This window comes from Athene noctua, chromosome 27, assembly GCF_965140245.1.
Source record: "Athene noctua chromosome 27, bAthNoc1.hap1.1, whole genome shotgun sequence".
NCBI lineage: Eukaryota > Metazoa > Chordata > Aves > Strigiformes > Strigidae > Athene > Athene noctua.
In genome coordinates this window covers 2,361,211-2,422,241 of record NC_134063.1, presented here as the reverse complement: position 1 = coordinate 2,422,241, position 61,031 = coordinate 2,361,211, and the positions used below count along the sequence as shown (strand labels likewise).

Here is a 61,031-nt window from a genome sequence, read left to right as displayed (position 1 = left end):
GCAGCCAGGGCTGTGGGCAGAGGTCAGCTGGCACCAGCCTGTCCCAGACCATCCTCAGCTCGAGCTGCTGAGCCAAGACACGCGGCTGTTGCTCACGCAGAGCCCCCTGCTCTGTGCGATGGGGCTGGTGGATAAACTCAGCCAGTCGCAGCCTCTTCCCGCTGCAAGATCATGCAGGTTTTGCTTACTGATCCCTGAGCTGAGTGTTTCAGGGCTGAGAGAAACACATTTTTATGGGTCTTGGGCCAAACCTTGGGACTGTGTTTGTGACAGCAATTTCCCTTCCCCTGTCTGGTGCCAGAAGCATTTTTGTTGTCCTAATCCCTGGGGTCAGAGCCTTCCATTGTAGTGAAGCCTGAGCTGCTTTTCAGTCTAGGAGCAGCTTTGTGCTCCAGGTCTCTGTAGTTAATTAAATCAGTTAATGGAAGTTAATGTGATGTTTTACACGCTGAGGTAGGGTTGTGTTCCAGGGTAAGACATCAAAGATTGGCCTGTTTAATTTTGGTTCCCCTTTTACTTGCAAATCTAAAGGATTATTTCCTCCTCTTCAGTTCCTATAGTTCAGGGGTATTTTTACTGCATACCTGCATTTCCAGTGTCCTGTTCCATGCTCCTGCCCCTGGTTGCGGGAGGAAGGGGGCTGAGGGCCGGTGTGATGAGCAGGAGGCCCAGGACAGCGGTGCAGGAGCGACCTGTCACGGTGGGGATCTGCTCAGGCACTGCGTGGAGGGTGAGATGGTTCCTTCGCCTCTTCCCCTGTGAATCTGCGCTGCGGGGCTTTGAGGGATGAGCTGGGAGGTAACAACCCCTTCCCCCCTCTGGGCTGTGGCAGCTGATGGGAGCAGGGGCAGCTGCATTAGCGCTCCTGTGCTTGACGAATGGCTGGTGCCAAGAGCAGCATCTGTTGTGGGGGTACAAAGCTGACGCAAATCCTGCATGTCTGCACCTTTCCATGCCTGGCAAGGGAGGTTGTTCAGGGTTAAATCCAGGCGGGTTCATGCTCTCTTTTCAACTTGTGGTCGTGGATGCCCTCCTTGGAAACCGGGTAGTGTGTGACAAACACTAATAGCTAATAAGAACAGAATAAGGAAAAAGAAATGCAGAGCTGGAAATAGTTGCTTACATAAAGGGCTAGAGCTTCAATCTCTTTATCGTCTTAAGGAGCGGACACTTAGCTGCCTTCGACTCCTGCAGCACAAACCACAATCTGATAAGCAATCGGCTTTAGGAACCTGGCAAGTGCCACATGGCACCGTGACACGAGCAGTGCCCCTCGGCAGGGGCTCCCCACGCTCCTCAGCCCACAGCACTCATCCCTGCCAGCGTACGCCTGGCGGGAGCTTCCCATGAAGCCAGAGCTGCTGTTCCCCAGCCCGTCCTGGGAATCACTGCTTGGGGGGGTCAGGCACGATGAGGCAGCTGGGGATGAGACGCGCGAGTGTCTCTGCCAGCCTGAGGACAGGGGATCGCTGGGGGTGCTGCCAGGCACGGGGGGAAGGGGACGTCCACATCCCCTTTGCACAGGACAGCCTGGTGAAGCAGTGGAGCTCCATGCAGAATGTGATAGACAGAAGCCAGGAGAAAAGTAAGACTCCCATCCAAAGGAACAAGTACTTGCTCAACATTAATGTGGGTGGCAAATTGTTCCAGATAGCCTACAAGGTAGCGGCCCGCTATCCCATCACCAGGCTTGGGAAGCTGGCCCTTTATACAGACCCGATGAAGAAGCTGCAGCTCTGTGATGACTACTCAGTGCAGAAGAACGAATACTTCTTTGACAGAGATCCTTCAATTTTCCACTATATCTTCCACTTCTACCGCAGTGGAGTCCTGTGGATAATGGATGAGATGTGCCCCAGTAACTTTGTGGAGGAAATCGAGTACTGGGGAATCCATCTGAAATACTCCCAACACTGCTGCCGGATCCTGTTTGAGGAAAAGCAAGATGAAGTCAGTGAGTACCTGAAAATACAGAAGGAGCTGGAGGCAGAACTGGAGCCCCTGAACTCAGTGGAGCAGTTTGAGGGCAAATTTCTGGGATGGTTTCGGAAGATGATCTGGAACCTCATCGAGAACCCGTACTCTTCTGTGGCAGCCAAGATCATTGCTGTTATGTCGAGCTTCTTTGTGCTTATCTCCATCGTGGGCATGACACTGAGCACAGTGGAGGAGATGAAACACAAGACAGGGAAGATGTGGATGGAGCAGCTGGAGATGGTCTGTGCCATCTTCTTCACCTCTGAATACCTCATGCGACTCATATCCTCCTCCAGCTTCAAGAACTTTTTGCGGGCAGCGTTTAATGCTGTAGACCTGGTGGCCATCCTGCCCTTCTACATCCAGATCCTCTTTGAAAATCTGGACGATGGAGACACACTTTACCACGAGGAACTGCACAAGGTGGAGAATGTGAGCAAGCTGGGTAAAGTCCTCAAGCTCATCAAGCTCATGAGGATTTTTCGCATCCTCAAGCTGGCACGCCACTCCACCGGCCTCCGGGCCTTCGGCTTCACCATGCGCCAGTGCTACCAGCAGGTTTGCTGCCTCTTCCTCTTCATCGCCATGGGGGTCTTCACCTTCTCTGCTCTCATGCACTCGGTGGAACATGATGTCCCAGGCACCAACTTCACCAGTATCCCCTACACATGGTGGTGGGCAGCGGTAAGATGTGAGCACCTTCTTCCGGAGAGGGGTGCGGTGGGGCTCTGTGGGGAGGGGCTGCCCTGGTGCTTGAGGGATTCACCACTGCTGCTGACCAGGAGGAAAAAAAGGGCCCAGTCTTCCCACCAGCTCAGTAATGGTGGGAAACCCAGAGCCCTGCATGCTCTGAGAAAAGAAATCAGAGATTTGAACTAAGCTCAGAGGCTCAAAAGCTGGTGCTGGGGTGGGATGGTGGGGCCAAGGTGGTGGCCTGGGAACCTCCAGGCCTGGGTTAGTGACAAGGGGGATGTAACTCAGCTCGGGTTTTATCTGTCATGGGCCCCAAGTGCTGGGTGGATGTGGCTCAGACCCCGTGAGCATGGGGACAGCCGCCCAGGACAGCCTGAGGCTTGTGCATCATTGCAGCCTGGCTGGGCTCGGGGGACGTGAAGGGGTCAGAGCTTGTGGGGCTGAGCGGGGGGACCCAGGGCTGCCTGCAGGAACCAAGGATACGTGGTCACACTTTGCCTCAGCCCATGTCCTGAGAGAGGACACGGACTGGGCTGTGCTGCAGCCAGGGACAGGAGCCCTTGTTGCTGCCCTACTCGTGCTGGGAGCCGGCTGCTCTGCTGAGCTGAGCGCTGTAATAAACCTGGGATTACCTCTGAGATGAGGCGCAGCTAAAGCACTTGAGAGCCAGGGGTTAGGAGGGCATTTCGATTTGCAGATGAAATGATCCCACAGATCACTTCTGCTTTTATAATCCTCCTTGGCCACCACAGGCTGCCTGCTTCAAATTCATCCCTCCTCGAGGGGGAGTGCAAAAACACCAGATTTGAGTATTTAAAGGTCACAGGCTGATCGTGTCCCTGGTCAGCATGACTCCATGCAAAGCGCAGACCTCCCTGCCCACAGCGCTGCTCCCCTGTCATGCAGATGTGGTTCTGCCAGGTGCATTCCTGGGCAGTGCCTCTGTTTCCCTTGCAGGGAGGGTCTGGGAAGCCTCATTCCTGTGGGACTGAACAGTTTACAGCCAGGAAGCACCGGAGCCGCTGCTCCGTGGGGGCAGGAAGCTCCAGCAGACAGTCCGGCTGCTGCTGGGGCGAGTTCAGCTCGGTGACGTCCGGCTGCTTTAGAAGAGACACTTGTGAAGGGGAGGAGGGAGCAGGGAGGCTTGCCTCTGGCCTCTGCTCTCAGGGTCTCGCCCAGCCCTTTCCTTGTGGTCTCCAAGCCTGCTGGGTGCAGGCCGGGGAGCTGAGCCCTGGCCACGCAGGCTGCAGCCGCAGTGCAGGGCTGTTCCCTTCCCGTGCAGGGGCAGAGGGAGCTTGGTCCCAGCACTGGCAGGAGGGGTCTGCTGGGCTTGTCCATGTAGGATTTTATCCTTTCCCTTCCTCGCCCAGGTCAGCCTCTCCACTGTGGGCTACGGAGACACGGTGCCCAACACGGTGCTTGGCAGGATGGTGGCATTTGCCTGCATCTCCTTCGGCATCATCCTCAACGGCATGCCCATCTCCGTCCTCTATAACAAGTTTTCTGACTACTATGCCAAGCTGAAGGCCCACGAAAATGAGATCAGCCGCTCGCTCAAGCTGTCCAGGAGGATCTGCCTGAAAAAGCGAGTCCTGCAGAAGCTGTCGGAGTGCTGTGGGGCCAACCCCCGCTGTCACCACTGACCCTTCACCCCTCGGACACCCCTTCCACTGTGATGCATCCTGGCTGTCCCTGGGGCAGGTCCTGTCCCCCAGGGAGGCTCCACGATTCAGGCACCGAGCAGCAAGTCACAGCAGCATCAGGGGGGTCTGTACAGGTGCCACTGCCAGCTCAGGCTGTTTGGAGGGATGAAACGTGCCCGTGACTGTGTTGTGACCTTCCTCAATATTGCGTGCTGGGCCCCGTTGTCCCACAGGGCCGTCAGTAAAGTACCAGCTAAAGAGCATGTTGTATGACCAAGGCAGGACATCTGGCTGTGGTGGTCTGGGGCATGGGGCACCCCGAGGGCACAGGGGTGCGCAGGGGGGTGCTGGGTTTATGTGTTTTGGGAGGGGGGGAGGAGGCATCTTCAGTGGTGGCCCCTGCAAGAAGCTTCTTGAGCTCCCCTGGCTCCAAGTTGGCCAAGGCTGAGCCAGGGGCTGCACCTCTGTGATAACGTCTTTACAAAGAGGAACCTGGGAGGAGGAGTGGGAGTTGCGAGGAGGAGCTGCGAGGGAGACACCTCTGCAGACCCCGAGGTCGGTGGAAGGAAGGAGGAGGCGGCGGGGGGGGGGTGGGCTGGAGCAGAGACCCCCCTCGGCCCGTGGGGAGAGGACAGGCTGTCCCTGCGCCCATGGAGGGCACCGGGGGAGCAGATGCCGACCTGCAGCCCGGGGAGGGCCCCACGCCGGAGCAGGGGCTGTGCCTGGAGGAGGCCGGGACGCTGAGGGCAGCCCCTGCTGTGGTAGTTCAGCGCTGGGAGGGCTGTGACACACGGGAGGGACCCACGCTGGAGCAGTTCAGGAAGAATGTGTCCTGTGGGAAAAGTTTGTGAAGGACTGTCTGCTGTGAGAGGGACCTGTGCTGGAGCAGAGGAAGAATGTGAGGAGTCCTGCCCCTGAGGAAAAATGAGCAGCAGAAACAAGGGGAGATGAACTGACCACAGCCCCCATTCCCTGTCCCCCAACCCACACTGCTGCAGGGGAGGAGGGAGAGAAATCAGGATTGAAGCTGAGCCCGAGATGAAGGGAGGGGTCAGGGGAAGATGTTTTTAAGATGTGGTTGTATTTATCACTGTCCTGTTCTGCTTCATAGGTAAATTAAGTGGTGGTGGCGGCTTACAACCACCTCTCCTCCCATCGGTGGGAGGACAGGGCTCTCGTGGGATGCAGCGGAGCCTGTCTGCATGTTGGTTTTGGGATGAGATGCCTGGCCCTGGGTACACTGGGAGAGCAGCTCGGCCATCTGCATGTGCTCCAGACCCACGGGTTGGCCCTGCCCGGTGTTCACATCCCAGCGGGAGGCAGTGGGGGGGCACTTCTGTGGGGCACAGGGGAAGGATTTGCCCTCCGCTGTGGGACCTAGTCAGTGGGCTCCTGGGCGGGGATCCACCCTCCCTCTGGGTGGAATGGGGAGAAGGACCCCAGGGTGTGGGGCAGGCAGGCCAGGGAAGGGCCAGCAGCCCCTAGTCCTGCTTTCCGGTGAGGGGGAAGGAAAGTGATGCCCACCAGGCCAGGGTGGGCTTTGGTCACCTGCAAGCTGGGCTTGGAGATGAAGAGCTGCTGGGGGGTCCTGGTGTCAGCCTGGGACCACAGTTAAGCCGCTGCTGTTGGAAAGAGGCCTGGCGGGTGCTGAGCCCTCTGGCAGGGACAGCCACCCCCGCCGAGTCCTGGGCTGTGGGGGGACAAGGGGGACTGTGCCAGTGGGTGTGAGATGGGGAGCCCTGCCCTGGCCCCCAGCACCTACACCCGCCCCCCGGTACCCACATTGATACCCGCCCTCTCTACACCCCCGAGCACTGACCCACCCCCACACCGTTTTCCACCCCATTTCTCTTCATGAGGAACCCCGCCAACGGCTCTGCCTCTTCCAGGCAGCTTCACCCAGAGCTGTCCTTCCCCCCACCCCCCTGCTCCAGCAGCATCACCCCTGGGCACCCCTCCATCCCCCCCCCAACCCCAGACCCCGTCACTGCATCCCCCCATGTGCCCCCCTCCCCTGTTTGGGGATTCCTCCCACCCCGTTGCAGCCTGGCTGATGGATCCTGACATGATTCAGCTTCCAAGGAACGGGGCTCAGCAACCAAACCCCCCACCCTGGAGACTGCACTGAGGCTGAGTCTTCACCCCTCTGCTCTCACCCCCTCTCTCTCTCCCGCAGGGTGTCTGCTCGCCTGCGGCTGGTGGTCCCACAGGCAGCCTGTCGGAGAATGGCACTTTTAATAGTTCCTCTGAATTCATTTTACAAGTCACAGCAATGCAGAAATGTACAGACATTTACAGGGCACTGTACAGGCAGTTTCTGTCATATATTAGTGCTCTTGCTATATACATATAGTACAGCCTGCGGGAAGCCTCTGCACGGGCAACAAAACCTGCACACCCCCGCCCCGTGCAGGGCACCTGAAATGGAGCTTTTGCCCCGGGGCTGCCGAGTGACACGGGCTCACTCAGGTCGATTTAATCAGACCGAGGCCCTGAGTCTTCCAGGGCACCACCGGGGGGTGATGCCACCCAGGACAGAGCTGGGCACCTCCTTCCTTTGCTTGACCCGCTCTCTTTTAGAGGGTTTTGTGGGACAGAGACCCCCGCAGAGATGCTCTGGAGGGAGTGGGAGCAGCCAGTTCCACCTTCCTGCTCCTCCTGCCTCAGTGGCAGCCACAGCTCCCGGCCACCATGTCATCGTACTGCTTGAGGACCACGTTCTCGTCATCGTCGAAGTAGAGGAGGTTGATGGAGTAGAGCTTGTCGGGCACGCAGCAGGGGCTGCTGACGCCCTCGCTCAGCTTGAGGGCATTGATGATGGACTGCACGGTGGCGTGGTTCGTCGGCCGCATGTTCTCGCCCAGCGGGAAGGGGCAGGAGCCCTTGCAGTGGTAGGCGTTGTACCCCCGTGGTGAGATGATCCAGCCCGACCAGCCAATCTCCTCAAAGTCCACAGACAGGGGATGCCTCTGGCAGGGCTGGAGCCGGTCCAGTGAGCGCGCGTTGCGTGGCCCAGTCAGCTTGGGCACTGACAGCTTGGCGGGGAGGATGGGAGCCTGAGGCTGTAAATCTGCCAGAAAGAAGCACCGTTAGCCATGGCACAAGCCTGGGAGGAAGGAGACCGTGGTGCAGGCTCCCCCCCCAGTCACCCCTCCCCACAGCTGCAATGAGCCTGTTGCTCACAGCCTGTCACCAACCCAGGCAGAGCCACCGGGAGGTGACAACCTCACAGTCTGCACTCATCAGGGCAGCAAAATCCAGATTTACATCTGCAAGCCTGCACCCCTGCACCGTGAGAGATGGCCTCTCCCTCTGGCTGGAGACGAGCTTTGGCTTTGTAGGAGCCCACGTGCAGGGAGCACCCCAGTGCCCTACGGGCGAGGGGCCGGCAGCACCGAGGGAGCTGTGCCAGGGTCTGTGGGACCCACCTGGGAAGCCGGCCACGGGCTGGGAAGCTCCCCGGCGCCCGTCGTCCGTGAACAGCACCAACATGGGCTTCTTGCTCTCATGGTGGTCCCTGCCAGATGCGAACTGCAGCGGTGGGGGGTCAAGAGGGCTCCCACCCAGGCCCTGGACCGTCACCAGCAAACCCTGGTTGCTGCTTTCTTCTTCGGTCCAGTCACGAACCTGGGGAACCAAACTGTTGTCACCACAGCGCCGCAGGCCAGGACAGGCACTGCCCTGGTGTCTCCCCGCAGACCCAGCGCCCTGTCATAAGCAGGGTGGCAGGAACCAGCACCCGCCATGGCCACGCTCCATCTCCCAGCCACGGGAAGGGGCTGTGCTGCACCAGGGCTGCGGCACAGGGGACGTTGTGGCAGGAGCCAACACTGGCGTTACCGGTGGGGCGGTGGGTCCAGTCTGGGGCAGGATGGAGCAGGCCCCCGGGACTCCTGGGAGGGCTCTTACCCCCACTCCCAGAGGCTGTATCCCCCCCACATCTCTGCAGAGACTACAGATAGGAAATTGCACTGGAGCCCAAGAGGCTGCTGGGGGCGAAATGGGTTAAAAAAAGCTCCTGCGTGCAAACCCCCAGGGTATCCTCTGTGCCACCCAAAGGAGGGGAAAAGCAACTCACAGCCTGTGTGATGGCAAAGACCTCCCAGCCTGAGCCCTGCAGTGAGACCAGCCTGGCCGCCAGCAGCTTCTTCCCTCCGGGGGTGTCCAGCTCACTCTTGTCCAGCACTTGGTAGACGCTGACCTGGGGAAGGCAGCAAAGGGCTGTTACCACCAGCGTGTCCTGCCCCGGGGGAGAGACCCCAGACAGAGGAAAAAAAGGTGGAAGATGGGGGGATTTGTTAGCTTGGGTTTGTCACAACTCTCAGGTGCCTTGGCTGGTGTGTGCACAAACCAGTATGATATTTATGAACTCGCTATGGTTAAATTATTGTGATTCTCCGTGCCACGTGATGACATTTGGTTGTATGAATTTCACAGAGCCAGGTCACGCTCCCACTGCAGGCGAGTGACCCCAGCGTGCCAGTAACATCCCTGCTCCCATCCCCAGCCTGTCCCCACCCCCATGCCCAGCCCCGGCCCATCTCCATCCCGTCCCCCTCCTCACCTGGCAGAAGTGGTGCCTTTTGGGCCCATCAGTGACCCTCGGCCAGAGGCGGAAGAGATGCAGCTCTGCCGTCAAGATCTTCTCATTCTTGGCCACGCTGGAGAGGATGAAGAGGAACCGCATCTTCTCGCCGTGAGCTGGAGGGAAGGACAGGTTGAGAAGTGGAGCCAAACTGGGGCAGCACCTTCACCAGCCACGTTTAGCCCCTTCCCGCAGCCCCATCCCCATCCCTGCGGGGACACAGACACACACACCCCCCCCCCCCCCCCCTTACTTTTATCCAAGAAGCTGCGGACTGTGTTGCCCTCCAGGATGTCGGGGTTCTTGGTGACACCGTCTGCGTTGGCGACAGTGTTGAATAGATCCACCATGTACTGGGGCGGCTGCTTGAAGTGAGCCGGGGGGGGCGGAGGGTCTTCCATGCCAAAGACTTCCAGGAGCCTCTTCAGCGCCTCGGCCCGCCGGCTCGCCGCACCGGCCGGGCTCGGGCACGCCGGCTTGGCCAGAGGCAGCAGCAGCAGCAGGACGGTCCCCAGCATGGCTCTGCCGTCCCTGCCCCAGCTCCACTCCCCCCTGCCTCCCCGGTGCCGCATTTATAACGGGCTGGAAAGATGGATTGGAGTCAAATATGCACAAGAGCAATCAGGAGGGTAAAGAGAGCTAATTGCCATGCTAACAAGGTGCGAAGCTGGGGCCCTGCACCAATTAGCCCCAGTACACAAGCGGGAGGGGACAAGGCTCACCCCAGCCCTCCCCAGGGCTGGTGGGGGACACTGGGGTCTGGGGCTGCAGCAGCCCCTCGGCCAGGCCCTGCCTGGGCTGCATTTGCTCTCTGTAGGAGACTAACTGGTTTTCAGTGATGGCGCTAAGGGGACAAACAGGAGGACCTGTGTGTGGAGGAATGCAGCCCCCCCAGAGGCTGATGAGCATCCCCTTCCCATCCCTGTCCTGCTGCAGCACCTTGTGCTGCCGGGACCGAGGGGCATTGGGGGGGGGCAATCGGTGTCACACGAGTGTCCCCATCCCGAGTCCCTGTCAAGCAGTGCCCGTAGACCCTTCACACAGCAGGGCCAGCCCAGGCTGTGCGTCCCCCGACCCTCCCCGCTGCGATGGGGAGCAACCGCTCCATTTCAGGAGCCCGGCGAGCCAACACCACAGGGCAAAGTGGGTTTTCAGGAGAGACCCAGCAGCCTGGGGGATGCAGCTGCCATCCACAGCACGGCCAGGCCCTGGGCTGTGGCAGGAACTCAGCAGCAGGAGGAACCAAACTGAATAGGAGTGTTTGTTGGGGTTTTTTTAAATAGCCATTTGGCTTCCTGGAGATTAAAAGGTGTTTGCTGTTAATTCCTGAATGCTTGTTATTAATAAAATATGGACTCTGGATGACGGGATAAAAGCCAATTCTTTTGCTATTATTCCCCAATCACAGAGAAACTGGGTTGGTGAAGGTGGATGTGTTGACACAGTACACTTGGACTCTACATTGCCGTTTGTTTTAATGCCACATGACTGAACAAAAAAAATTACATGATACCCTCTGGTGCATCAGATAAAAAGAGCAGGATTAGAAAAGCCTGTTAGATTTTATAGAGAATAAGGAGAGCCCCTGTGAATGAGGACCACAGGGACGGGCTGTGTGAGAGGTTTGGCACAAAGAGGGGAAGGTGCAAGGCCAGAGCCAGCACTGTCCTTCTGTCTGTCTGCCAGCAGGCCCGGGCAGCCCTCCCTGGCCCCACCGGCACCCAGCCAACGCGGTAGGAGACAAGCCAAAGGCTACTTGCCCAGTTGGTGTCTATAATTTATTCTAATCCAAGGTTTGGCAGGTGAAAGGGCTGTTAATTATCCAGAATAGGCAGGGAGGCTCTGACAGGCTTGAGTTAACTGATAGAGGAAACTATTTGTATCCTCTGGATTTTCTCCTTTTCCCAGCTCACCAGTGGCTGCGGCATGTCCTCCAGGATAACCGTGATTGCCTGTAGAGGGGAAATCTCTGCCCCAACAGCCCTACTACCTACCTTTTTCCCTCTCCAACTCCTGCTCCACGTTTTGTAAATGGGATATAGCTGGGCTGGTGCAATCCCCAGCCCCTGGCTGCATCCCCCTGGGATGCCTGGGCACAGATGGAGGGGCCATGGGGCTGCACAGCAGAGCCCCGAGGAGCTGCGAATTGCCCGTGATGTTTATTTTACAAGTTGCAAAACATTTTGGAGAGGGTTCATTTATACAAGCATAGCTTTTATTCAAAAAAAATAGCCTTCTCTCATTTACATATACTACAGACAGTCTGGTGGGGGCCTTGCAGGACACCCCAACCCCCCCGCTACCCCCTGCACTTGCACTCCCGGATGGCCACGACGGTGCGAACGCGGTCCCGGCGGCTCCTGACCGTGTGTACATCGTACCGGTGAGGGGCACAGCGGCTGGAGGCAGCTTCTGCCCAAACCAGACATTTCTCTTCGCCGTGTGAGTCCCTGCAGTTAGAGACAAACCCAGTACATCCCCCGGCCCCCCGCGTTTCATCCCCTGGGAAAAGGGCAGATTTCCCGGAGCAGGGGAGGGGAGGAGGGAGGCAGTTTGCTTCTGCCTGCACCTATTCCTCACTCCTGGTGTAACTCGCTGAACTGTCTCCTCCCTCTCGGCCTGGGCTATTTCTTTCTGTTTTGATTTGCTTCCCTTTGCATTTGCCACATCTTCGTGTCTGCAAGCAACACAAAGAGCTGCCCCCCATCCCCTGGCCTGAAACAACTGTCTGGACCCCCCCTGACCCAGAGCATCCTCATCCTCCTCCTGCCCCACAGCATTGCGGGCGGCAGGAACGGCACATCCCAGCCGCTGTCAGGACCCATCTGTGTCTGCCATCACGGGGGGGGCACAAGCTCCATAACCAGCTGCCCAGTGGGCCAAATCCGGCACCAGCAGCAGGAGGTTACCCTTCATCCCTGGAAGCACGGAGCAGTGTGCTGCTGCGGCACCACTGCAACCACTGCCCTGCCCCAGCTTTGTCCCTGCGTGGGGAGTGAGCTGTGGGTGCTCCTGTGTTACCCCGGGAGCAGCAGATTGCTTGAGAGGGTTGGGAACAGCTCAAACCTGCCTCTGGATGTGCGGATGTGCCCGGGAAAGAGAACGGCCGGATCCTGGCAGCTGTGCTTACCTAAGCAAGCAGGGATCCCCCGAGGAGCAGCTGCCCAAGCACCTTCCCACATCAATTTCCTGCAAAGATTTGCAAAACAAAGGCATGAAAATCCCCTACAACACCTCGCTGGGGACTCCCCAGGGGACCCAGTCACTTCACCCTCCACCCTCCCTCCATCCTCAGGCTGAACATACACCCCTGAGAAACCACAGCAGCGAGACAAAGCTTGTAAGAAGTATTTTGGGTCACACCAGTGTCTATTGAGTCAGAAGTCCCTGTGCACAAAGGTATGTTGAAGTAGAGTCTCTGTTGAACTGAGCTTAAGACATACTCGATTAAATATTTTTTAAAAATAAAGCTCTCGCTGCTCTCTTAATTATTTTTTGAAGAAATCCTCACCCAAAGGCCATTTGTTACTTTATGGTACTGATGTACACACAAATTAGCGGCAGTAAAATACATTTTATAACGTAAGATAATATAAAAGTGAGATTTTAACCACTATAGTTTGTTGCCAGGGTGTGCATAGCTCCACCAGGGTGAAGCTGCCCATGTCAGAGCATCCACCTGGCTGTTCAAACCCCACGTGTGGGCCCAGAAGCACAGCTGAGCCCACCAGAGAAGAGGCCAAGCTGTGGGGAACCAACCTTGAGCCGTTCCTCCCTGTGTCCTGCAGAACTGAGCACAATTTCATAATAATATTCCACCTGGGAAACACGATAGCATTTTTCCTTCATTTCGCAGTTCTCCAGTGTCTGAACCACCTCCCCACCTTGTGGGTTTTTGACTAGAGCAGTGCTGAACTTTGTGGGCATGCAGAAAAGTCCATCTGCAAGGAAACAAGAAGGAAATTTAATCTGGGGCTGCATCTGAGGCTACTATGGCTGCAGCATCTTCACCGGGGTTCTCCCAAGCTCCACAGATGCAGCGTCAGGCTCCGGTGTCCAGCGCCTGGCGTGGAAAGTGATGTTGTCTGTGTGAGGGCCCGCAGCTGAGAGTTTGGGGCTCAGTCCTTCACCAGCTCAGGGCCTCAGCAACAGGTTTTGTTCCTCCATCTCAGTTTCAGACCACAGGGTAAAGAGGTTATTCTGGGTGCAAACTGTGAAAACCTGACCCTGTGAAAGCCCCATCTCTGGGGAGACAGCCTGAGCTATTACACATTATCTTTGAGAAAAAGTGTCTTTGAACATAAAATATTCATGGCAATGCTTTTTCCAGACATGCTCTCACACCAGGGAGCTGGGGAACATTATCTAACATTGACTCATTCAGCATTTCTCTCTGGATCTGCCAGGGGCTGTGCCCTGCATGGGCTTCTTGGATGCTGGAGCCAGTGTCACCAGCTCTCCTGGAGACATATTCCCCGGGGCACCTCCAGAGGATTTCCTCTCAGCTTTCCATGCAAGCAGACGAGCTGGCTGGGGCTGGGGTGATGGAGGCAGCATCTCCCCACATCAGCCCGAGTTTCTACATCTGTCCTACCCACATTGTAGGGTGGAGGAAGGAGGGTACAAAGTGGGAGGAAAGGGAAGGCAGGCGACTGCCCTGGTTCTGGGGGCACAGGGCCAAGTCTTGTTTTGCCTTTTCTTTCCCTCTTCAAGCTTTAAGTCAGTGAAGAATTCCCAGGGAAAAAAAAAGCGATGTTCAGATTTGACATACCCAGTCTGATTGTTAAGGAAGCCATGCAGAGAGCAGGGTGAAGGGGGCTTTGGGTGGACATGCTGACAGCCCACACCTTCGCTGCCATGTCACCTCCAAGCCAGGACACGCAGCCTCTGTGGCAGGGCCCGGCTGGCCCAGGCAGGGGCTCAGCAGCTGGAGAGGAGAGACAGAGGCTCCTCCAGCAATAACTCGTGTCCAGCTGGAAGGAAACAGGCACAGATTGTCCTGCCTGGCTCAGCCTGAACCTATGTTATCACAGAATCAACCAGGTTGGAAAGGACCTTGAAGATCATCTAGTGTCCAACTGTTAACCTAACACTGACCGTTCCCAACTACACCAGATCCTAACTAAGGGTATGAGTCAACGCAATTCTTAAACCCCTCCAGGGATAGGGACTCCATCACCTCCCTGGGCAGCCCATTCCAACACCCAACAACCCCTTCTGCAAAGAAACACTTCCTAATATCCAGTCCAAACCTTCCCTGGTGCAATTTGAGGCCATTCCCTGTTCTGCATAGAAGCAGTTATTTTGCTAAATCTCCCAGTTTTTCTCTCCCTCACCAAGTAAATTAGGATTAAAACCTCCGTTGCATGAGCTGGAGGAGGGGAAGAAGGATGGGTAAATCAGTCTTAAGTTTTGGCTCTAAATAGGACCTTGTCTTGCCCTGTCCCAACCCTTGGCTGCAGGTCCTTCAGGGACTGGCTTTAAAATGGTTGTGAGAGTTTCCTGCCCCTTCCCAGCTGCTTCATCAGCTGCTGGAGGAGATTTCTTTGTTCCAAGATGGGGCTGTGTTTTCAAGGGAGGAAAAAGCATTTTCTAAAAGCAAATCTCTTTGGGCTGCCTTAAGAGAGGAACACAAAATGACAACTGATTTCTGGAAGCCAGTATTTCTGCGCGAGATTTTAACATCCTCCTCCAGGCCTACTGCTCCTCTGACGTTTCCAGTCTTTAACATGACACTGAAAGTGTCAGCCTGATTTTACAGGGGAAAATCCAGAAGGAAAGTGCAGAGACCAGCCCTAGGGCAGAGGCAAATCTGGGGGTGAGTCCACATTTCCCAGCCCTGGGCCATTATCACTGAATGAGCCACTGTCCATTAGCCACCCTGGGGACAACAGCATCCTCCAGCACCTTCCAGTCACAAGTCTGGGAGGTAAATGCTGATTCTCCCACCTCTGGAAAAAAGCACTTCACACTGCCTAATTTTCTTTTCCACTTGCTGTGTCCTGCAGCTGGATTTTCACAAGCTGCAGGGCTGTCTGTGTGCAGACCCTCCTCTAGCTCTTGGAGGATGGGACACACGTCAGCAAGCAGAGCCCTACGGGGTTTTGTTTTCTTGGCCACACATCTGGCTTCCCCAGCCCCTCTAGCTCAGGCTCTTCGCTGCTTTTCAAGCTCACATTAGGGCTCGCACTGGTCTCTGTCCCTCTCTAGTGGCTGTTGTACAGTCGTGTCACAGGAGCTGCCGGGAAGTTTTTAACAGGATGGTTTTAGATGCAGAAATGCCAATAAAATGTCATCAACAAATTCAAGGAGAACTGATTTTATCAAATAGTTGTGGAAATTCCGTTCTGATAAAACCAGATCAGTTCATCTTCACTTACATGAGTCTTGGGTTTTTTTATGTGTGAACTCACAATACATCACACCAGTTCAGGATGAATCCATTCCACTTTATCCCAGTGGAAGATTCTGATCTGTCTGGAACAATTTAGTTTGGAGTTTCCATTTCCAGTGATTTCTGAAACATCAGTGTAGTTCACTGGTGTTGAGATGGAAGGGCATTTCAGGCCATCAGAAAGGGAACTCCATTTTTCACTCTCTGCTAAGTGGTCTGGTTTTGGTAGAGCTTTTATCACCAGGGTGGTTTTCTTGCTTTGAGTGGGTGGGTTGGAGCAGAGACCCCAAGGTCCCTCCCAAGACTGTGTTACTCTGATTCTATGATCTCTGGTTAGAAGACACTTGCCCATAACATGAGATGGTTCTATATCCATCCTCACACCATGCACAGGGGCAGAGAATTAGCATTTCACCTGCAGACCTGTGCTGTCAGCACCCAGGGACAGAAGGGAAAAGAAAACTCAAATGCTGAAAGTATAAAACACAATCCCTTTTCCACCTAAGGCAAAGAGGGTTTGTGTGGCAGAGCAGAGCATTGTTAGATCACAGAATCATTCAGGTTGGAAAAGCCCCTCGGGATCATCGAGTCCAACCCTCAGCCCGACTCTACAAAGTTCTCCCCTACCCCACATCCCTCCACAGCTCATCCCAACGGCCCTTAAACCCCCCCAGGGATGGGGACTCCCCCCTCCCTGGGCAGCCTGTTCCACTCTCTGACCACTCTTGCTGGGAAACATTTTCTCCTCCTGCCCAGCCTGACCCTCCCCTGTGGCAGTTTCCAGCCGTTCCCTCTTGTCCTGTCCCTGATCCCCTGGGAGCAGAGCCCAGCCCCAGCCTCTCTGCAATGTCCTGTCAGGAGCTGCAGAGAGGGATGAGGGCTCCCCTCAGCCTCCTCCTCCTCACACTGAACACTCTCAGCTCCTTCCCTGGCTCCTCACAGGATTGATTCTCCAGCCCTTCCCCAGCCTCGTTGCCCTCCTCTGCACTCGCTCCAGCCCCTCGAGATCTCTCTCGTATTGAGGAGCCCAAACCTGGACACAACGCTCCAGGTGTGGCCTCCCCAGTGCAGAGCACAGGGGGACTGTCACCTCCCTGCTGGCACTGGTCACACAGAAGGGCTCGTCCCCGATTCCTGGGGGGCGCAGAGCCCTCCATCGTTCCCTTACCTGCAGTGTAGGTTGGGTCAGAGCATTTCCCCACGTCGACTGTGACCTCCCAGGGAGAGTCTGGAAAGAAGGTTTTCAGAGCTGGGAGACGGAGACATTCCTCGGGGCAGGTGCTGCAGTGGCAGCCGTCGACCACCTCCACGTGCCGCACGCCCCCCAGGAGCAGGAGCCGCTCCACGTGCAGGCGGGCAGGTTCGCAGCAGGAGCCCGCAGGGCAGGAGCGTGGCGCTCCCGGCCGCAGCGCCGAGTCGGGGCCCCTCACCTGCAGCTGCACGGAACACGGCATATACACCACTAAAAACATGTCATGGAAAACAACCTCCGGCATCAGTTCCCCCATAAAAACCTCTTCTACCTAGAACTGATTCCGCTTTCACTCCTTTCTCCCCGCACAGCAGCACGGTGTAGCTGTGGTGCTGCCCCTCCCAGTGACACATCGATTTCAAAACTCTTTCCCCAAACCCTGCTACAATCAGCTGAACTCTACTGGCTACAGCAGCCCTTGTTTCACCCCAGACTCCTGATCTGGAGGGTCAGCGTGATGACAGCTCTGTGGGACGAGTGTGGACCCACCCGCCTGGAAGATGTTGCACCAGCAGTGCCACAGTTGGTGACAACAGTGGGACAAGCGGCAACAAGATTTTCCACAGTTACAGACCCCCAGCTGAAGACTCACAGGACACACATGTACAGCACCCTGCAGAGCTTGTTTCCGTTCCCTCTCCAGTGTCAGTTATCCTGGTGGAGATGGGACTTCAGGCTACATCAGCTCTCCTGGGATAAGGGCAGCCTGTGCATAGCTGTGTCCCCAAATGCGCAGGCTCCTTCTAGCCCCTCCTCGGAGTGACACACAGAGTGTGATAAGGGAATGACACAAGCACCTCAAAGGCCAGGTATTTATTCATGAAATCACAGGTCCTGTCAGTTTTGCTCAACCAGGCAGAAAAAGGCCTCGTACATATAGGACACCAGCTCTCACGTACAGCAGATGTGGCTGAAAGAGCTGGTCTTGCTGCTGGGCTGGGGGAGGACAGAAATGCGCACGGATGCTGCCTGGAGCAGCTGGGCAGGTGCTGTGATAGCCCTCCAGATGAACTCTGGCCCTTCCTCTGCCACCAGCTATCCAGCAATGCTGGAGAGTTTCCATTTGTTTGCATAATCCACTGTTGCCTGGCTAAGGGAGGACAAGAGGCTCAGGGATGGGTTTTTTGCAATGCAGAAGCCAAAAATGGGTATTTTAAAACATGCATAAAGTCCCAGCCCCAGTCACCCATGTATGACCTTCACCCAGACCCAACCGCTCCTGCCATGGAGATGACACAAACACACTTTTCTCACCTTCTTGCTTCTAAGGAAATCAAGCATGGAGGAGTGTCTGGAGAGCCCCAGGAAGCCGGGATGGGGGGAGCTGATCCCCTGGGACAGGCAGCTGGACCCGCACTTCCCAACATCCACGCTGACAGGACTGCCAGAGACATCTGTGATACACAACATTGACAAAAGCATTACTCCTCACTATTTATGTGATGCTGGGGAGGCCCAAGCTCAAACCAGGGTTGCCTATGACACAAACACTGAACAAAAAGACATGGTCCACCCTGGGGAAGTCTGCCTGGGGGAGAGATTCCTTCAGCCTGAGCACCCACAGAAATCCCAGAGAAAGCCCTTCACTAGTGCTGCAGGTGTGTGTAAATGTAAAACATTTCATAATAGACTGGAAAGAACAGCACAGAATAAGAAGAATGCCATTAAAAATTCACTAGGAAACAGTAGGTTTTCTTTAGTGAACTCATGAAGGATGGGGTGAGAATAGATGAATACATTGAGCAGCAAAAGGAAAATGTGAACGCTCAGCTGTCGCTGAGCTGCAGACCTCGAACATACTGAACAAGCCTGAGCACCCAGGGGGTTCGGGGCAGAGAGAGACACCCAGCCCTGCTCGCCTAGAGCCCGACGAACTGTCCATGAGCTGTTTGAGCTGAAGACAAACCGGCCACCTCCCTCCCACCGGCACACGGGGAGGTGGGAGCAGCTGTGGGAACAGCGGAGACACAGAACCAGGCATGCAGGTTTAGATCTGTTTGCTGTAAAATATCAACAGTTACAGGCTAATGGCTGTTTCTTCTGGAAATCCTCAAATGAGCTATTTTTCCCCAACAGTGCTGCCCACACTCAAAGAGTTGATTGATGTAAATCCTCATTTCATCATATAACAGGGAAGGAAACTGGCTTTAAATGTGCCCACTAAGCTGTTCAACACCACTGTAATTCATCTGCTTTAACCTGCTGGAGTTGCAGGCCCAGCGTGCGCTGCCAAACTTTAATTTTGCATTGATTTAAAAACTGATCTTCAGTGTCAGTGTGAGAGACATCCCTCATCCCCACGCTGCACGACTCCAGGAAATACGTAGAGACATTTTAAACTCACATTTGGGTTATAGCTGCTGCTAGCTGCCTGGGGATTCCTTTGCCCAGGAGCCAGGTAGCAGTTTGTAGTGTATTAGCCACTCCCTGGTGCTGATCCCTGTGGATGCTCCTCACCCGCAGCAAGAGGCAGGCAGCTGGTCACTTGGCAAAGGACACTTTGCCAGCTGAAGACACTGTTAACCCCTGCTCTCCCATCCCTGCAGCAATACAGGCCGTGTTTATTATTTTTATCACTTTATCTATTACTATTTTTACTATTTTCATCATTATTTACTCTTCTGAAGTTGTTTCCTTTGTAGATGACAAACTGTCACTGCTTGTGACAGCTCTTAAATTGGATATGATAATTTTATAATTCCTACTGTTCCCATAAGAACCTGATATTTTGCGAACACTGAAGACTAAATTTGTACAAGTACTGTTCTCATGCACTGAAAAAAACCTAAGAAACCTCAGACTTCGGCTATAGTTTAAAGCCATTTTCACGTACCTGCGCTAAAATCAGCTGCAGCTCATTCTGTGTAGCCTTATGGCCAGTGCAAGGGGAACTGAAACCAAAGGCTACTCCTCAAGTCCACAGACTTTTTTTCTGGTGAACAAATGGAGCTATTTCCTACTTTCTCTGCACAGTAAAGTCAGGACACCCTGTTGTCTTGCTGACAGCCGTTCCAATGTTAAACCTGGGAAGTAAAAGTCTGTGGTAGTCCTGAACTCATGCAGTACCAGAGGCAAACACAGAATTCAGACACAGAATTCAACCACATTGCAGCACACCAGTACAGAAAATGAAGACTCCTTCGTGCAGATGAACAGACCTAGGGGCCAGGCTACTCATCATTTCCTCTTCTACAAAACATACTTTAAGTGCTGGATTTTCTGGGCAAGTCCCCAGTGTATTTCTGTCCTTAGAAGTCACTACAATAATTTTGATATAAAGAAACATCTGAGGGATGATGGGCAGGACATGAGTGGGGAAGCTTAGAGGATCCAGGTTTCCTGCAGGCATAGGGGGAACTCACCATGCCCGACGTGGAGGAAATGGCTCTGCCTCCTGCAGCAGCCCCTCTCTGCAAACAGGTTCCCTTGCTCGTCCTCTCTGCCAGCGGCTCCAGCACCTGCAGTCACAAACCATCAAGCCCAGCATCACCCCAGTTATAATTCACCACCTTTCCTGCTTGAGATGGGAGGAGGCACTGAGCGCCAGGCACGAGGCTGCAGCCACCTGCAGTCCTGAACCAAATTGCTTCAGTTTAAGGAAGAGATTTAGAGTAGTTATGAATGGATGTGACCTGTTTGACCTCTCAGACCTAGCTAGCTGGACTGTTTGATTAGTCCAAGAAAATGCTGTGTTTAGCCATTTTTTATCTTAGGACATCAATCCCCTGCTTTCTTCTACTTCCACGTTACTGCAATGTGAGCTCGGGTAAGAGGAGTGATCTCACACAGCACAAAGCAGCTCCAAGGCACTAAACTCCCCAAAGATTTCTGCACAGCAGCCTCCTCCGAGACAAACCCTGAATTATTTGCTGAGTGCAGACAATCCTCCAAGCTGCTCACAGTGAAGCACCATAGAAAACATGCACCGTGCCCATACAGAAACACCAGATATGAATGAAGCCCACATGCAGCCTCATACCACGCACCCGCACGAGCCCTTTTCTCTCCTGTGCAAGAGGCCAAAGCAGCAAGAAGGAAAAATGAACTTACTGGCAAAGATGGGAGCATGCAACAGCCCTGTGAAGAAGACTACAGCTAGTGGGTCCTGCATACTGCGCCCTGGGAAACACAAAAAGGCCTCCAGGATCTCTGATATTTATACCAGGCCCTCCCTCAGCAGGCGAGAAGGTGAACATCTCGGAGACAAATGGGTTCGCATACCACCAGCAAATGTCTCCAGATTGTGATCTGAACAAACACCTAAGCAGCCTGGGCTGTGATGGAATCTCTCCCACACTCCACTGGGATCAGGCTTTGAGCAAACTTCAAAGCGTTTCTTCAGAGCAATTGGTTTTGGTCCCAGCCTGGGGAAGCTCTCTTGGGGGTCTTTGTTCTTCCCACTGCTTTCAAACTAATTAAGTTTGTGGTGACACGGAGTCACTTTCAAGTCCCCTCATTTGAAAGGAACATGCATCCTTCATCCCCACTCATCACATTCAGTGGCCTTTTTATCTAGAGACAATTCTCTTTTGTTCCTCCACACCACCAAAACTAAGCCAAAGCTGGCTCTTTGATAAGATGGAGCAGGCAGGACTCAGCCATGTCAGCAGCGAGTCTGCTCCCCGTGACCGCAGGGTGAGGCCTTGCAGCTCTGCTTTTCACTCTTTTCAGTGTGACTCAGCCCTGGATCCAAAAGGAGGCACCCTTCTTTCTAGCTTAAATACATGCAGGGAAGTGTTAAGTCTCCCAAGTCCTGGAAAGAGGTGAGGCACAGATGGTGCTTGTGTGATGGAAGGGACTCTCAGGGACACGCTAGTCGAGGGCAGCCTATGTCCTGAACACTTAATGCATGTGGTTCTTAATTACAGAAGTTAGGATCTCTGCACCGACTGCGCCAAGCACACATGGCAGGGGACAGATCCAGTTTCAAGGGAAATTTGTTAATTTGTTTTGCCAGATGCAAGAATGAGAGTGCACAGAAATAACAGTGGCAGAGTAATGCATCTGACAGCACTGTGGCATTGAAAAAAAGGGGTTGTGGGTGGGTTTTTTTGCTTACAATTTGGTTACAAGAGGTGCAGAGATCACAGAAATTTGTTGTAGCTGCACACCCATCCAGCCAAAGCTCCCTGGAGCTCCTACATAGTTCCTGGAGGACAGCTGGGCTTCACTGGGATCTCAGAATCATCGAGGTTGGAAAAGCCCTTGAAGCTCCTCCAGTCCAACCATGACCCTCACCCTGACCCTTCCCAACTCCCCCAGATCCCTCAGCGCTGGCTCAGCCCGACTCTTCAACCCCCCCAGGGATCCCGGGGACTCCCCCCCTGCCCTGGGCAGCCCATTCCAACGCCCAACAGCCCCTTCTGCACAGAAATCCTTCCTCAGAGCCAGCCTGACCCTGCCCTGGGCAGCTTGAGGCCATTCCCTCGGGGCCTGGCGCTGGGGCCTTGGCTCCAGAGACTCATCCCCAGCTAGAGGCCTCGAGGACACAATTAGGAAAAGTAAAATGCCATCAGAGGCATCCCTCCTGAACAGGGCCATTTACCACAGTGCTACAGCACAGAGAAGACATCAGGACAGGTGCTCAACAAAAAAAAAAAAAAAAATTTAATTGTGTTTGGCCAAGAAACAAACATATACAAAGAAAACTACATTTCCATAAAAAAAATTCACCATGCCCAGGCAGCTGAGCTGAGCCACTCTCCAGTCACAGCTCTGAGGTGCTGCTGAGCACCTGGAGAGGCAGGAACCACTGCTCCGAGCAACTGCTGTCAGTGTGCCAAAGCTGGAGAGCAGCTTGCAGAGAGGCAGCAGGGCACAGTTAAGTAACATACAAAATATTTATGAAAAAATATGCATTTTTAAATAAAGAACTTACAACAACTTAAACTTTATACAAAATATTATGGTTGCCATTTCAGTGTCTCAGTTCTAGGAATTATTTTCAAACTCTCAACGTCCCGTTTTCCATCCCATGTCCATCTCTGCAGTCTCTTTCTCCAGAGAGCTCCACCTCTGTCCAGCTCAGTCCAAAGTACCTAAAAATGAAAAAAACAACCCCAAAACTGTAGTGTCAGGAATGAGAAATGCAGTTATGTGAACAAATAGACTTATTTACAAGCTGCCAAAGGAACAGGCAGTAACTTTTTAAAGTTTAAGCAAAGCACACACAAGTAAAACGAAATCTAGCTAAAAAGTACTGTAACTTGTCTCAGGGTGCACTTAATTTGTGTTTCCCTTCTCAGAGACAGGCATAACAAGTTACACTATTAATTATTAAAGATGAGGAAACAGAGGACTCTGCAAATGATTAAATTCTTTCTCTCTCAAGAAGGAGATTACACAAAATACTGAAACCAAGTGAAATCAAGTAGAAACTCACCTTCCAAAAAAGCAAATTCATCAATAGCTTCAATGGCATTATCTGCAAAGCAAATTGAAAGCAATTAACATAGATAAACCAACTCCGTATTTGCATCTGCTTCAAACAGCAGCATCTGAGATTACATCACAGTACAGTGACCAATTTCAAGGAGGTTTGCTTTTTTTGGAGCTGGTGTGTGAAATTATTACTGTAATATTTGGTAGAAGTTTTTCTCTCCCATCTTCAAAGAAAAAGCAGCACGTATGATTACTTCATCACACTGGGAAAGGTGAAAAAACCCTCCACCCTAGTAAGTCTTTGGTAAGGATAGTACAGAATATGCTCTCGTACCCAGGTCTTTTCTCTGCAGAGTTTTCCTTTTTCCTTGTTGAGCATACACATAAGCATCTTTGGCTATGGTTTCAACAAACAACTCCTGCAACACAAAAACAAAACAGTTTCACCCAGGAGATGAGAGAGGGACGAGAAGAAACCAAAGGTCCTACAAGACCTCAGGAAGAAACCAGAATCTCCATCTTAAAATTTCCCCTTTTCAATAAATAGCTCTGAAAATAACACATGGAATTGCTGAACAGTGATGCACATGAGGGGTGACAAGGGAGGAGAGGAGGCAACGGTCCACTGGGAAGAGGAGGCTGCTCTGAACACGTCTGGGAGAGCAGTTACACACCAACTGCTTGCAGGGCACCTTCTGAAGGAGGAAAGGTGCCCTATGCCCAGCAGATGAAGAGGGTCAAGCACGACTGCCCTCGTGTGCCACCCAGCCGACACCTCTGCTGTGGCACACAGGGCCCAGCCATGGGTCGAGGAGTCACCGGGCCCCAGCCCAGAGCCTGACTGTGGATCCCTCCAGACAGAATCACTGAATCATCTTGGTTGGAAAAGCCCTTTAAGATCCTCCAGTCCAACCGTTAACCCCACCCTGACCGTTCCCAACTCCCCCAGATCCCTCAGTGCTGGCTCAGCCCGACTCTTCAACCCCCCCAGGGATCCCGGGGACTCCCCCCCTGCCCTGGGCAGCCCATTCCAACGCCCAACAGCCCCTTCTGCACAGAAATCCTTCCTCAGAGCCAGCCTGACCCTGCCCTGGGCAGCTTGAGGCCATTCCCTCGGGGCCTGGCGCTGGGGCCTTGGCTCCAGAGACTCATCCCCCCTCTCTGCCCCCTCCTGGCAGGGAGTTGCAGAGGGCCAGGAGGTCTCCCCTCAGCCTCCTCTTCTCCAGACGGAACCCCCCCAGTTCCCCCAGCCGCTCCCCAGCAGACCTGTGCTCCAGACCCTGCCCCAGCTCCGTTGCCCTTCTCTGGACGCGCTCGAGTCATTCAATGGCCTTTTTGGGGTGAGGGGCCCAAAACTGAACCCACTCATCGAGGGGCGGCCTCAGCAGTGCCGAGCCCAGGGCTCAGATCCCTTCCCTGTACCTGCTGGCCACGCCAGTGCCGGTACAAGCCAGGGACTCATCACTAGCCGGTACACACGATGCCGAAGCCACCAAACGCACCTCGCCGGTGCAACGGGAGACGCTTTCCAAAGGATTGGGAAGCTCTGATTTCCACACCGCAAACCCTCAACTCGCGTGAGCGGGACACCCACCGCAGCGGGCGCTGAAGCCTCCGGCGGCCCAAGGCCCAGGCTGAGCTGCCGCGGGAGGAGCCGAGCCCGGAGTCGCGGCCGCCCCGCCCCGGGGCCCGTCCCCCGCCGCCGGGAGAGGGGCCGATGCCGGCGCAGCTCAACCGGCTTCGCCCGCGGCTCCCCCAGCTTCCAGCCCCGCACCGCCGGCACCCGCCCCGCTGCTCCCCTCGCTGGCCGCGGCGGCGGCTCTGCCCGTGACCTGACAGGGCGTCGACCGGGAGAGGAAACCCCTCACACGCACAGAAAAAATTAAAAAAACCCGAAGAAACTCTTAGAAGAAGCCAAGCGAGCGGCTCCGCATCCCGCAGACGCCGAGCGCAGCGCCCGGGGCCTCCAGCGGCGGCCCGGCGGGGCCCAGCCCGCTCCCTCCGCGTGGGGCCCGGCCCCGGCCCCGCAGCACCAGCCCGGGGCGGGGGGGAGCGGCCTCCCAAGCCGCGGCAGCCGCCGCCGGGCCCCGCACTGGCCGCCGGGCCTCCCGCGCCAACCGGCCGCCGCCGCCCCTCACCGTGGCCCGCGCCAGCACGAAGACGGCCTCCTGGCTGGCCAGGCTGACGTCCGGGTCCGCCTTCACCAGCGCCTTCACCCGCGCCAGCGGCAGCCGCGCCAGGCGGGCCGGCCCCGGCCCCGGCGGCCCCGCTCCCGCCGCCTCCTCCCCCGGCCCCGCTGCCTCCGCGCCCGCCACCGGCCCCGGCACGGCCCCCGCCGCCGCCGCCATCCCGCGCCGAGGGCCGCGCCTGCGCGGGGCCGCGGGGGGGCCGGGAAGGGCGAGCGGGGGAGGGCCCGGCCCCGCGGGTCGCTGCGAGGCTCCGCCCGGAGGGGCCCGCCGAGCCGTTGTGCGGCGGAGCCGGGCGGGCTCAGCCTCCCCGTCCCCACGACACGGGCCGTGGACCTCCCCGCCGGCGCCAGGCACGGCCCTTCATCCCCCCAAACCCCCACACCCGGCCCCTGAGCTTCCCGTCACCCTCAGCCCCTAAACAGCGCCCTTCTGCCGCCCCGGAGCCCCAGACACCAGCTCCCCATCACCCCTGTCCTCGCCCTCCCCCGGGGGCCTCCCCGTCACCTCTATCGCCCAAACGCGGCCCTTCGCCCCCCTCTTCCCTCCGAAGAGGGCTCTGCCCCCCCCGTGGCGCTGGAGCAGCGGAGCCGGCGGCAACAGGGACCCCCCTCAGCGAGGGGGTGGCTGTCACCACCCTGTGCCCCCACATTGCCTCCCCGTGGGTCCAGGGCGGGACGTCCCGGCTCCCCCCTCCCCATCCCACCTCCAGCTGGTGGGATCCAGCCCTCCAGTGCCCGCCTTGGGCACCCACCGCCCTCTGCAGGACCCTGCGGGTGCCACCCGTAGCCAACACGTGCCTGTCCCAGCCTCGTCGCCCTGTCGTACCCTTAACACCATCCGCTGGCAGCACCCGCTGCCGGCAGCGCTGCCAGGGCGGAGATAGATGGAGTCGGTGGCCAACGGCAACAAGGCCAAGTGCCAGGGCCTGCACTTGGGCCACAACCACCCCCTGCATGGCTACAGGCTCGGGGAGATGTGGCTGGAGCCGTCTGGGAGAGAAGGATCTGGGGGTTCTCCCTGACAAGCAGCTGAACAGGAGCCAGCAGCGTGCCCGGGTGACCAAGAAAGCCAACGGCCTCCTGGCTTGGATTAGAAACAGTGTGACCAGCAGGAGCAGGGAGGTGACAGTGCCCCTGTGCTCTGCACTGGTGAGGCCACACCTGGAGGGTTGTGTCCAGGTTTGGGCACCTCAATCCGAGAGAGATCTCGAGGGGCTGGAGCGAGGGCAGAGGAGGGCAACGAGGCTGGGGAAGGGCTGGAGAATAAATCCTGTGAGGAGCCAGGGAAGGAGCTGGGAGTGTTCAGTGTGAGGAGGAGGAGGCTGAGGGGAGCCCTCATCCCTCTCTGCAGCTCCTGACAGGACATTGCAGAGAGGCTGGGGCTGGGCTCTGCTCCCAGGGGATCAGGGACAGGACAAGAGGGAACGGCTGGAAACTGCCACAGGGGAGGGTCAGGCTGGGCAGGAGGAGAAAATGTTTCCCAGCAAGAGTGGTCGGAGAGTGGAACAGGCTGCCCAGGGAGGGGGGAGTCCCCATCCCTGGGGGGGTTTAAGGGCCGTTGGGATGAGCTGTGGGGGATGTGGGGTAGGGGAGAACTTTGTAGAGTCGGGCTGAGGGTTGGACTCGATGATCCCGAGGGGCTTTTCCAACCTGAATGATTCTGGGATTCTGTGACATTGTACCGAAGGGCTGGAGGGACACACTGTCCTGGGGCAGAGATGTCAGTGCCAGCCCACAGCTCACCAGAGTATCCCTGCCACGGGGCTTGACTCAACCTCTCAGACCTTTCCTGTGCCTGAGGCAATAAACAGTGAAACTGGGGGTGGGGGGGTGTGTTTCAACACAGAGATGGCCCAACTCAGCACCACCCTGCCCTTCCCGGTGGAGGTCAGCTCTTCAACAGACCAAATGTCCCAGTTTTGGATACTCTGGAAGCCATACCCCTCTCCCCGGCCTTCCCACGCTCCTGCAGAGCTCAGCCATGCCACCTCCCACAAATCGCCTCCACCCTCGGCAGGTCCTGTGGGCTCTGAAGACCTGAGCTGCAGCGGGTTCACGTTGGCCACTGTCAGATAAGAACGTGACCTGCCCTCCCGGTCCTCACGGCAGCCCGTCCCTCAGATCCCAGAGTCACTCCCTGAATCCCAGACTCTTTACTGGATGAGACTTATGAGCATCAGGACTGGGTGGGCTTCAAGCTTCCCAACAGCAACAGAGTCCAAGCTGAGAGTGCACTGAGAGCTGCTCCTCCTCCTCCTCTTCCTCCGCCTCCTCCTCCTCGTGCTATTTCATGGTCAGGCTACAGCGACTTCCTGGCATTGCACTCAGCTTCTCACCAACCGTTAGGAAAGAGTTTCTGGTTTCAGGGTAGGGGGACTTTGGAGAGGCTCACCTTGTGCGAGTCCTCCTGCTTGGATGCCTCTGGTGAGGAGAAAGGAGGTGAGCACGCAGGAAAGCATCTGCTGATCGAAATGGTGAGTAAGAACCAGACCTGGGCTGTGCTCGACCTGGGGACAGGGTGCAGGGAGCAGAGCCGTGTCTCCTGCTTGGAAGGGCTTGGGCAGTGTCCTTGCGAGGGGCTGGATCCTGCTGAGACCCTCACTCCTCCTGGAAGACAGTCCTCCTGTATGTCTGAGCTGGTTGGAGCTCCAAAGATCTCTGACCCGTTCCTGGGCTCAGTGCAAGATTTGCTGGGTGATGGGCTGGGTATAAACATCTATGAAAGAGGAGGAGGCCACAACATGCCACTGAGTCTAGGAGAGCACCCACCGGTGCAAAATATATTGAAAAAGCTGGAATTGATCGTGGTGACAGCAGTGCTGTAACCCACAGGTACACTCGAGGGCTCTGTGCAAGTCCCAGCTCATGGAACGGTTCCAAAATTGATGGTTACAAACCTCTGAATCATTCAGGTGCCCAAAATCCCAGCAGCATATTTGGGAATCTGGAAAACGTTGTGCTTTTTCACTAGTTTGGGTGAAAGCCTCACTTCCTTGTGCGCAGGAAACAGCGAATTTGTGCTGCTTTACCACAGGCTATGCTCACAGTGCTCCATGTGCAGCATTTACCAGGGAAGTTGTGGTGACTGCCTGGGTATGTGAAGGGAACTTGCACTTATTTAGGTATATATACATTTGAGCACTTATGTCTAGAAATATTGCACTAGGTTCTTTGCATACTAGCCCTTCGGTTGTGAAAGAAAAAAATTATGCAAGCACAAACCCAAACTGAAATCCCAGAGGGATGAGAACTTCAAAATTGAAGCCTATGGCTTGCCAAAGGCAAGGGAGCAGCCAGCTCTGGTGCAGAGGGACACTGCGGTCCAGGGATGAGGGGGTGGGAGAAAGATGGGGGAGGGTAAGATGATCCCTCCCATAAATTCCATCTGAGAATTTAGGAAAAATGTAACCCCATCCCACCTGAGCGTTGTGCCATACCTTAAACCTCACATTCTTCTTCCAAAAGTCATTCAGCCTCCCCCTGGCAGCCTTTCTCTGGAGGCTTCAGATAAAAGGTGCTTTTTGGTCATTCAGGAAGCCAGGGGCAACTTTGCACTGGGGCCAGTATGTCCCAGTTCACAGTGTGAGCCACACAGGAAACACTCTGGTCAGAAAAGTAGGGCAGGTCTGCCGCCCCTTCGCCGCCTTCTTTGCACGCGGGCTTTGGCAGGGTGAGGCTCAGCCGCGCTGTCCTGGGTTTTCCTCCAGGGAGGGATGCTGATGGCTCTGGGGGGTCTCCCCCACCAACTCCTGTCCTACTGCCCCAGGTTCACCACGGACTTCATGGGAACTAGGACCAGGGCAAGGCAGGTTGCTCTCATCTGAGCCCTGGGCAATCTCTAGATCTCAAATTCTGCCCTCAGGAGCTTTGCTACTAGTAGGGCATAATACCCCACCCAGTCCTTCTGTTTTGATGGTCCCTGGTAGTGGACAAAGGGTAGATCAGACCGAAAGACTCCATGAAACACCTCCTGGATGTCCTTACAATGGTGGGACTTGTTCCCAGTCTGGTACAGCCCAGTGTTTCTCAGACACATTCCAGGACCGCTTTGATCAAAGACCATGTTTCACGGAGGAGACTTAGTGTCAGGCCATGTTGAAGAAGTACTGTGTTTCCCAGGGGGGGCTTGGATTCATTTTCCTCCATGGTGTTTTAACTGGAACTTTTCTTAATGGTCACAGACACATCTGGAGGGGAAAGAGGCCGTGGTGAGGCACCTGCGGGCAAAGCTCCAAGGGAACAGGAAAGACCCTCCTGAAGTGGGCGGCTGGCCAGAGAGTTGCTCTGCAGCATCCCCTGCAACGGAGCCGGGACAGACCCCCACACCAGGCTCCAAGGGCGAGCCGCCTCCAGAGCCCCCCCAGGCCAGGAGGGTGGACTTCAGCAGGGCTTCTCCGTCTCACAGGAAAGGTCAGAGTGTGGGACGGCATTTCCCTCGCCATCCTGTCGGTGAGACCCCAGGATGGATGCTGCGATTGAAGAAGGGGATTGTTCAAGACACCAGCATCCACCCAGCCCCTGCAAGGCCAGGAGGAGGAGACGTGTTGAACAAGGAGGTGGGAGCCACCTCCAGTCCCCCCCAGAGAAACTCAGCCCCGCAGACACGATCACTCATCAAAGACAAGGGTGCTCCAGCAGTTACTGCCACGGCTCGGGCAGCCTCCCTGGACACTGTGGGGAGTCCCCGTGGGACAGGGCACCCAGCTCCACCTCGGAGGAAGCCTTTGCCTCACAGCAAGGTGCTGGGAGTGAGGCCAGCCAAGCCCAGGCGCCCTCCTGTTGTGGATCTGGAGAAGTTCCGTGCAGCTGCATGTCCTGGGACGCCTGTCCATCCTGCCATGGAGCCGCCAAGGAGCACTCAGCTGGGTACGGCCAGGCACCTACAAGTCCCCCAGAGGAGGATGCCACTCGTTCAGGATCCCCAGTTAGAGTCTGGAGTTCCTGGGAGATGGAAATATTGAGGGGGCCAATGGAGAGGCAGGGGCTAGTAGTGAGAAAGGGGCTTCTATAGGCATGGCATGTGGGAAGGAATGAGAGAGAACAGCAGCTGAAGAAACGAAGGGGCCTAAGTGCCTTGTTCCTGGCCGGGAACAGGTATCAGGCTCTGGGCTGCTTGCAGGGAGTAGGGTTGGATTAAATAACATGAGAGATGTTGACAAACTGGAGTGAGCCCAGTGCAGGGCACTAAGATGTTTGGGGGTTGGAGCATGTGGGGAAAGAGAGGCTGAGACCCAGGTTTGTTTAGCCAGGAGAGAGGGTGAAGGGGAGGTCCTCTCACTGCCCACAGCTACCTAACGGGAAGAGAAGACTCACTCCTCCCAGAAGTGGCCGGGAGCGGGACTGGAGGCAACAGGCGTGAGCTGTAGTAGGGGAAGTTCCAGTTAGATATTAGGAGAGGTCTCCTTCCTGTGAGAGCAGTGCAGCCCTGCTGCCAGCACCAGGGAGATGAGTATCTCCATCCTTGGAGATATTAATTTGTCACCTGGATGAGGCCCTAAACAACCCGCTCTAGTTCTGAGGCCAGCTCTGCTCTGAGCAGGAGGCCGGATGAGAGACTCCAGAGGTCCCTTCCAACCAGTCCACCCTTGTGTGGCTGTAAGAGCAGACAAGCCTGGCTGGTGGGAAGCAGAGCTGGTCTCCACCCCATGGGCAAGAAGCACTTACACACCCTTTGGCCACGAGACAGAGGCTCTCTGAAGCTGGCAGCACATTGCCAGCCACACCAGCCTCCTCCAAGCCTGAGGGAGCCTCTGAGCCATCCCAGGCACAGCCCGAGCTGTGGTCACAGGGGCCACGGTGCTGCCTTGGTGCCCTCCTCACTGACTGTCCGTGGGATGCAGGGCTTGGTGCCTCTTGGGCACGATGTTCTGTTCAGCACGAGCCCTGCCACACTTCACAGTGGCCTTCCAGATCTAGGCAGATTTGCTGGTTTCTGATAGCTGCCACTCTGCTAATCCACACTCTGGGTGATGAAACCTGTGTCAAATTCAGTTTCTTGCTCAACTCCTCTAAGTTCTTGTTCACTGCCCTGTTTAAAGGATGGCTCATGCCACAGACACGGGGTAGAGGGCAACCGTGAGAGTAGAGACTCTCTTCTGTTCCTTATGAGAACTGCAAAACCTAGCTGGTTTATGTTATAAGAGGTTATTTTGTGTTAGCTCCCAGAGGCCTTTCTCAGGCCCAGCCATGCTGGGAGATGCTCACCCACTGACACCAGCCCTGGCCCTGGGCTGAGTGGCCCTGGCAGAGGAGGGCATGATCTGCTCTCCATGTGTCCTGCAAGCCACAGGTTTTCAAGTATTTATTTGTCTCATGGGTACTGAAGCAAGTTTGAATACCCTGATTTGGTTATTTTTGTTAATTTTTAGGGCAATCTTACAATTTTTAGGGCCTGGTATATGATTGTGCATTACTTGGTACAATAACCCAGCAAAGCTGCAATGTTGTACCATGGATCTTCATGCCAGTTGGTTGGTTTGGTGACCAGGCTGGTGATAAAAATAATGGGATCTGAGCAGGGATGTTGGTATTCTGGTGACTGTACCAGGTGCAACAGCATGTTCTGGCTGATGATGCTCCTAAGCACATGGAGATATCCAGGACTTGTCCTGATGCTGGTACAGATCTGGAGTTTAGAGTTTTCACCACATTCAAAATAATTGTTTTGGCCTCTTCCCCTCCCCTTTCACCACTGGTCCAGGGAGGAAGCAACATTAGGGATGTAAGAAGAGAAAAGTATCTATTAAAGCTCCCCAGTGAGCTCCCTGGTGTGCCATGCCCCAGTGTGCTGGGGGAGAAGAAAATCCCCGGGTGGGACATGGAGTAAAAATTCTTCACTAGATTCAGATGAGCAATCGGTTTTATCTCCCCGCATCCCTCTGCACTAAATCTAGCCCAGGGTGGTTCTGACCTCAGGGTGAGTGAGAGTTGAGGAGAAAATATGAAATAATCTCTCGCTGCTCTCTCCCGTTCCTCTTTTTACCACAGGTTACCTGAAACCAGGCCATGTTGCATCACATAATCTCTCACTGCTCCCTCCCGTTCCTCTTTTTGCTGTAGGTTACCTGAAACCAGGCTACGTTGCATCAGCCCCGGCACGGTTCCCCCCGCAGAATGCTCCGAGTGTAGCTGGGTAAGGACTGAGGCAGCACGTTTATTCTAGGTGACTTCCAGACTGTCCTGACCCAGTGGGAAGGGCATGAGAGGAACAGCAAGAGGATCCTTGGGTTCTTCTGCCTATTCCTGGAGCCCGACATGGGGCAGCCCCTTGTGCAGGCAGCTGTTCCTCCCGGGCCGCATCACCGCACAGGTCTGGTTGCTGCCATTGCACCCCACCGCCCCCCTCCTGCACCCCAGGCTGCTGGGCCGTGTTGCTGAGCCTTGTGAGGAGCTGTTGGCATGTGGCACAGAGCTGCCATCTCACTCTGCCCCAGACCTGAGGCCAATGCACAGGCAGCCCAACTGCCTGTTGCCCACCTTCCTCCTGGCAGCCTTGATCCTGCCCCTGGCCCCGGTGCTGTTGCTGCAACAGGGCTCCCTAATCTCTGTCTGCCTCACACAGGGATGAAGATGAGATATATGATGACGTAGAGCCCGTTGGGTTGATCAGGAAAGGCCAAGGCATTTTGCTGCCCACCATGTCCCGGCTGCCAGCACATCCTTGCCCCAGAGGAGGTGGGTACAGGAGGGGCTGGGGTGCTGGTTGGGGTGAGCACCGCAGCTCGGGGAGCCTTGATGCCCACTGAGCCATGGGCAGCAGCAGAGCTGCACTGAGCCTGCCCCTCCTGTGCATGGGAGGGTGATGGGATTCTCTGCTGCCTTGTAAAATGGGCATGGGAAACCCTGATCCCCGCCACACTCGGGGGCAAACTCAGGGTTTGGTCCCAGGAGAAGGCTCATGTTGCTGTTTCAGTCTTGTGTCCTGTCTCAGTGGGTGTCTACACCTTGTAGCAGCCTCACAGCAGCACCTCTCCTGGGGTTTGGTTTTACAGGTGGAGGTGCTGGTCCAGCCTCAAAGAGGGTTGCCTTGCTGGCAGCTGCACAGAGGTAACGGGGGTTTTTACTCTTTCTAAGGGTCCCAAAATGGCCAGGGCTTCCTGCTGCTTTGACAGAGCTGGGGGTTTAATGGTCTCTGCTGGGCTTGTGTTAGAAATGTCCATGGTGAAGAGTGCAAGTGGCAGGTTTAAACCTGGCCCAAGAGTCCCAGCAGCCCCTGAGCTGGTGCAGAGGAATGTGATGGGGCAGCAGCCCGGGCTGCGGAGAAGGGGAAGGGAGGGAGCGGAGCGGGGGGGCAGCTGAGCTTTCCTGTGACTCTCAACGACTCTGCAGAGAAGCCCAAGTCTCCTGGAAGGTGAAGCCAATGACACTTAAGGAATGCAAGAAGGAAGAGAAGGTGGACAGGGAGTTTCAGAAGAAATTCAAGGTGAGCAGCAATGAGTGACTGCTTATCCCTCTAAGCTCCCCCTTCACCTCCCGGGAAGGGTGCGACGTGGTGGCAGAGAGGAGCTGTGCTCTGCAGAAACCAGCCGATACCCCTGTCACACCTGCCCTGTTCCCCACGGAAACACCCCCAGATCTGACCAGTCCCGCTGACCATTTGCTGGAGAGGGATCTGCTTTCTCCCAGAAGGGAGAGTGGTTGGAGCTGCCCAGCTCACACTCCCCTGGGCAACAGCCAAGCTGCAGCTCTGCTGTTTGTGTTGCAGTTCGAAGGAAGCATCAATGTCCTGACTCAGATGATGGTTGACCCCGCAGCAACGGAGAAGAGGGGTGGAGGGAAGAACCTGCCGCTAAGACGAGGAGAAATTCTCGATGTCATTCAGTTTACAAATCAGGAACAAATCCTCTGCCGAAACAGCCAGAGAAGGTGTAAGTCTGGGGGGCTGAGGCTTTGCCTGCAGTGCAGATCACAGCACACACTTTTGGGAACAATTCCTTCATGTGCACACACCCCAGTAGACAGCAGGAGACATCCCCTTGCTGTTAGACAGCCCTGACATGTACCCTGGGTCTCAGATGTTCCCACTTCTCTTTTGCACAAGCGTCCTGTTCTTCCTCCCAGTCAGCACCAGCATTTCTGCTGTTAGCTGGGCTTGTCTTCTCCCTCTGCTACAGGCCTTGGCAGTTCCCGGAGCCTCTTGGCTACCAGCCTGGCACATCAGGCTTTGCTGTAGGCATGGGCTCCACAAGCCACATCTGCGTGGAAGGATGCTCAGATGAAATGGGCTGCAGAGCCCCAGGCAGAGAGATGGGCATCAGGCTCTTCCCAGCCAGCTGCCACCCAGCCTGGCAGGCTTGTTCCCTGTACAGCCCCAAGCAGGTTCTTCCCAAGGGTCTAGCTTGGCTTCCCAGAGCCGGGCTCCTCCTTGCTCCCAGCTCTCCCTGGGCATGTGAGATGTTAAACTCTGCCTGTCCTGAGCAGGGGCAGGTGCTGGGGTGAGACCCCGCTCGTGCCCTGGTTCCCAACACAACCTGGCGTACTTTTCCTCTCTCTGTTGCAGATGGCTATGTGCCCCGGGCTGTGATGCTACACCTGTGAGTATTCCTTCCCTGGCCCTTTCCTCCCCTCTCCAGCTGTAGCAATTGCCCAGTGAATGCCCAGCACCAAACCAGCCCTGGCCATTGGGTGCCAACTCAAAAATACCCGAGCCAGGCAGTGACCATGAGCACAACACCGGCTGGTTACCCTGGGAGTGGAATCTGGCATTTCTGGTGTCAGGAGAGGTTCTGATACTGGGAGAAACTCCCTGGGGTGCTGTGAGCACCCCCCAAGCTGTGTCTCTCCCGTGGGACCTGCCCAGGCCCTGCTCAGGTGCTGCTGCTGCACATCACCACGGGCCAGCGCTGCCCCTCTGTGCAGCCGGGTCTGTCCGTGGCTCTCAGCAGCCGGGACGAGGCCACCATCCACGTGCAATGTGAGGGGGCCAGAGCCGTGCTCACCCCGTGCCAGAGGGTCCCATCGCTGCAGGGAAAGCACAAAGCTGGGCGGAGGTGGACGGGGCTGGGCGGTGGACAACCAGTGCCCGTAGACATGTCAGGAGAGATGGGACAGATGCAGCAGCAGGAGCTGGCCCTCGCCTTGGCACCAGGCTGGGGTGGGGTGTGGGAGACCAGACGGCTCACAGCACCCTGTCTTTTTCCTCACAGGGACACTGACATCTATGACGACGTTGAGATTTACGGTAAGTGAGGAAGGAACCACTGCTGTGGCCCCTTCACCAAGCGCTGGGCACTGCTCCCTGGCAGGGGCAGGCAGCAGCTGTCCCCGAGCTGGCACCAGAGCCTTCCCCTCCTGCCCCCTTCCCCACCCTCCCTCTCTCCCCTCACTCTGTGATTCCTCTCCCTCTCTCTGGGACATCCCTTCCTTCCCCTCAGTTCCCCACATGTTCTCATGTTCCTCCATTCCCAAGTATTTGGACTCCCCGAACCCTTCTCAGCTCGATCCCTGCTCTTGCTGCCAGCCCCAGGGACCCTTCAGTGTCCTTTGAGATGTTCCTGATCCCCCAGACAACTTGGGATGCCCTTTCCCAAGCAGCTGCTCACTCCTGGCTGCAAATTCTATTTCCCAGCTCACAGAAGGCTCTGAAGAGGCAGCTGAGCGGAGACAGCTGTATTTTAGCTGTGCTGATGAGCAAATATTTTATCTAATTCTGCCTGGCAGGTTGAGTGATCCATGCTAAAGCCAAAGGAACAAGACAGCACCAACAGACAACTCCCCAAGGGCTGAAATGTGAAAAGCAATATATGCCACACTCCTGCTTTGGAAGGAGCTCTGCTCTCTCTGAGATAGCCTGCAAAAGCTACCGTGTTCCTGCCAGAACAGCGGCAAGGCTGTTTGACATGCTGCGGGACTGCGGGGATCCTGTCCCACAGGGGCAGGGGGTTCAAAGAGATCCTCAAGTCAAGTCTTCTCTGTGCCTTTGTTTTGTCTGTGTAAACTATGGCGAAGGTTTGAGAGGGTCTTGAGGTCTTATTTGTGGGTGGGGGGTTTAAACTCTGGGCCAGAGAGGTTTTAACTTGGAGAAGTTTTAGTATTTCTCCATTCCCAGAACATCCTCAGGCTGGGATTAGCGCGGTCTCCCTAAACCCCCACACCCCATCCTTTAGCTGCCTTCTGTACTGCTCTCCTGCCCCAGTGAGACTCTTGGCCTGAGTCAGAATCCAACTGGACATAGAAATACTCTAAAATATTGTGGGCAGCAATGGTTATTGACCAGGCGTCCCAGCAGCATCCCATGGCCTTGGGGCAGCTTCCCTGCAGAGCTGCTCTGTTGGGGTAGATATTCCTGTGGGTTCAGTCAGCACCATCCGTCAGTGCCTCGGACTGACACTCTGTGCAAATCGACGCAGGAAATTTTTCGATTAAATGGGAAACAGTCTTCCTTTGCAAGCTTGGCCCTCATGAAGCCCTTTCGGACATAGGGTAGGAAGGGGGCATGCTCACAGCCGGTGGGAGCACAAATCCTGCGGCAGCCTGTGGTGGCAGGACGTCGATCCTTTTGGATCAGGAACCGTGTGTCAGGAAGGGAGTTCTGGGGCTGAATCCCTGCTCTCAGCCTGCAGCATGCGGCCCCGATCCCGGGGGTGGAGGGTTAATCTGGGAGAGTTCAGCACCAGCACCGGCGGGATGCCAAGCTCGGATTAACCAGTTGAAGACGTCACTTTCCGTTATGGGAAAGGCTCCCAAATAGTCCTGAAGCTTTTGGTGCTGGGGATTAGCCACCAGCACGCTGGGCTCCTGGCACAGGGCAAGGGCCCATCAGCGCGGCGGTGCCCAGGGTGATGAGCGAGGCCGGGAGCTGCTCCGAGGGGCATCGCCTGGGTGGCTGAGGATGGCCATGTGGGAGTGGGGCGGCAGAGCTTCCCTGGGCTCCCTGTCCACGACCTTCCTGCGCCTCTGGAAGTGGGTACGAGCTTTCTGGTGTAAGAATGGCCTCCTGACCCTGTCGATGCTGTCGGTTGCCACCGGGTGCCTCCTGGGATTCCTGCTGCGGGTGCTGGAGCTGACGGAGCTGGTAAGCCTGGCTGGGACAGGGATGGGAGCAAGGGGGACGGCGAGGGGCGGTCGGGGCAACCAGCACCCAAGACATCACCAGCAAGGGCCCCAGACAGCCCCAAAAGCAAAGGCTCCTGCCTAAGAAAACGACTTCTCAGGGGCAGGTTTCTCCCCATCACCAAAAAGCTGCCAACAAATGCCAAAGCTGCCGGACAAATCCTGCTTCCCTCCACTGGGAGTGGGGGGCTCTGGGACAGACCCTGTGGGGCTGCAGGAGACTCCAGGTGGGATGAGGATGGGAAAGGGTGGAATGGATGCTCAGCTGCTGGATGCTGAGTAACAGGCTCCCACCAACACAAACGGCAGCGTTGGGGGGTTGGGATGAGCTCCTGCTATTACTCTACTCAAAGGCTGTGCAATGTCAAAGCACATTTCCACGCTCTGGAGCAAATAAATATGGAACTGGTGGAGAGCCTGGGGTGTTTCTAGGGGTAACCTTCCCCCAAGAACCTTTGGAGACAAACACATTGGAGAAAATGCACCTAAAAGGTGTGTTCTCTCAGTGCTTGTGCTGTTAAATGTCACCATGCTAAAATCCACGTGGCTTTAATGACATCAGGTGTCTTGGCTGTGGCTCAGCCCTGATCTTCAGCTGGGCTGCAGGGGGGATGCTGCTTCAGGGGGGGCTCAGCTGGTGCTGGAATATGTCACCCGCTAGGATTTACCAAAGTCTTGTCACTTCAATTACACCCTTCAGCATCACCACCCGCAGCGGGGATGATCTTGTTACTTAATCGAAGGCGGGTGTAATCTCCCTGCGCCTGGTTCATGTGCCTGTGAGAGCCCAGCAGCCGCCCACACCAGGCTTGAGGCCGGCAGAGCCAGGGGACTCCTGCCCCTGGTCCTGCCATGTGCCAAGTTCATCCATCCTCTGCGCCAGTCCTGCCCTGGCCTGTTACCACAGCCCTGCACGTGGTCCCCAGCAGCCACTTCTCCCCATCAGAGACTTTTGTCCCAAAATCTGTGCCGTGGATGAGGGGCTGGGAAAGCAGCCAGTCCCTGCTTTCCTTCCTGTGATGCAAAAGTGTCACAAAGCTGAGAAACCCACTGACAGAAGAGATGCTGTTCAAATCTGCTATTGCTCCTTGCAGCCAGCTGGACCCATCACAGCAGAGCTCCCCGGGAAATCAGCCACATTTAGGCCACACGGGTGGGTTAGCACAGGGACAGCAGTGTGGAGCATTTCATAGTTTGCCTTGGCATCCCTCAAAGCCCAGTGGTGTTGGCTACTTTGGAGTCACCAAAAGCACCTGCTTTGGCCTGGGGCCATCTCAGGTCCATCTTGACACCTTGACAGAGGACAGGGAGGGAGGAAGAGAAGGTGGATGGATGGATGGATGGAGGCATGGAAGGAACTCAGCAGCCAGAAGGGTGGTGGAGAGATGGATTGAGGGAGGGTTGGATATTGTGTGGAGGGAGGGGTGATGGATGGATGGATGGATGCATGGCTGCATGCTGGAAGGATGCTGGCCAAGTGGCTGCTGGTCTCACAGACCCCTCACTCTTTCCCTGGTCATGGCTGTGGGATCCAGGCTTTGGGGGACTCTCTCCAGGCAGCCCTTCCCCATGCCTGTGTGAGGAGTGTAGGGGGTAGACAGATGCCACAGGGTGGAAAACTCCTTTGATGCACCATGAGGCTGCACCACAGATGGTCCAGATACTTGGGCTCTCCCTGAGCTTATCTTTGCCATTTGCAGCCACAGGTATTTCTACCTTTTGCTGCCAGCAGCAGGCTGCACCCAACAGCTTCAGAGCACTTTTCAACATGCAGTTGAGCCTCTGCTCCCCAGTAACATGTGTAATGACATTCAGGAGGAGCCAGCAGTGGGGCCATGGGGACCATTCCCAAGGGGGTGATGGACCCAAGGACATTTTTGGGAGGGGACCAGCCCAACATGTCTCTCTCTGGTTCACATCTGGGATTCCCATGTGACCAGTATTTCCCATCCCTGACCCAGTTCCTGGTAAGGGACAGCCAGAGGAACAGTGTCTCAGTGCCATAAGGAATGGCTTCCTGCTGGGAAGCAACCTCAGAGCTGGGTCTGCTGGAAAAAAGGAAAATTTATCAGGTTTGAACTCTTAACCTGTGATCAGCATCCCCTTCTCAGCTCTCACCTGACACAACGGCTCTGCTCTGTGCAGGAGAAGCAGTACTTTTCCTTTCCTGGAGAGCTCCTCATGAGGATGTTGAAGATGCTGATCCTGCCCTTGATCACCTCCAGGTAAGTCATCATCTTGTGCTTCTAAAGTACCATCTCTCCATCACGGTGAAGAGATCAGCCCAGGATCTCCCATTGAGGAGATCACCCCTAAACTGCCTCAGGTGAGAATCACCCCGGCCCCAGGCAGCCAGCAACCAAGCAGCATCCCCTGCCTTGGTGTCCGTCAAACCCCGGGATTTCCCAGCAGTGGTCTGGGACAAATCCTCACCTGGATTTGGTAGAGACCTGCACCCAGGTCAGACACCTGCGCTGGCTGGGCTGTTTCCCTTTGTTCTGGGCCCAGCCAGCTGGCGATGCCAGCACCATCCATGGGCGGTTGATAATGGGCAGCTGTTTAAACTCAAAGCAGATTTCCTTATTTAGAGGGTTTTGAGAAAGCTCAGGTAGAAACCACAAGTATCCCTCAATGTTGCATCTATGTTTGCAAATCCCACTTTTATCAGCCCCTCCAGATCTAGAAATAAGTAACAGAACTGATGGAGTCACACTCAAGTCTAAGCAAGGTCTTGAAAAGCTTACATGGATTTACATATTTTTAACAATTGCTGGCACATGCTCATTAGAAATATCCAAACAATGTTTGGATGTGTCACTTCTCTCTTGTTTTACAGAGTTTGCATGCTGTCCCATGTGCCTTTGGTTTATTTTTGGGAGCACTGTGGACTCTATCCTTGTGTCATGGTTGGAGCTCAGAGGGCAACTAAGCACCACGCAGTTGCTCACTCCCCCTTCTCCCTCAGGAAGGAGAAAATAAAGCAAAAGGCTCAGGAATTGAGATAAGGACAGAGAGCGATGACTCACCCGTTACGGCAAAAGACAGACTTGTTAGGGGAAGAAAAGGAACATCAGTTTAATTCAGACACTAACAACAACATTTAACAGACAGGGTAGGACAGTGGGAAGTATAACCACATTTAAAACCACCTTCTCCCACCCCTCCCTTCTTCCCAGGCTCAGATTTGCTCCCGATTTCTCTCCCTCCTCCCCTGCAGCAGCACGGGGGGACGGGGATGGGGGCTGTGGTCAGTTCATCTCCCCTTGTTTCTGCTGCTCCTTCCTCCTCGGGGGCAGGACTCCTCGCATTCTCCCCCTGTGCCAGCGTGGGGTCCCTCTCATGGGAAAGAGTCCTCCAGGAACTTTCTCTGACGTGAGACCTTCCCGTGGGGTGCAGCTCCCCCCAATCTGCTCCAGCGTGGGTCCCTCCCGTGTGTCACAGCCCTCCCAGCGCTGAACTACCACAGCGGGGGCTGCCCTCAGCGTCCCGGCCTCCTCCAGGCACAGCCCCTGCTCCGGCGTGGGGCCCTCCCCGGGCTGCAGGTCGGCATCTGCTCCCCCGGTGCCCTCCATGGGCGCAGGGACAGCCTGTCCTCTCCCCACGGGCCGAGGGGGGTCTCTGCTCCAGCCCACCCCCCCCCCGCCGCCTCCTCCTTCCTTCCACTGACCTCGGGGTCTGCAGAGGTGTCTCCCTCACAGCTCCTCCTCGCAACTCCCACTCCTCCTCCCAGGTTCCTCTTTGTAAAGACGTTATCACAGAGGTGCAGCCACTGTCGCTACTTGGTTCAGCCTTGCCCAGAGGTGGGTCTGACTTGGAGCCAGGGGAGCTCAAGAAGCTTCTCGTGGGGGCTGCTGCCACAGCCCCATCCAGTGCTACCAAAACCCCAACGCACACACAAGCCCAGCACATCTGGCCACACTTGGCCTTTTCAGCACCAGCCCTTGTAGAACTCTTTCCTTTCCCCTGCAGTATTTCCCACCCCCTTCCCCGATGCGCTGCCCGCGTTTCCCTTAGCTCTCAGGGTGCTCTCAGACCTCCTCACAGATGAAGGAGTTGTCCCAGCCAACTGCTCTCCTGCCTGCGGGCCCGGGGTCTGCACAGGGCTCCCAGGATTCTTCTCGCACATTGAATTGAACCAGTTTTTTTCTGGTTTAATTTCTGAATGGTGATGAAGTAGCGTCTTCCCTCTCTGCACCCAGAAGGGACCAGGTGCACTCTGGGGATGGATTTGTCCAGGTTGGGGCTCAGCTCTGGAGCTCTGCAAGCCTCGTGTTAGAAAGCATCCCCCACCTTTGCGTTGCTTTTGTGGCCCCTCTTGAGCTTCCCAGGGTCTCTCTCCTCCCGGACATGTGGCTGCTGGAGGGGATCTGTGAGCTGGCCCCCGCCTCAGCCGCCCAACCCTTGGGTACCCCCAAGGATGGCGTTAGCCCTTGCAGCCGCTGCCTCCACCACTTCCCACGTGGGGGGTTTCAGGCCACTGCCCAGCACCGTGGGCAGGCCCAGCCAGGGCTCTGCAGGGCCCTGAGGGACCTGGAGCTCTGAAGATCAGTGGCCAGGAGCTCAGTGTGTGTCTGCGTGCACACGGGGCACACTGCAGCCCCTAAATGCTCCCATTTGCCTCCAGTGCTGGCACCACTGCTGGCCAGCTCTTCCTCCTCATGCAGCCTGTAATACCTTCTCTATTTTTAGTCCAGTTTTGTTTAAAAGTAGCTTATGGGCTACTTCTTAAGAAAGCTTACATGTACATTGTCTGAAGCAGCATCTCTCTCCTGGGGGAGTGGGGTCCATCCCCACCAGGATTTTATAAACCTTGCTAATACCTTTCTTTACCATTCACAGCGGCATGCAGCGCCAGCACAGGGCACTGGATATTTAAGAGAACATCACAAAAAAAAAAAAAAAAAAATCAGTGTTAGTTATTCACCACCAAAATACACTAAGAATATTTACTTCATATTCCTTGGAGAAAACAGAAAACATGGCCTGACCTTGAAAAGGTACTCAGAGAGGGGTGTCCTGCCCTTCACAGCTCAGCCTGGGTTGCCACAAGTCTGTCCTGGTTGTGAGATCCTGTGGACACAGGCACACGGATGTGCAAGAGCTTGGTGATGCCCTTAAGCGTCAGTTAAAAAAATATCTACGGAAACTTCTCCCACCTTGGAGATTTTGCCTATCAGACGCGCCTTGTGCCGTTTTGGGTGCAGATGCTGACCACAATCTTTTCTGCTGCAGCCTCATGTCCGGGCTGGCCACCATGGACTCCAAGGCCTGTGGGAAGATGGGTGTGATCACCATCACCTACTACCTTTGGACAACATTCATGGCAGTGACTGTTGGGATCATCCTCGTGGTCAGCATCCACCCCGGCGCGGCTGCCCAGAAGGACAACTACTCTGTGGGTAAAGTGGTGCTCAGCTCCGCTGATGCGTTACTGGATTTAATCAGGTACGTCACAGGATTTCAGGAGGAGCCGAGTTTATGGTGGCATTTCACAGACAAGACCTTCCCACTTCCTTCTCAGGAGGAATTGAGATCTCAAGGGAAACCAGGAGAACCGCTGGCCACGCTGACTAGGCACCAGCACGTTCGAGCCCATCAACACGGGGTTCGTTTCTCCTCACGCGTGGCTCTCTGGCCACTCTGTCACCCCCGTTGCTCCACCAGCAAAGAGGGGTGCAGCAGCAGAGAACAGGCAGATTGTTTTGGCTTGACATAATGCTGAGGGATCTGGTGGAGTTGGGAACGGTCAGGGTGAGGTTCATGGTTGGACTGGAGGAGCTTCAAGGGCTTTTCCAACCCAGATGATTCCATGAAATTCCCTGCAGAGCTCAGGGGTTTTCCCTCTGCAGCCCCAGCTGTGACATGCCAAGCCCTGCAGCTCCTTGGGCTTTGCAAGGTAAAAATGAGCAGAAGTTGGCCCAGGGCTGGATTAAAGCCGTGGACAAGGGTGAACCGGGGAGGGGGTGCAGCACTGACCCAGGGAGAATCTCCATTTCTGGAGGTGCTCCATCAACTGGACAACGCTCCGAGCATCCTGCTCCAGCTTTGCAGGTGGTCCTGCTCTGAGCAGGGGACTGGAAATGGCAGGTTTACATCCCACCTCTGGCCTTCTACGAGTCCAATTTATCGGGGTTCAGAGTCCAGCTCTTTGTTCACCTTGCAGCCTGTCTTCGCCCTCAGCTTGCACAGAGGACGTTGAGCTGGTGTTGGCTGTATTGGTACTTCTCTTGGCCTCACGCCTGCCATAAGTGCTTCAGGTTGTTCACTGTGTTCTCGTGACGCACTTTAACCCCTGCACAATTGCTCTCTTACAGAAACATGTTCCCTTCTAACCTGATCGAAGCTTCGTTCCAGCAGGTGAGTTTGCCCGGCTCCACCGCCGCAGGTGGTGGGGATGGTGCTTCCCAGCTGCCTCCTGCTCACCCCAGGGCAGGCACCCAACGTGGGAGGGTGCTGGTGGGGGCACAGACTCACAGGGATGCCCCTGCCTGCCCTCTGTCTGGGGGGGCTCCTGTACAAGCAGCACAACATCTCTTCCCTTGGCCCCCACGCTTGTACAGTGGCTTCTCAGTCCCTGGGGCTGGGGGGCAGAGCGGTGGGCAGGCAGCAGGCGTGGGGAGGGAATGCATGAAGGAAAGTGTGGGGTGGGTGAAGGGGAAAGACCGAGGAGGGGCCAGGTAGGGTGAAGAGAAGGGAAAATGAGCAAACTCATGGTATTGGGAAAGCATCTGCAAAGCCCCCAGAAGGAGGGATGGGGGTGAAGGGGCCTCTTCGTGGGGACCACGACGCTACCCAGAGCTGCACTGGGATCCTGCAGGGACCTGACCCGCAGACGCCACGTGTCTGCCCAGAGGAGTGCAGCCCTGCCCGAGGCTGGCTGTGCTGAGGGCTGCAGGGAACGACCACACTTCCCCTTGCCCATTTCTTGCATCTCTTATTTTCACCAGCCTTTTACTACCTGAAAAACAAACTTTGAGCCTCCAGGACCACCTGGTCCAATGAGGAATTTGCCTCTGTGTTCAGAGCAGGATGGAGTTTGTTGCCAGCAGGACATTAACCTCACTGCTTTGCTTCTGTTCCAGTACCGAACTGTTCTCGTTCCGGTGGTGAAGTCTCCCACCTTTCCAAAGACCCCAGGAAAATCTCTGAGTTTTATTTACTTTGCACCTGACGATGAAAATCCTGAAATTCATCGGCCTGTGTTCCTCGAGCTGACGCCCTCACCCGAGACGACCTACAGGACCCTGCCCGGGACCAGTAATGAGATGAACGTCTTGGGAATTGTCATCTTCTCCGCAACGATAGGTACCTGCTCAGCAGAGGGGGCTCCATGCTGTGCCCTGACCCATCGCAAGGCTGTTCAGCGGCCGTTGCAACCCAGGGTGGTAACTGTGCTGTAAATGAAGGAAGGGATGCTCACAGGGATGAGATTATTTTAGCTCTAGCTGCCCAAGTCCCTGGGGAGCCAGGCACGGAGCTTATACCAACACCTTTATCAGCACCATCCATAATCGAGCTCAAAAAAGGGGTTAAACACCAAGAAGACTGTTCCCTTCCCAGGTTTTCCATATGAGCCAAGCACAGGTTCTGAGGGGTTTCAAATTGTCGTGTAAGCTGAAGGGGCCTTTTTGTGAGGTCTGCTGAAGTGAGTTGTGACTTTTGCTACCTGGGAGAGAGGTTGTTACAAATGGTCTGAACCCTTCACCCTGGCAGTGTTCAAACTCCCTGGGCAGGCATTAAGCGAAAGGTGGTCAGATTTAATTCCTGTCACAAATTTATGGAAATCCGTACCAGGACTTTCTGAAGGTAAGAAAGTTTCCTGCGTTGAACAGCTTGTGACCTCATGAGGACAAGGTGCTCGGCAGCAATTTCAGGAAGGACAAAGGAGCTGAGGTTGGATGGAGAGAACATGCAAGGGATAGGGAGGAAGAAGGCTGAAAGGGGAGAAAGTCAAGGGAAGGAGGAATTTGGATCTGACTCAGAGCGCAGACAGAGGACACTGGGTGCATGGCTGAGTGAGGAAGGGAGGAATCAGGAGGGAAAAGAGTAGGAGGTGATGAGATGAGCATGGGGGCAGGATTACGTGAAGATTAAGAGGTGGGGGCAAGGAGCTTGAACTTAGTGTATAAGGAACTAAAGAGCCAATTAGAGGATTTGAAGGGTGGAAGACTGCCCTTAGATCCAGGAGAGAGCCGCCAGTTTTAAAGGCTACGATACAGTGGGTGCCTGGAGGAGATGGCCACAGTGCGACTGGGCAGACACTGACTCACTCAAAAATCCTCAAGGACAAAAGAGATGCCTCTGGCAGTCTCCCATCCCATCAGCCAACAGCATCTGCAGACCAGACGCTCAGGGAACGTGTCAAACTCCTGATCACAGGACATGTGCCCTCCTCCAGCCCAGCCAGACAAGCCAGGAGAAGCCGCTTTTCTCTTCTGAGATTACCACCCCAGCACCCCGCCAGTGTGGGAGTGAGGATCAGCCCTGGGCTAGGACACAGCAGGAGATCACCTGAGCCAGCCCCGGCCACCCAGGTGCACTCTCTGGGTTTTGCACGGCCTGGCTGAGAGCTCCACAAAGCCACAGACCAGCAGATCATCACCTGCACTGGGGACAGGCAGCCTGGAAAAGGGCATTCACGGATCCGCGGGAAGCTTCACCTGTGAGGAGAGGTTGAATTAGTGGGTTTGCCTGGCAGAAAACAGGAGAGGGACAAGGAAGGCAGCACAGCTCTGTGCCATGGGAAACGGGGATCAGCTCCTGCTTGCAGCAAGGTAGGGGAAGCCAGGTGAAGCTGGTTAAGATCTCAGCAAAGGGTATTTGTGTCCAATACCAACAGATGGTTTGTGGGACTGAGACCAAGGCATCTCTGCTGTGGATGGTAACCCCACACAGCTACCCCAGCTCCAGCGATCTCTTCACTGACACTGAGCATCTCTAGTCATCTCTGCTGCTTTCTAAATCCAGAAAAGGGCACGTGAAGCAAGCTGTCCATTTGCTAGGGCCATCTTCTCCAAATCAGCTGTCTGAAGAACCTGCAGAGAAATGGGATTTTTTTCAACCAGCTGTTATGGCCACCAAATATTGGAGAAATAGCAACAGAGCTGAGATTTAAATATGTCAAACCTTGTCTCATTTCTGAAAGTCCTGGCAAAGATGACCCTATCTCATCTCTCTTCTGAGCAAGCCAAGAGACCCAACTACCTGCCAAGGGTCTGAGAGTCCTCAGCCCTGAAGACTGAAGAGCGGTGAGAGGGATGAGACAAGATCCTGACTGTATTCTTCTTTTCCAAGCTAAACCAGACACTGACACAGTGCTTCAGAAGTCATTTCAGCTAATGGGACCACGCAGAAAGTACATGCACCAGGCTGGAAACTACATGGGCAAATACTCAAAGACTCATTTTGCTTTTGCTCAGTGGGTACTGGGAAACCCCCTCACCAGTGAAAGCAACGGGATTAGCACTGGCCAATTCTGTGCTGGCAGACCAGAAAGCACCATAATCCCTCTAACCACTCCTGTATTTCTGCTCTAGTATTCCTTCAGCAGAAAATTAGACTGAAATTCGGTTAATACAACAGCATCAAAAGAAAAACCAGAATTAAGACAGGAGGCTTAATGCCTGTATCTAAGCAACTCAAACCCTTCCTGACGTATTACTGTATTGCAGAGTGTTGTCACTGCCGCGGTACAGCCTGTGAGTCACCAACAAAACCATCTGCATGAAATAGCTGGTCGGGAGCCAGCACAGCCCGTCCCACGAGGGAACCGAGAACTGCCACCACCCCCGGGATGGGCTGAATCTGAGCACTTCTGAGGAAGCTCATCTGAGTGGCAGATGTGGCGTGTGGCTCTTCTCACTCCTGAGCAAGGGCAGGGACTCACCGTGTCATCACACCCCTCAGCTATATATAACCCCACTGAGCTCTGTCCTTTGTAAAAATCGGTTTTTATTTCTGGAGCTACATTATTCTTGTATTACCAAACAACAAAAGACACCTTATCCACCTCAAGAAGTGACTCTTCTGTTATTGAGTAGCAAAGAAGAGTTGATCAGTTATCTGTGCAAGGTATAGTCCAAATCCTGGGTTTGGGGGAGTTTTTGGAGAAAAGCCCAGATGCTTGTGTTTGCTGGGAGCAGAGAATTACCACGACCCATAAGAGCATGTGGAAATCTGCATTAAGTCTGCCCTGCTGTGAGTCTGCCCAGTGAAACCCATTCTGTGACCACCAGAGCCTGAAGACCCTGGGCACGACCCCCGCTGCTCCCGTGGTACTATCCAGTAACTAAACCGATGTGCTTGGTTGCAGGACTGCTCCTGGGGAAAATGGGGGAGCGAGGAACACCCCTGGTTAACGTCTGCCAGTGTCTGAATGAAGCAGTTATGAAAATTGTCTCAATGGCAGTATGGTAAATCTGTTTTTGATTGAATCAGTTCTTTTCTTACTTGCTATCTGATGGATAATGCCAGTCACACATCTACAAGTATCTATTGTGAGCCCCTGGATTTATTTTTGTCTGACTACCACACAGTACCAAACACCCTAATGACTGTCGTGTAGTGCTTCAAGGTTTGCTGCATCCTCATAAATATTCTTTTATACTTATTCTGTGCAGGTACTTCCCCTTTGGCATTGTATTTCTCATTGCTGGAAAGATCCTGGAGATGGAAGATCCATCAGTTATAGGACAGAAGCTGGGACTATATGCCATTACAGTGGTGACAGGGCTAGTCATCCACGGACTTGTTCTCTTACCTCTGCTTTTTGTGCTCATCACCAAGAAGAACCCCTTTACTTTCATTCAGGGGATACTGCAAGCCTTGCTGATCGCCTTAGCTACATCTTCCAGGTATGAAAACGTGGCTGAAATATGCTGATACAGCTGAGAAGGCACCTGGCTCAGTCGAGGGAGATGTGGCTGCGGGTACAGCCAGGCAAGCTGCGGGAGAACAGTTATAATTCAGACACAGAAAAATTATGTTCCAGCACTATTTGAAAGGAAATCGCTTCCAGTTTTAGTAGGAAGCAGGATGTTTGGCACTGCCCTGGTACTCAGGGGGAAGAGTCTCAGTGTATCTTCAGACCCGGCCAGCTTGCAGTGCTCCTCCACTCGCCTGCTCCTGGGGTTTTCCCAGAGCAAAGCAGCAATGTTTGTCTCGCTGTCTGCTGCTTTAAATTGCTGCAGTCAGTCTTCTTTCGAAGAACTCAGAATAGTGCTGTTGCAGGTGCTTTATAAAACAGTGTGGAGTCATGACCCTGGGTTTTAATTGAAAACATCAAAAGCTCTTCTGAACACTTTACTGAAAATCTTAAATCAGCGCCGGTGTATCTGAGGCTCTTCCAAAGGAAAGTGTTGTCTACTTTGATAAGACTTTATAATTTTAGATTATTTGAATCGATTTTATTTTCATTGAAAAGCATTCTTTATAACAATGAAAAAAATTTATATTAGAAACTACCATCCTTTCTGGAAGACACACAAATTAAAACATTTTCTTAGAAAACATATGACTAGGCAAAGGGTTTTCCTGGCTTCCCCAATGTTGCTTCTTCACATAATCCCAATAAAACCAGCAGCCACTGCTGCAGGTCTCTTCTGCTACACTTCACTACCCGATCTCCTCCTGAACTTGGGTCTCCAGCCCTGCGTCCATCAGGCTTTCCCCCTCCCCGCTGCTCTGCGCCAGCTGCGCGAGCTGGAGAGCTGTTACGCAGAGGATGGTGGGAGCACCCTACTCCCTGTCCCAGCCAGGGGCTGGGGGCCCCCGCGCTGTGCGCTGCAGCCAACTCCTTTCAGGAAAGCAGTCCCTGCCTCCACCAGCCTATCACAATCCCACCAACTTCTTTTCCACGCTCGTCTCCTTCTTCCACTCAGCCTTCTTCCTCCACGTCCTTATGCCGACTCCTGTGTGACAGCTCCTGTCTTCGCGCTAGACAGAAACAAGAGAGAAAGGTCAGCGGGTGCAAGTGAAGCAGCTGCTCCTCGGGCGTGTGGCAGGGAGGAGACAACGAGGAACAACGGGGTCTGCTGGACCCCGGCACAGCCCCTGCTGGAGGATGCTGCTCTGTACCAGCCGATGTTTGGGGTGGTGCAGGATTAATGTGAGGACCAGGGAGGTACAACAAAGCTGTGACCATCACACGGAGCTGTTCGTAGAGAGCAGTTTATCTTGCAGCCAGCAGCTGACTACTTGTCTAATTATGTATATTTCCCAGGCAGTTTAAGTTGAATAAACCTCCATTGCTACAGCAATTTGTATGATACTGCTGCTGCATTTACCCTCAAGGAGGATTTGTATACCATTACGCTGATTCCTAGTTACAAAGTTCAACGCAAAAAATAGAGAAAATTACTGATTTTTTTTGTTCTGCAGCTCAGCAACCTTGCCCATCACTCTGAAGTGTCTCCTGGAAAACAATGGAATAGACAGACGCGTGGCACGATTCGTCCTCCCTGTTGGTGCCACCATCAACATGGATGGCACGGCCCTGTACGAAGCAGTCGCTGCTATTTTTATTGCCCAAGTAAATGAATATGACTTAGATTTGGGACAAATTATAACGATAAGGTAAATACTTCTTTGTAGAAGCTTTATCATTTCTCTCTACTCATATTTACAGACATTATAACAATCTCTCATGCTTCCCCCATTTGGCAGAGATCTTGCTACTGCACAGAGTGAACTTTGCTGGAAATCTGAGGAGCAGGGAGAGGTGCAGCATGTGCCAGCCCCCTGCCCTGGCTGCCAGGGAAGGCTCGGGCTCTGCACCCACAGAATTTGCTGCAGAATCAAAGACTCTGCCTGTAGATAAAAGCCAGACTGCACTGACAGCACGGCTAGAGCAGCTCAACACCTACAGCACGGATGAATTATCTTAGCACAGAAGGGTTTGTGCGGGTATAATTTACTCCAGGAATGGAATATCCTCTTCTTATAAGCAGGGAAATAAAGCACCTATCTAGATAAAAATAAGTAAGGGCAATTGCCAATATTTAGCAATTTTATGCAGGAGCTACCTGCACTGGAAGGCAGAGGGGCATTGTGTAAGCACAAAGCCAAGAGCTCAGCCACGATGTGCACAGCAGGGGTTTCCTTACAGCAATAACTTACTCTACCATGCAAACATGCTTGTTTGTTTGTTTGTTTTTAAAAAAACACAAAATAATTGCCAGCCACCTTGTCTTTGCAGCATAACAGCAACAGCAGCAAGCATAGGGGCAGCCGGGATCCCCCAGTCTGGGCTCGTTACGATGGTCATCGTACTAACTTCTGTCGGGCTGCCGACCGACGATATCACACTCATCATCGCAGTCGACTGGGCTCTGTAAGTATTTTCCAGACACAATGTTACAGGCAGGTGTTGGTGCCAATTCACGGTGATGTATTGGGAACAGCTTCCACCGAGGCAAATATAGACTAAGGGGTCACAGAACAAGACCAGGAGCCAAGCGTTAGATACTTCATTTTCTGATTATTTTCTTGAAGTAGCCCATGATAACTACAGGCAGACACTCTCCTAAAGGAGTGTTTGACTTGAGGTGTTTCTGTTCCGAGGTGCCCATCACTGCTAGTGCTTCACTAAGGACTGTTTGCGGAAGAAGTGGTGATGATTTTCAGCCACCCTCTCAAGAACAGCCTGGCCTGGTCTTTTATCTAAATTCCTATCACGTCTTTCTTGGAGGTCCCAAATAAATCACAAAATCTATCTTTCTGGAACATATACATTTATACTTTCAAGAGATCAAACAGATGCTAGTTTCCTCCATAGTGAGAGGTAGGAAAGGAAAGCAGGGGCATAGGCTTGTCCTCATGAAGCATTACCAAGCAAGGCTGCTCGTTAGCATACTCCCTAGAAATACCTCAAGTCCTACTCTTCTCCAAGCTGTCCACTCTGTGAACAAAGGAGGATAGACAGCACAAGAATCAAAGTGAAGTGGTGGATGGTACAGTATTTGTTTTGATGCAATATTCTCCCTGGAAGAGGAACAAGGTTGGTAAGGCAGGGTGAAAGGTATCTGGCTTCATACAAGGAGAAATTAAAATTAGCCAGAAAGATGCTAACAAAAGAGTGACAAAAGGGGTGGAAACATGCAGTTGTTTAGGAAAAAAAGCATAATCTCCAGGAAAAAAGAAAAATCAGTGAGAGAAACCAATAATAAACCACCAACCACTGGTAATTATTTTCAATATATTCATTCAGTTTGCTGTTTCTATTTCTGAACCATGGGCATTTTCACAATTAAAAAGTAGAAAAGAGAGAGAAATAGATGTCACAGCAAGACAGTAACAAGGTACAGTACGAGTTGGTTGCACACCAAATCACAGCAGAAAATTAGACAGTCACATCTTGAACAGATGCACCAAAAACCCCTCTTGCATTTAATAAGCAGCTTCTCTCTCAAACCCATATGTCACCAGAACTGAAACATCACTGGAGTTTTTAAAAGCAAGGATGACATTTTCGAAGGACTGTATCCAACACCGAAGAAGTCTATCTTCCAACGAGACTGTCTTCATCTTGATGGGTGAAGACCAGATTGATCTTGAGACAAAAACTGATGCTTGATGACATTTATTGCAGACAAACAGAACAGAAGTCAAACATACGCAGTTTGTGAAATGTGCCATTTTGAAGATAAAAATGAAGCACATTAGCTAGGTGAAAAATCATAGCAAGTAGATTCTGATTTCTACATAATTGACACATGGGTTGCTGATTTGTGCTTCACAGCCACCCCGGACAGGGAGGAAACAGCATCAAGTATCCTGGCTGCTCCTCTCTTTCTTTCACATAAAAGGGAGTTTGACATTTCAGGTGAAACTTGTCAAATCAGAACACAAGTTCAGCCTCTGAGCATCGCAGGGTACCCAGGAACATCACCTGCCACAATGTGCCTATGCTCTCTACTGATGGAAGAGATGCAAGAATAAAGAATAAACAAGAAAGGTGCTGTGGCTGGATAGACAAGATTTGCTCCCCGGGAGGCATCTCAAGGAGTCCTATGACTCACTGAGGCAGCTCAGCCCAACGCTGGGCAAAACTGATGCATCAGTTTGGAAAGTAGCAGAGGCAGGTCTATGCGCTAAAAAGACAAACATGATGAGACAAAAGAAGCTCCACCACCTTCGTGGCACTGGGCTCACACAGACACCGCAGGTACTGTTTTCTCTCTGTATTTGCAGGAGCAATATGCTCTTGTCTCAACTTGCCATTAGCAAAACCAGTGGTAGAGACATCGGGGACAGAGGCTGACATGTTTCAGAGGCACATAAGACACCAGACATGTTGACTGTGACCACCAATCGCATCCTCATGGCTTTCTCTCATCTAGGGATCGATTTCGAACCATGACCAATGTCCTCGGTGATGCTCTGGCTGCTGGCATCGTAGCACATGTCTGTGAGAAAGACTTTGCCCCAAAGTCCCCCACGGTACGTACAGCTGGGAGAGGGGGGCACTGCCGGAGATGCAATGACTATCCACAAACACAACGCATGCGCTCGCTGAAGAAATTAAAATTGTTTTTTTTTCTTTTTGCAGCAAGATCCAGTAAGCAACACAGACAAGTTTCCTTCTGTAGAGACCTCACATCTGCATCTCAAAGCTAACGTGATTGAAATGATTGAAGAAACTTTGTTTGACCAGACAGGAGTTCATTATAACATCTGTCAGGTGTAGATCTCACCATTCCCACGGCCAGGAAAGGGACCTTGGTGCTAAACACTGATATTGTGAATGCCATACATGGATGCTCTGCAAGATAAAGGCCTTACTTGGCACAGAAAGTGGAAAAATCCTCTCTATCTTTTGAAGATTGTTGGAGTCTCCAGCCAGCACGGCTCTGCCATTCAGGGGGAGGGGAGCCAGCTCCTCCTTGCAACCGAAGATACAGCTGCGAGCTGGCTGCCCTGACCACCTGAAGCAGCTGGGATTTGAAGGTTTTATGCCTCGCATTTTTTCCAAGCCCAGTTCTTTTCAAAGGTTGGGGAGGTGAGAGGGTATTAGAAAACTGGAACTGGACTAAATGAGAAAACAACAGAGATGGGACAAAAATCTGACACCTTAGGTCAGCAGCCCTTATCTGCTGGCCAGGCTGCACTCTATGTTTCATTTTATTTTATATATATATATATATATATATATTTTCAATCACTGCTTTTTTTATTACTAACTTCTCATCTAAAAACTAAGATTAAGCAATTTTTTGTCTAGAGCTCAAAATCCAAGTCAGACATAACTGGATTTTCCAGCCGCTACACCAAGACACGACAGGTGGCTGAAGTGTTCCACTCACGGACAGCGAGGTTCGTTCTACCCACGGGGATGGAAGGACCAGCTGTACACGTGTCTTTACTGGCTGTTTGACTGCAGTGAAACTAACTGACCAGGTCCAACTGCAACCACGTGCATTTTCCTAGCTAAAGATCTGGCCCAAAGTTCAAATTCCAATTACAGCCTTAAAATCCAGGCTTCCCACGGCAGCCTTCTCCACAAAAGCCTTTTATATACCAATGATGTGTGTCACTGAATTCATTTCTCTCTCAAAATGCCATCTAAATGCAAAATATTTTCTAATTTAGAAGAAACGTTAATTGCACTTTTGACAAAAGAAAAGCAGAAGTATCATAAACCAGTTTTTGCACAAAAATTAGTAATCTTCTGAGTAGCTTCAAAAAGCCTTCAAAGAATCAGAAGCAAAGTCAAGGTGAGCTTGAGGTACTGCTGTAAACGCTGGCCTTTCTCACCCTTTGTTCCTAGATTGGTGAGGTTAATACCTTCTTAAACTTAACTGCTCCTGTTGGACAGTAATTTGTAACGTTATTTGCAAAAAGAAAAATAATCACGTTTCAGATCAAGCGATCTCTGCAGCATCCCAGGTCACCCCCCTCCTCTGATGGTTTATGATCAGCTGGATGTATCACACACACCAGTGCTTAGCACTGCTCTCTGGTAAGTGTTTTGGAAACCAAAGGACTGCAGGCTGTCCCTCTATACCTGGAGTCAGCTCGGGCACACAGAAAAAAACCCCACAGGGAGATGCTGGTGAACACCAGGGAGGGTCCAGGCAGTTCCCAGCTCTGGGGCAGGGACCTGAGCCCCGCCGGCTCCTACGCAGACATCTGTCTGCAGCAGTGACCTCCACTCCCCAAACCACAAATGGTGAGGTGAACACTTTTGGAGCATGTTGTTCCAAGGGGGCAATTTAAACCAGGGAAGATTAAAAGGACAATTTATCAGGCCTGTTCAGATCCTTGCTTCATGGTGCCTGAAGCGTCCACAGCCCTTGCTGGGTGCCCAAGGGGAGTCCGGACAACCAGCACCAGAAGGCAGCTGAGATGAACGCTGCTTTTGGGATATATTCCCCTCTCATTAATGAGCTCTGAACATCACAACACAGAATCTTAACCGTGCAATAAGACAGGACCGAATGTCTGCAACAAAGGCTTCTTAGGTCAATGGTGGGGATGCAGGATGAGTCTCCGGGCAACTACTCACATCACAGGGCTCTGCTTCCTGCAGAGCAGCCAGGTTTTCTCCCCTGCCTCCAAAGGCTGCAGTCTTACTAGCAACATCTCAAAACAGCACATCCTCAAGCTACTGCAACTGGAAGAACAAACTATTGCTGACAAAATTGCATCTCAGGAATAAATCCAGAGCTGGTGAAGTGAACACAACTCTGCGCAGCTTGCCTCAGGAGTTCCAAGTACTGTGGTTTATCAAGTGCTGGTAACACCTCTTAACCATCAGCAAGGATGCTGTTCTATTAAGATAAAAAAAAAAAAAAAAAGTCACGTCACAGAACCTTATGACAAATACAGTAAGAGAGAGCTTTAACCACTCAGCAGTCTCAAAACTTGAGTGTAATCTCTTTGTCACTCCAACAGGATAAAACAAGGAAAAAAAGAGAATTCAAATCTTTCTGAAAGTCTCTTTGTGGTCTGGTAAAAAGTGAAGCCATCATTATTGATGTGAAAAAGCCAAAGGCAGCAAGGATAATCCATCTTCAGCACTGCAAACGGGCACAGAAGCAGCAGCTTAATACCTTTTAACAGGAAAAATAAATTGTGGAGAGAAGTTTAAGAAGCAGATTTACTGAATGCCCAAGTTAAGTGGCTACTAAGGCATCCACTGTCTCAGCTGATGTCCCTGGGATGGTACCATCCCAACCCCACTTGTATTTTCAAAAATCTGCTGTCAGGAGGAATATTTACACCAGTTTGTATCTGCTGCTCAGCAGGGAATGACAGCCTCAATTTGCCAAAACTTTGCAGACAGGCACCTATTTAACCCTAAAACGTCAGCACAACTTCACGTACAGAGAGTAAATGAAAACTTATCAGTGGTTGAGTGACAAGAGATTTCCAGACAAGATTTCTAGAAGACAAGAAAGTAGCACAGAGTCTGGACAATGTCACTGGGCATCACCCGAAGGAGTTTTATTCTGTCCTGACAATACTGAGGAGTGGCAGGACTGGAGGGAGGCAAGGTGACACACGCTCCAGGCCAGGCAAATCAAGGCATCTTGCTTAGCAAATTGAAAACTCCATTCAGCGTCAAGAAAGGTCAAATAATTAAATATTACTGATATGCTGCACCTTCATAGTATCTTAGACTGTTTCCCCAAATACCTGTAAGAAAAAAAGGTGCCTCTCTCCATTCTAGCGATGAAAACATAAATCATCTTCTGTTGTATTTCCATGCAGTTGGAGACATACAGGCAGCACAAAGCACACATACTAAACAGACACTGAAATCCGGTGCACAGAACGAACACAAGCTCCAAACCTCAATTTCTTCCTTAGAAATCCTGGTTTTCTTCACAAATATAAAAATCTCAGCTGACAATGTGATATAGATGTTCCCCAGATTATGGCTTGTGTACAAAACTTCCTAATAAAGTTGGAAAGCAACTGGGGAAAGGAACTTGGTTGTTATACAAGTATTATTTCCACTAAAAAAGAAAAAAAAAATCACAGAAAGCTACTTCTGTAAACTAAAATCCCTTTGAGTGATAGTTATGGGTTCTGCGGTCATTAAACAAAAGAAGTAGAAGCAGCACTTGGCTTTATGGCACCTCCCAAATACCAGCAGAAAATCCACTTACTTGGCCATAGGAGCTTTGATTAAGGAATGACATTTCCCCGATGGGGTGAATTTGAGGATGTGACTCCCCATAAACACTCAGGTTAAACGAATTGGCATCGAACTGGCCCTTCAGCTCCAGTGCAAGCTTTACACAAGAGATGCCAGCTTTCTTCTACAGTCCATGATTAAGTTGCCTTCATCTTAAAGAACAGGTTCCTTTCCGTGCTATTAGATGTCTTCCAGAGCATTAATTATTTTTACACCTCCGAATTTATAGAAGTGATGGGTTTTGATCAGGGACTGTCACTTCTATATTATTTTTACATCTTTTTAGAATTTATAGAGTGACCATAGTAGCAGTGTGGCACGGTAACCTTTGAAATTGTATATTCAGTCAGTAGAGAGCGCTGCTACCTTTTCTTTAAGATCAAAATGCACCTTGGTTTGTTTTACTGAAACAGAAAAAAACCGACAAAAATAACTCAATGTTGCAGCACGTGGCAAAATAGAATCAAAACAACAGATGTAAAAAATAGCCCAAGCCTCCCATTTTTTAATTTAAAGTACTATCAGTTTCAAAATTATTCCGTGCCAGTTTTCTAGAATAACTTTGAAAATGCCATTCCGCAAGTTTTGAAAGTCTTTATTTAAATCTGTTAAAACACCAGGTTGGTCTGTAAAATCAGATTTCCAAAGGCAGCTCTAAGTGATACTCAGGGCTGAACTACCTTTTTTTCTTTGAATTAGCAGCACATAACCTATACTAAATGCTCCTTTAAGGAGTAGATGGGTCCCCAGTGAATGTGCACTGGGATTTGACCGTCTCTGCCTCCCCTTCTGATTCGCTGCACATAATTTATTTCCTTAAGGAATTTCTCATTTTTGTCTGATGTAATAAAGCTTTCTAGAAGATCTGAACATATCGTTCCAGTCCTTCCTGCAGACAGCTGCTCCTCATGACGCGACCCACCAATTACCCTGCTCCCCCCATGTCATTCAACAGATCCCACTGAAGATTCAGTGGTACGAGAGCAGAGACAGCACAGCAACGCTTGGGTTCATCTGCAAACTGTTTCACAACAAAAGTTCCGATCTAATTTATAAATTTTTTAGGTAGTGTCCAAACGCATCCACAGCTTGGCTGGGCACGCAGGATTTCTGTTCAGATACACCGCCACCACCACGCAGAGCAAAGCAACCACCCAGCAGAACACGGTGCAAAGATGCCTCATGGCCTCGTCGGCTTGGATCTCCACAAGCCTCGGCAATTCTGCACCGTGTTTCAGCTGTGTTTGACATTCTCCATTTGCAAACTAAGCCTCGGCAATTCTGCACCGTGTTTCAGCTGTGTTTGACATTCTCCATTTGCAAACTTCCCAGGTTCTCAGTGTGGAGAGAAAGCTCTAACGCCCCTGGGTAAGATGCTCCAAAATCCAGGTCTTGTTGGCTTGTCTTGTGCAAGCACGGACGTCCTGGTGCCCAGGGGTGCAACATACACTTACCTTTGTTTTCTAGAAGTTACATATCTCATTTAAACTACACAAATTAAGTCCCCTGTAGTCAACTGGGAGAGCTAGTCACCTTTATGAGCAGTAAATCTCGTATTTCAGGAGAAGATGAACTGTCTTCTGAAGTCTCTTACTGATGGGCTTGGACTGGATGCTAAGAATTTTAATTGCTTGAGTCAGTAGGATGCATCCCACTCTAAATTACATGTCTGAGCAGCGATACTTATTTTTAGAATGCTGAGCCTTCAAACTCTGTAAGACCAGATTTTGGCTTTGATTTTGAGACACGGACTACACAAACCATAGCTCAACACAGACAGGAAAACACAATAGGGTTGAAACATTATACCCAACCCAAAACTTGCTGCTTCACTTACCTGGTCATCTCACCTCAGAGATCTTCTACTCACTGTCCTTCCTTGAGCAGAACCACAACAAAATGGGTATTTGGCCATTCTCCACCTCATTCCCCTTTCAATAATCCTGAAGTCTTCAATCATCTGCAAAGCATTACCTTAAACCACAATCTGGTGCTAAAGTATTAGTAACAGCAGCATCATGACCCCCACCTTCAGAACTGTCTCGTCTTCAGACATCTTGACTCTGTTTTGCTGTCTTTTTGTCTGCCCTCTGAATGCAAAATCCCAAACAGTCATCTGCTTTGACAGGCTGCGATCACTGAAGACAGACAGCAGGAATTCTCTTTGCACTTACAGCCTGGCAGGCATCTGCTGCTGATTTCACAGCTCTAGCCAGGCTAAATGCCTCACGATTCTCCTAATGCCAACAAAACGCCAACCCTGACCTATCTACTGCTCACAGATTGGCAGTGCTTCTGGAGAAGATACCTGCATACAGTCATCTATTATTCAGTTATTAGCTGCTTCCTTCCAACCCGAGCACCGATTTGCATTTCTTATACATAATATATATATGAAGTCTTAAGTAGGAAATAAAACATTCACACATCTCCTCTGCTGGTAAAATTATTCATTTGCTCACAACTAGTTATAAAAGGAGAAATCTCTCTTTGTACTGATTCACACCCTAGCTTTTTCAACCAGGTAAAAAAAAATACATACAGGGAACTGTTAAGAATGTTTGTCCCCCTATGGACCTGAATAATTTCACCTTCTGCAATCAAAAAACCTCCCCTTCCCCTTTCACCTCATGATCCAGCAAAAGCAGCAGCTCAGTGACCCGGAGCCAAGCTCAGTCTCGTAGCCGTGACACCACCAGGCATCAGAGAACAGGAACAGCCTGGGTCACGCTGTTCAGGGCTGAACACCACCAGCTCCTCAAGCAGCTCTACCGGGACATTTTCAGTCTGCCTGTTCCTGCCTCAACAATGCCAGACCAGATGTACAGAGCAAGGTGCAAACCCCTCATAAATAGGCAGATACAACCAACCCAGTTCCGTCCTCCTTTCCCCACCCCTTCCTCAAAGCATCCAAACACACAGCTCTTCACATAAGTCCCAACAGAAGAGGTGCTTGCCCAAGATCTTCTCTTTTCTCACCTCCCAATACATAAGCAGAAACTCTGGGCTGCTGACTTTCTCTTTAGCACATCCCCAGATGGAGTATCAAGTGCACCAGTGAGATCAAGACGACCGAGCTGCAGTGCACTGCTTTCCATCTCAGGGGACAGCTAGTAAAAATAATATGTTATCAGAGAAAGCAAGAGGCATTTGCTCCCCCTGCCTACAGACGGCCGAGGCTGGGACCAGGACACACACAGGTTAGGTACTGGCGGTGAACACACCGACTTCTCAGTCTGGGGATAACCTGAACAAACTGCCCTTCAAGTGTCTGTTATTCTGATTACTAACCATTATGTGAACTAAGATATTAACTTCAAAGCACTAAAGAGACTGTAATAATTAACCCACACACCAAGTCTGAAAGGTAGGAAAGAATCAGACTATAATATCCAGTGGGTCAGAAGAATCAAGTAGCTTTTCCTATACTACACAAGGAGATCCTGGTGGAAAAAGTAAAATTGAGGTGAGAAGAGCCTAGTGTCATTACTATTCAAACTCACTGGTGTAAGAACACTGCTCTCCTGTATTCTAAAGCCCAGAATCAAAACAAAAGTCTATGCTTTAGTTAACCCCTTGTTTACAGCTCTTACACTGACTTACGCATATAAACTCCTTACTAAACAAAATGGAATTGGTGATGCAAAGAAAAAAAAAAAACAAAACACAAAAAACCAACCCCACGCAACAAAAAAACCCACTAGTATACAAACATGTAGAATTACTCAAAATGCACAATGCAAGTGCCCAGCATTTCAGTTATGCAAGCTGGTAAGTTCTACCTTTCTTAACTTACAAGTGATATCTTCCTAATTTAGATTATCACTTCGTTGCAGGGGTTCTTGTTTTAATAAAAACGTTAAGCACCCGCTACACCCCTTAAATCTTCTAGAGTCCTGGCTTTCAAAACCACAGTAGCAACTTCTGGAAACTGAGAAAGGGGCCTAATCAAAATGGAAGCAAAGTACATAGAGGCAGCCTTATTTTACAAAAACTTGTGAAGGTTTGACAACCTCTTTAAGAAACAGTTCGCTCCAAAGAACAAACCTGGGTTCTGTTTGAAGTTCTAAATGTTCTGAGAGCGTCTATACACTCTTGCTAGTGTAATGAGTGCAGCTCAATGAGGAATTCAAATGGCATAGCATTTACACTTCTGTAGAAAAACATTTTTATTTTAAAAAGAACAGAGATACAAAGGCACCTGGAATGGCCTGACAGCTGGATTTACAACTACCACTCACGTCATCATACAAAGAGATTAACTGAGATAGCCATCAGACTTAAAATAATCAAATAGTAATAATGTGCTTTGGCCAGGATCACAGGAGGAGGGGGAAAAACACCACCAGCAACAAATCAGGAATTCTTAAGAGGCCTGCAGCCGCCTCCAAACCGCTGCCCGTGCGAATGGCCACGCGGCTGCACGGGGCTGGCAGCAGGAAACGCCAGCATCCTGGTGTCCAAACAAAGCAAACGCTCTCGTAAGAACACCCTGTTTTGTCATGAAGAATCCAGGCTTCGGTGCTTTTACTGACACAGCTACGGTAAGGAGTCATGGGCAGAGAGAAAAACCCTCTGGGGGGAGCAGGTCTCAGGCCCCGCAGCGCTGGATGAATGAACTCCTGACACTCCCTGGCAGTCACACACTGTAAGATGCTGGTTTAGCTAAGCGAGCCTCTGCATCCCTCACCAAACAGCCTCCAGCTGGTTTTAATCTGCTACTCAA

General features: G+C 52.9%; 6 protein-coding genes across 8 annotated transcripts; 3 read left to right on the top strand and 3 right to left on the bottom strand.

The window, feature by feature from the left end:
* Window positions 1-1,213: 1,213 nt before the first annotated feature.
* Window positions 1,214-6,945, top strand: LOC141971021 (potassium voltage-gated channel subfamily V member 2-like). 2 transcript variants are annotated; one of them, XM_074928079.1, is made up of 3 exons: window positions 1,214-2,661; window positions 4,041-4,868; window positions 6,490-6,945. In XM_074928079.1, the coding sequence occupies exons 1-2, from the start codon at window positions 1,411-1,413 to the stop codon at window positions 4,311-4,313; spliced, it is 1,524 nt and encodes a 507-aa protein (XP_074784180.1). In that variant the 5' UTR covers window positions 1,214-1,410; the 3' UTR covers window positions 4,314-4,868; window positions 6,490-6,945. The 2 variants fall into 2 exon arrangements, with proteins under 2 accessions (XP_074784180.1, XP_074784181.1); XM_074928080.1 differs by lacking the exon at window positions 6,490-6,945 and having other exon boundaries at window positions 1,214-2,668; window positions 4,041-4,279.
* A 22-nt stretch (window positions 6,946-6,967) lies between these two features.
* LOC141971022 (bone morphogenetic protein 2-like) lies at window positions 6,968-10,258 on the bottom strand. Its single transcript, XM_074928081.1, has 5 exons — window positions 9,152-10,258; window positions 8,878-9,014; window positions 8,392-8,514; window positions 7,742-7,940; window positions 6,968-7,383 (listed from the first exon to the last, which is right to left on the bottom strand). Exons 1-5 carry the CDS (start codon window positions 9,468-9,470, stop codon window positions 6,977-6,979), a joined length of 1,185 nt encoding a protein of 394 aa, XP_074784182.1. The 5' UTR covers window positions 9,471-10,258; the 3' UTR covers window positions 6,968-6,976.
* A 939-nt stretch (window positions 10,259-11,197) lies between these two features.
* On the bottom strand, window positions 11,198-20,655 carry LOC141970806 (uncharacterized). Its single transcript, XM_074927690.1, has 7 exons — window positions 20,595-20,655; window positions 19,907-20,002; window positions 17,799-17,938; window positions 16,461-16,728; window positions 12,658-12,839; window positions 12,029-12,087; window positions 11,198-11,348 (listed from the first exon to the last, which is right to left on the bottom strand). The coding sequence occupies exons 1-7, from the start codon at window positions 20,653-20,655 to the stop codon at window positions 11,198-11,200; spliced, it is 957 nt and encodes a 318-aa protein (XP_074783791.1).
* Window positions 20,656-22,128: 1,473 nt separating this feature from the next.
* POLE4 (DNA polymerase epsilon 4, accessory subunit) lies at window positions 22,129-25,273 on the bottom strand. Its single transcript, XM_074928030.1, has 4 exons — window positions 25,064-25,273; window positions 23,260-23,344; window positions 22,927-22,968; window positions 22,129-22,582 (listed from the first exon to the last, which is right to left on the bottom strand). Exons 1-4 carry the CDS (start codon window positions 25,271-25,273, stop codon window positions 22,569-22,571), a joined length of 351 nt encoding a protein of 116 aa, XP_074784131.1. The 3' UTR covers window positions 22,129-22,568.
* Window positions 25,274-32,694: 7,421 nt separating this feature from the next.
* On the top strand, window positions 32,695-35,909 carry PRAM1 (PML-RARA regulated adaptor molecule 1). The gene is made up of 7 exons (XM_074928237.1): window positions 32,695-32,787; window positions 33,105-33,159; window positions 33,442-33,535; window positions 33,818-33,980; window positions 34,613-34,646; window positions 35,259-35,293; window positions 35,773-35,909. Exons 1-7 carry the CDS (start codon window positions 32,751-32,753, stop codon window positions 35,775-35,777), a joined length of 423 nt encoding a protein of 140 aa, XP_074784338.1. The 5' UTR covers window positions 32,695-32,750; the 3' UTR covers window positions 35,778-35,909.
* Window positions 35,910-36,827: 918 nt separating this feature from the next.
* Window positions 36,828-57,138, top strand: LOC141970863 (excitatory amino acid transporter 5-like). Of its 2 annotated transcripts, none has more exons than XM_074927781.1 (11): window positions 36,828-37,126; window positions 39,310-39,389; window positions 42,397-42,609; window positions 43,479-43,521; window positions 44,247-44,469; window positions 47,477-47,576; window positions 47,784-48,017; window positions 49,543-49,737; window positions 50,360-50,494; window positions 52,503-52,592; window positions 56,822-57,138. In XM_074927781.1, exons 1-11 carry the CDS (start codon window positions 36,944-36,946, stop codon window positions 56,892-56,894), a joined length of 1,569 nt encoding a protein of 522 aa, XP_074783882.1. In that variant the 5' UTR covers window positions 36,828-36,943; the 3' UTR covers window positions 56,895-57,138. The 2 variants fall into 2 exon arrangements, with proteins under 2 accessions (XP_074783882.1, XP_074783881.1); XM_074927780.1 differs by lacking the exon at window positions 56,822-57,138 and adding an exon at window positions 52,712-53,970 and having other exon boundaries at window positions 52,503-52,602.
* Window positions 57,139-61,031: the final 3,893 nt, after the last annotated feature.

What these genes read in the sequence shown, in the direction of transcription:
- POLE4 (XM_074928030.1), bottom strand. Translation starts at nt 25,273, where the DNA reads ATGGCGGCGGCGGCGGGGGCCGTGCCGGGGCCGGTGGCGGGCGCGGAG. An exon ending in TCGTGCTGGCGCGGGCCACG is followed by an intron (nt 23,345 to 25,063) that starts GTGAGGGGCGGC and finishes TTTGTGTTGCAG; the next exon opens with GAGTTGTTTGTTGAAACCAT. An exon ending in TCTGCAGAGAAAAGACCTGG is followed by an intron (nt 22,969 to 23,259) that starts GTACGAGAGCAT and finishes TTTGCTTTGCAG; the next exon opens with ATAATGCCATTGAAGCTATT.
- LOC141970806 (XM_074927690.1), bottom strand. Translation starts at nt 20,655, where the DNA reads ATGCAGGACCCACTAGCTGTAGTCTTCTTCACAGGGCTGTTGCATGCT. An exon ending in ATTTCCTTAGAAGCAAGAAG is followed by an intron (nt 16,729 to 17,798) that starts GTGAGAAAAGTG and finishes TGTTCCGTGCAG; the next exon opens with CTGCAGGTGAGGGGCCCCGA. An exon ending in GGGGATCCCTGCTTGCTTAG is followed by an intron (nt 11,349 to 12,028) that starts GTAAGCACAGCT and finishes CTCTAACTGCAG; the next exon opens with GGACTCACACGGCGAAGAGA.
- LOC141971022 (XM_074928081.1), bottom strand. Translation starts at nt 9,470, where the DNA reads ATGCGGCACCGGGGAGGCAGGGGGGAGTGGAGCTGGGGCAGGGACGGC. An exon ending in AAAGGCACCACTTCTGCCAG is followed by an intron (nt 8,515 to 8,877) that starts GTGAGGAGGGGG and finishes TGCCTTCCCCAG; the next exon opens with GTCAGCGTCTACCAAGTGCT. An exon ending in TCTTTGCCATCACACAGGCT is followed by an intron (nt 7,941 to 8,391) that starts GTGAGTTGCTTT and finishes TTGGTTCCCCAG; the next exon opens with GTTCGTGACTGGACCGAAGA.
- LOC141971021 (XM_074928079.1), top strand. Translation starts at nt 1,411, where the DNA reads ATGAGGCAGCTGGGGATGAGACGCGCGAGTGTCTCTGCCAGCCTGAGG. An exon ending in ACACATGGTGGTGGGCAGCG is followed by an intron (nt 2,662 to 4,040) that starts GTAAGATGTGAG and finishes TTCCTCGCCCAG; the next exon opens with GTCAGCCTCTCCACTGTGGG.
- PRAM1 (XM_074928237.1), top strand. Translation starts at nt 32,751, where the DNA reads ATGTCCCGGCTGCCAGCACATCCTTGCCCCAGAGGAG. An exon ending in CCGAAACAGCCAGAGAAGGT is followed by an intron (nt 33,981 to 34,612) that starts GTAAGTCTGGGG and finishes TCTCTGTTGCAG; the next exon opens with ATGGCTATGTGCCCCGGGCT. An exon ending in CGGGCTGTGATGCTACACCT is followed by an intron (nt 34,647 to 35,258) that starts GTGAGTATTCCT and finishes TTTTCCTCACAG; the next exon opens with GGACACTGACATCTATGACG.
- LOC141970863 (XM_074927780.1), top strand. Translation starts at nt 36,944, where the DNA reads ATGGCCATGTGGGAGTGGGGCGGCAGAGCTTCCCTGGGCTCCCTGTCC. An exon ending in TGCTGGAGCTGACGGAGCTG is followed by an intron (nt 37,127 to 39,309) that starts GTAAGCCTGGCT and finishes TGCTCTGTGCAG; the next exon opens with GAGAAGCAGTACTTTTCCTT. An exon ending in ATTGTCTCAATGGCAGTATG is followed by an intron (nt 47,577 to 47,783) that starts GTAAATCTGTTT and finishes TATTCTGTGCAG; the next exon opens with GTACTTCCCCTTTGGCATTG.